Here is a 69,744-nt window from a genome sequence, read left to right on the forward strand (position 1 = left end):
CCTGAGACACCTGGCTCAGGCTAGGTGATGACCTAAGCCTATCGTTCATCATCCCTAGAAGAGCAGGCAAGCGATCTGCAGGCAATAATTGGCCTCCTTTGAACCTTCAAGCTGAGGCTAAACAGGGACTTTTCTCAATTCCCACAACAGCAGGCAGCAGCCAGCACTGATACATCCACGCCCCATGGGAGGAGCAGCGGTGGGCTCTTGTCCCTCCACCTCCCCTGGGCTGTTGGGTTTGAGGTTATGGGCTCTGCTCCTGCTCAAGAACCCATTGCAGGCTGTGTTCCTCCTCCCTGTTCTGCAGTGAACCATCACTCCCTGAGTCTCCACATGCAGCAAACCCAACCACGTGCCTGGTTGCTTCTAGGCAGAGCTGTGCACAGACCCCTCCACCAGCAAAGGGGCTCTCTGGGGCTTCACCCTCAGCCACCCCAAAGGCACCAGTTTCCTCTGCAAATGCACCCATGATCCTCCCTCTCCTTTGATGATTGAAAGCAAAGGCTAACAGCGATGCCACCCAGGAGGCATGGCTGCTTGTTATTCTGCTTAAAAATGTCAGATGTGCTGTCAAGGAGAAGGGAGCCCATCACGTGGCACCCAGGAGCCCAATCCGAGAGGCAGAGCGAGGAAGAGCAAATCACAGCTGGTGGGGAGGACGCGCTCGCAGGCAGACCATTGGCTAAAATGGCTCTTTCAGGCAGATGGTGAATGAATCCATTCACAAAAAGCAGGTCCAGTTTGCAAACAGCAAACCAGTCTACATATTTATTTTCATGCTCTGGATGAGCCTGCCAGGGAGACATCGAAGTCCTGAAGCAGCTGTGTGGGACGTGGCTGGTGCAGCCGTGCCCAAGCTGTGCATAGGTACAGGGATTTGGGCAAGGAGGATTCTGGATCCCTCCACCTGCAGGCCCTGCATTCCTCCCAAGGCAGTGCCGTGCCCTGCTCCAAGCTACCTGCAGTGAGGTGCAGATCTTTGAGAGCCGAGGAGCACCGGACTGCACCGCTGTCGCAGGGACAGCCAGGCAGGTGAGGCAAAAGGTCTGTTCCCCAGTGTCATCTGGGTGTCCTGAGCAGGTTGGGTGACGCACACTGAGAGAAACATTGGGACAAATGACGGGTAAGGCTCCTCCTGGGACCTGGAGGCTGGGGGTGAGCCATGCCACGTCTCCCATCTCACCACACGTCGCCTTGTCCAGCCGTCCCATGCTGCACACTGGAGGGCAGGTGACCAACTCACTGCTCAACCCCGTTCATTAGGGTACAGATCTTTCTCCCCTGGGTATCCTTTCAAACTGCTACAAAGTTCGCTGAATTCAACAACAACAACAAAAAAAGCCATTATGGGCTTTGGAACCGAAGCTGAGGCCCTGAAGCTTCTAGGACAGGCAATATCAAAACCAAGCAGCACATGTAGCCAGTGCTTCCCAGTTCACAGCACTGGCTGTGCTGGAGAGTCTGCACGAGGTAAAGCTGCATCTCCAAGCACCAGAGCAGGACAGGGAATGAGCACTGGGTCTGGTGGGGGCTAGGGGCAGCAGCAGCCCTGGAGGAGAACTCTTTGTTGCAGATGCTGGGGGATCGTTGGTATCCACGTGTTTCTGGGAGCTTTGTGCAAGAGCCACCAGATCCTTCTGAGGCTGTTGGTGTCCTCAGGCATCGCCTGGTCTGCTTCCACACCATTAACTGCCAAAAGACACTGTCTCCCCAGGAGGTGGTGCTCACAAAGGACCGGGCGGGCAGCCCTGGCTCAGCTATGTGTTCTTGAGGCCGTGACCATATTTCATTCTAGAGCTGAGAAGAAGCACTAGGCTGGACTCAGCGTTCTGCTCTTTTTGACTGTATTTTAGGAAAGAGCCTCCTTTGCCTCCTCCCTTCCCAACAGGAACTGCAGCCAACAGTCCTCTTGGACACCTCTTCTACCCAGAGAAGGTGGTGTGCAAGTTGGCACACAGCTGTGATGCTGGGCATTGATGGCTGTAAGCAAATGCCTTTGTGAAGGAAGGGGGAATGGGGAGGGTGTGCAGTTTTGCAGCACCCAGTGGGTACCAGGAGGTGCTTCCTCAGCCCAAACTGCCACTGCTGAGCTGGGTTGCACTGCAGCTCAGGATTAGAGTTGGGGTTGGAATTAGGGTTGGGCTTGAGTTTGGGGCTGGGATTAGAGTTAAGAGTTGCAGTTGGGGTTGGGGTTAGGGTTGGGGTTAATGTTGAGATTAGGCTTGGGCTTGAGTTTGGGTTGGGGTTGGAATTCGGGTTAGGGTTGGGGTTAGTGTTGAGGTTACACTTGGGGCTGGGATTAGAGTTTGGGTTGGGGTCAGAATTAGAATTAGAGGATGCTCTGGATCACAGGAGCTGGATTTGGAGCACGGGCTCCCAGGTGCAGGGCTCCTGCTGGGCTAAAGGGTCGGCTTGGGCATGCTGGCAAGGGTCTGCTTCAGTCCTGGGAACCCCGACAGGGCTTCCAGAGCGTGTCCTCCTGTCCCGTTCCTCTGCTGGGAGCTGGCCGGGCGGACAGGCCGGGGCAGCCGGCTGGGCATGCCGACGTCCCGAGGGCCGGGCAGCCCGGCACGGGGCGGCGGTCGGACGGCCGGCAGGCAGGCAGGGCAGGGCTCAGTGCGGACCGGCGCCGGGCGCCGCCGCGGGGGCCGTAACCGGGGGGCGAGCGCCACCTGGCGGCCGAGAGGGGGGATGGGGGCGGGAGAGGAGCCGGGAGAGATTTCGGTTGGCGTTAGGAAGGATTTCTGCACGAAGAGGTGATCCGGCGGTGGGGCTGCCCAGGGCTGGTGGGGGCTGCCGTCCCTGGAGGTATTTAAGAGCTGTGGAAGTGGCGCTCAGGGATGTGGTTTCGCGATGGAGCCGGTTGTGTTGGGTGATGCTTGGATTTGATCTTTTCCAACCTTTATGATCCTATGGTTCTGTAAAGCTTTGAGGCCGGGTTGGGCAATGGATGTTGGATACATGTTGAATTAGGGTTTGGGTGGACGCTTTGGCTTCTGATCCGCTGCCACCATTCCTGGGGAGCCCATCTGGCCTGCCCAGCCTTGCTGGAGCCAATGCATCCCCTCCCTCTGGCCTCTGCGGCAGTCACTGGCCAACAAAGAGACCCAGGAAGTCCAAAGTGCTGTATGGCTTTCCTCTGAGCTGAAGTGAATTTGGTCATCATGGGGAACTGTAGCGTGCCTCGAATATAAAGGCTTCCTGAGGGGACTGAGTGAGCAACCCTTCATCCTCCCAATGGGAGTGGTAGAAGAAACACAAGCAAAGAAACCCTGCATAGAAGAAAGGAGATATCCTCCATGAGTGCCCCAAGTGAACTGGGATACATCAGGGCCTCTCCATCTTTGTTGCCTATGCTCCAAGTGTCTGTACACAGTTGTTGTCCTGGTCCAGGTCCAGCCCTGTTGTCCAGCTCAGTTACTTCAATAAGCCTTCAAATTGCTTAACAAATACCACACGATGTTTCAACCCTGAGAATTTGTACTTTGGGCTCAAAATGTGATTTATCTTCATCTACGCCTGAAAGATTTATCAGCCCCAATTAAGGGAATGGTTGTGCTCTTTAAAGTGTGGTTCTAGTCAGAAAAACCAACTGGAGTCTCCTTTCAGTGAGTAGGACACATGGCCAAACCAGAAGGAAAAATTGAGAAACCTTTTTCTAAAAAAATCCTCGTGTTTTTTGGTCAAAAATCTGGAAGTGTTGCTGAATTTAGAAACTTTTGACCAAGTCTGAAGCAAGCCAGGAAAGAAAGCGTGAAAATCCAGTCAGGTTTTTTTCCTCTGTTCTTCATCAAAATTGCATATTTTGATGCAATTTTTCATTAACAAATGCTGGCTGACAGGATGCAGCACATCTGCTGCCCGAGAAAGGCCATCTGCAGATTTCCATCCCTTTGCAACAAGGTTTGGGGATGCTTCTGTAGATGCATGCATGAGAATGAGAGCACTTGGTGCGCTCTGGGCAAGCGTGCATGAGGACATACACCTGGGCATAGAGGAGTGCTGGTAAGAATGGCAGAGTTTCTACCAGAAAACCCAATGGGCCCACAGATCCAACCACCCCTACCACACATCTTCTTTTCCTCTTGCCTTGGCACCGAGCTTTGAGGGGAACATTGGCCCTACTGTGCCCTGAGCGCCATTGGTGTTCAGCTAGGAAATCCCAATGCCGTGGATAGCTTTGGATAACGTGGTGTCCATTCTCCTCTCTAAATTGCTCTTCAACTCAGTCCCCAAGGTGCAGAACCTCCAAGGTGCTCAGAAGCTCTTGGAGGGTCCAAAATAACAAGAAAACAGGGCAAAACCACGCAGCCTGGAAGGGCTGATCAGGAAATACAAGAGGCACCTGAACAGTTGTCAAGGTTGGCTTTCAAGCAAGATGCCTTCAACCAAGAGCCGTGCTGCTGAATGCACCTCATCTGCAGGACAAGCACTGAAGAACTCACAATGAGGTGTTACAGAGGTTTCCTTCAGATTGCACCAAAGCCTTTTGGTGCAGTTTGAACTTAAAGGAACACCAACATTCTGAATGCTCAGTTTATGAAGCTGATGTGGCAGTGACCAAAGGAAAAAAAGGAACCACAGGGTCATTTCAGGACAGATGCGGATGCAATCCTTGCCCAGTAAGTGCATGAATTCTTCATCAGCTTGCATGTGTCAATATGTGTTGCTTTGTTTTATTTATTTGTTTTTGTTTTCCCAAGAGTATTCTTTGTAATTAAGCACTTTCTGTGCAGAATTTCAGGTTGAGTAATGAAAATTACGTCTCTGCTGAGGAGTGCTGTGCTGTCTGTCATTTCTAGCTATAGGTCTCACATCACAGGTATGGAACAAAACTCCAACCTTCCATGAAGCTGAGAGGGTCCCAACCTCAAATTCAGTTGCCTCTGAGAGACCAGGCTGAACAAAAGCAGCATCGTGGCATCTGCTGCCTCAAGCTTTCTCCTGGACAAATGGGAAGGATTATAATCACACCAACAAGCGAACTTTTCTCTGTACAGGATGCCTCCATTTGGCTGTTCAGTGCACTCTGGGAACTGCACTTCAGCATCACAACCCAGAGCCCTCAGCCATGGATCTGAGAAGCACAGCTTACACTGCACAGACACAGATGGCTTGTCACAGCGCTGCTCCTAGGGTGGATCTTCACCTTCAGCTTTGTTTAACGTCCCCGAGCCCTTCCTGCTGGAAGTGTGAATTTCCACGTCTCGGGGCTGTTTGCTGGGGCACAGGAGATCCAAACGCCAGCGGAGCAAAGCAGAAATGTCCCAGCCTTTGCTCTGGCTCTGACCTCCTCATTGCAAAGTGCTGTACTGTTGGAATCTGCAGCTCTCCGGTGCCTCCTGGTTAGAAGCAGAGGCGGGGGCCAGGAGGACGCCTTCATTCTCACCTGCACACGTGAAGACAGGTTTCACTCCTCTCCATGCTTGTTCTGCTTTTACAGAACACGGGACCATCAGACGAGCTGCTTGGGTGAGAGTCCAAAACCTGGTCCCGAGCTCCAGCTCCTCAGGTTGGGGCTGCTGGGAGACATCTGCCACCCAGGGCTGAGAAGAGGTTCCCTGGCCTGTTCAGAAGAAAACTGTCGCTGCCTGCTTGGCTCCAGAGCTTGGACGGGAATTCCCTTGTTTTTCATGAGCAGGCTGAGCGGTCAGCACATACCACGAGCAACAGTCAGAGGAGTAATAAATAGCCTACCCAGACCAGAAGGAGACAACCTGTTCAGACTGGGCCGCTCATCCCTGCGCCGGGCAGAATGACTCCTGCTCTGCGTCAAGGCCTTGTGCGTGCCGAGGGAAGGACGCCCAGTCTGCGCCAAACGGGTCCTGCAGGAGCTGCCATGCTCTGCACGTCCGTCTGCACGTCCCAAAGACGTGGTAAGCGGCTGCGAGGGCTGCCTTTGTTCCGGCAGGACGTCTCCCTCCTGCAGCCCAAGCCAAGAGGTGGAAGCCATCGCTGCGGGCTGCGCTTCCGGCGCTGCATCCCATTTGGGAACATGCTGCAGAGTTCTCCGATGTCCTAACCAAGGTTCCAGCTTTGCTAGCTTTGCTCGTTCTCCAGGAAGAAGAGCACTTTGAAAATGTTTGGGTTCCATAAATCATCCCAGGAAGATCTTGTTTCCCCAGGTGACGTTTCTTAGGCCACCCGTAAGATCGTGGGGAACAGGAGAGGACCCAAATGGCCAGCAAGCACGTTGCTTCGTGTTTCCCCATTCTCCTCTTCGAGGTCTAAACCAGAAGCAGGCATGAAGGACGTTCCTACTGTTCCAGGCCAGCGTTTCCTCCTAGTCACCTCGTGCCAAGCATCGAAAATAGCACAGCCAGGGGGTTGTGAAGTGCTCTGAACCTGAAAAGTGCTAACTAAGAAAATAAAGCACGAGAGAGTGTTATTAATAAATGCCAGCTGCCATTATATAACTCCTAATCATGAGCTGTGTCTTTCGGCCCCCATTGTTCCATTGTCAGGCCCCATTATCTGGGAACTCGTACCCACCGACCACAAGAAATAGCCTGGGCTCTGCTGGTTTGCAAACTTTGTTGTTGGAAAGCTTTTCATGCAATTGTTTTTGCTATGCGCCATTGCCTTCCTTATTGTACAGATGTGGGTGTGTATCGCAGCCCACACCCTCTGTCTCTTGCCCCAGGAAAACTCCGAAATTGAGCTGATCAGACTCAGCGAGTGTTTTCCCTAAGAATTCTCTTTAAAAACAACAACACTCAAACTAAAAAAACTCTCCTTTTCCTGAAGTGAAGCTTGTGCTGGGGAAAGATGCCGGCCTGCAATCCCAGTAGAATAAATTCTGCACTTTATCCTCAGAAGAGACTCCCTGCAGGACTGGCAGTGCCCTGGTCCCGCTGCAGGGCAAAAGGGAGCATGGGGTGGCTCTGGCTCTGGGACTCATTCAAAGCATCATCTCCGCCACTGTAGGGCTGGGCTGATCATCTTTGGCCGGAGCTTGCTTTCTCCTCTGCTTCTTCAGAGACCAAAAGCACACACTGGAGCCCAAGCCATGGGGTCAGATCCAGCAATACCCAAAGAAGAGCAGGAGGGCTGCTCACACTCTCCAAGTCCAACCCATCTGCCCCACTTGATGCTTTTCCTTGCCAGACACCACTTGGCCTTCTGGATGGAGGGATAGTCCACCCTTATCAAGTTTGCTGATGATATGAAGCCAGGAAGAGTGGCTGACACACCAGAAGGCTGTGCTGCCATCCAGCAAGACCCGGACAGGCTGAGAGTTGGGCAGAGAGGAACCATAGGAAGTTCAGCAAGGGAAGTGTAGGGTCCTACATGGTGAGGAATAACCACATGCAGCAGTACAGGTTGTGGGCTGACCTGCTGGAAATGAGCTCTGTGGAGAAGGACTTGGGTGCCCCGGTGACCAACAGGCTGACTATGAGCCATCAGTGTGCCCTCATGGCCAAGAAGGCAATGGTGTTTTGTTTGACCAGTGATTGATCAGCAGTTGACCAAAGGCTGACCATGAGACAGCAGTGTGCCCTTGGAGCAAAGAAGGCAAACGGGAGACTGGGATGCATTGCAGAGTGTGGCCAGCAGGGCCAGTGATGTTCTCCACCCTCTGCCCTCCCCTGGGGAGGCCACATCTGGAGCACAGTCCAGTTCTGGGCTCCCCAGTTCAAGAAAAATAGGGAACTGCTGGAGAGAGCTCAGCAGAGGATCCCAAAGATGATCAGGGGCTGCAGCATCTCTGTAATGGGAAGGAAAGGGAAGGGAAGGGAAGGGAAGGGAAGGGAAGGGAAGGGAAGGGAAGGGAAGGGAAGGGAAGGGAAGGGAAGGGAAGGGAAGGGAAAGGGAAGGGAAGGGAAGGGAAGGGAAGGGAAGGGAAGGGAAGGGAAGGGAAGGGAAGGGAAGGGAAGGGAAGGGAAGGGAAGCAGGATGAGCTCATCATTGTGGATGGGGCCAGGCTCTTTTCAGCAGTGCCCAGCAACAAGACAAGGGACAAAAGGTACAAACTGGATTATAGGAAGTTCCATGCAAACATGAAAAAAAAACTTCTTTGCTTTGAGGGTGACAGAACCCCATAACAAAATGCACAGGGGTGCAGTTTCCTCCTCCGGAAATATTCAGAACCCATTTGGATGCTTTCCTCTGCAACCTGCTGTAGGGAACTGCTTTTGTGGGGGGTTGGATTGACAACCCCCAGAGGTTCCTTCCAACCCCTATGATCCCGAGATTCTGTGACTCTTCAGGCTCCACCAGCACTTTCCAAAGACCTGAAGCGGACCAACAATGTTTCTATGCCCTGGTGAGGATCCTAGGGTTCTCTGCATCACCTTTGTGCTGGTCAGTACAGAGGGCTCTGCAGCTCTGGTGCTGGCTGTTGGTGTTGGGTTATGGCAATTGGGGTTGGTAGCACTGTTGCTTCCCCAGGCTCAGGCTAGAGCTGACCATACAGAAAAATGGCTTTCTGGTCAACACAGATTTTTTTTCTGAACTTTGCCTGGGTTTGGGAGAGAAATTATAAATCAAAACCAGAAAATGCTGGGCAAACAGCTTTTGGTGCTCAGTTTCCGAGGCCTTTATTTTCTCTACCAACAACATGTTTTAAAAATCAGTGCATTTTTTCCCTCTTTTTGCTGGAAAACCTGAAATGACACAGGGAGCTAAAAATAGTAACAATGCCCAACCAAGTCATTGGTGTTTTTCAATCAGCTCCAATGCAAACTTCAGTGTTGGCCGGGGAAGGATTTGTTATTTTTCTGACCAGGGCCTGTATTAGGCTCGTGAATACATCCAGCCCAAAAAGACCAAGGAAAGCCACCAACCCATTCCTGAATGGTTTTCCCTGGAGTTCATCCAGCACCTCACACCTCCAGCAGCAATGACTACCGAGCTCTGAAGTGAGGAGCACCACCCAGCACAGCAAAGGGACCACAGCGCTGCATTGCAACCGCAGCAAGGTCCTGAGCAGACGTGCTGGGTGCGTGACCTCTGGCCCGTCCAGTGCCTTGCAGCAATGCAATGCTGCAGAACATGCATGGCCACCATCAGGCAACTTCTCGCCTGCTCCCGTCCGGTCAATCCCGGTGTTTTCTCTTTAAGGAGCAGGACTGGAGGTTGGATGTGCTGTGTGGATAGCTCAGCAGTCCAGGAGACCGCTCCCCTGGGACCTCTGCGTGGCACAGAGACGTCTACCTAACAATTGAGGGAATATTTTCCACCCAAAGAATCCATCTCGTGGTCCCCTCTTCATTTGTGACACAAGGGAAAATGTGAAGCAGCCAAGACGCTTGAATCACTGTCCCAAACAACATATAATGAACTCATAAAATCAAAGGCAGGGTTTGTTTCAACCCGTGCTGCCAGGGCTCCTTGGACATTGTCTGGAATGAATTTAAGTTGTTACAAAACTCTCTGTCTCTATGTGTGTGTCTCTCTTCCCCCCCAGCCCGTCTTGCTTCTCTTCCCCCTCACATTCTGCTTTCCTCTGATCTTTCCCTTCCTTCCCCTCCCACCTTTCCTCTCCCTCTCCTGCCTCCTCTCCCCACACCCCCCTCCCTCTCCATCACCCCAGCCCCACTACACCCAGCTCCCTGGGGTTGCTGGCAGGACACCCTCAGCACTGCCCAGCCTCCTTCCCAGGACAGACCTGAATGAAGCTCCAGAGCTGATGAGCAAGGATGGCTGCTCAGTGCTGTGCTGCCGTGCCGTGAGACTCCTCGGGCACACAGTGGCTACTCAGCTCCGTGCTCAGGGGTGGAACTGGGGGTCAGTGACCTCCCCAGGCAGCAAAGCAGAGCCAGCCCTTCTGTGAGCACAGTCTGGTACTGTGCTAGGACAGGGACGTGCTGGGGTGGGAACATGAAGGGACAGGACATACTGAGACAGGAACGATCTAGGAGAGGAAATGCTGGGATGGACATACACTGGGATGGATGTACTGGAACAGGGACATGCTGAGATGAGGACACGGGACACAGGGGAAAGGAGTCAAACTGGGACAGACATGCTAAACAAGGACATGGTGCGATGGGACATGCTGGCCTGTGTGGGTGTCGACGTGAGGGGCCACACAGCTGTGCTTGGAAGGGAAGTGTGCAACCCTTCTGCACAGCCCAGCTCTGGGAACACCATGCTGCCCAGCCTCTGCCGGGCACGAGGCTTCTGCTCCCTCCTGCATGCCTATTTGAGCAAGTTCTCACCCTCCTCCTGCGTCCTCCTAGGGATTACTCTCAGCCCTGCAGCCTACCTGTGTGCCAGCAGTTCCAGAAAGGCCAAGGAAGCAGACACTTGGATCCCACCAGCACTTCAACACTCAGGGATTTGTTGACATCACACTGCTGCTCACAATCATGCAGACTCTGCAGCCACAGGCTGCTAGCAGAGAGCACAGAGTTCTGGGTTCTGCTGGAGGCAACAGTGGAGAAGCCACTTTGGATGCCTTGGAACATGAGCTGCCCTCTCCGCAAGTGCCACATTGCGCCCACTGAGCAGCAGAGCCATGCCCCGAGTGCTTGAGGGTTTCTGGAATCCCAACCTCAGCCTGCCCAGCACTGAAGGTTGGATCAGTTTGGAGCAAACTGAACCAAACCTCAGCCCTGGCCATGGCAGAGCCCCGCATGAGCTGCTCCTGGCTCACGGGACGGCTCCATCCACCAGGCTCAGGGTGCAGTGCAGGCACCAGCAATGCCGGGCAGCACAGCTTCTGTGGAGAGGACTGCAATGGGAGCTCTGGGAATGTCCCTGCAGCATGAGGAGCATGCTGTGCTCCAACGTCAGTGCCTGCAGCCACTCTGTGTGTTGGACACCCGCTCTCCAGCACTACGAGGAGCTGTCAGCACAACTCATGTGCCAGCATTTTGCAAGGCAGGGGGACATCGCCCTGCTCCTGCAGACCTGGGGCTGGTGGGCACTGCTTGGAGGTGACAGAGAGTGTCCCCAGCCCCCAGGGATGCTGAAACTCATTCAAAGAGCTCTTGTTCTTCATGCTAATGCTGAGTTTTGCTGACTACTCGAGGCCTGTGGACGGTTTTTGGGCCCCTGAAGAGCAGCGCTCATCCCTTGCAGCTCATTGAGGTGCCCCCCAGGAGCAGCCCGTGCTCTGCACCCCGCAGCCCCACTCAGCGAGCACCCAGCTCTGCCCCTCGCTTAGAGCCGAGGTCCCGGAGACTCAAACAGCGGGAGAACAGCGGCAGCGGGCGGAGGAACCGGGGTGGCAGCACGGAGCCGACGGCGGTGAGACGGCTCCATCTCCTGGCAGCGCCCGGGCCGGATTCGGCCTCGTACCGTCCGCACCACTCGCCCAGGTGAGCTGGGAATGAGCCTGGGCTCGGTTGGAAAGGGGCAGGCTCGCGGCTTGCAGCTCAGAAGGCTGCAGAGAGAAGGAATGAGGTATAAAAACAATTATTTGTGCTCGCTGCTGATCCATACTGTTTCTTGCCAGGAGCTGGGCAGGGCAGGACACACTCGTTGCATTCAGCATGGCCCTGAAAACATCTTCCCATGGCCCAGCAATGTGAGCAAGGACACACGGGTCCCTTTGTCACAGAGTGAGGGCAGGCACAAATCACACGGCTCTGCAAGGGCTGCAGAGCTGTGGGTGCTGGGACGTGGGGGGGTCACTGGGCACTGCTCAGCCACCTGTCTGCATGTCTGTCCTGGCCCCAGCACCCTCCTCCTGCAGCACTCTGCAGGACGCCTGCCCTGTGCTTGTTTTTACACACCTCTGAGCTGGGTGGAAAGGGAAAAAAATGCACACAGCATCGCTCTGCAGCAATGATGTCGCACCTTGATTCTTTTCTCCCCAAGCCACGGTCATTGCACATTTTTCAACCAACAGTCCCTGTCCCCAGCAGAATCTGGTTCTCACTTCTACTCATGCTTGAAAATGGGTATTTATGTCAGCGACAAACAGCTTGTGGGTAAATGAGAGCTGGGCCCCAGCGGCTCAGCACTCCCCTGGGAGGGCAGAGGCAAAGGCACGTTCCTCTCTGCACAGCTCACAGCTCTCTGCAGTGCCACGCTTCATTTCCCAGGGACTGCAGGGGTGACCTGCACAGCAAAGAGACCAGGTGTGGGGACAGGCTCTGAGCACAGCATGGCAGGGAGATGTGTGTGCCAGGAGAACTGCAGCTTGGCAAGGGGAAGGCGGGTGAAGGGCAGAGCATCCTTCAAAGAGTAAACGGCACAGAGAGAAGGGAAACATGGCAATTGTGGAATCACCCTGAGGACGAGCTGGTGGCTAAGGTAGGATGCTCTTCTCCCACTCACTGGGGCAGCAGGCCGCTGGGCGCAGCAGCAGGACGAGTCTTCCTTTCGGGCAGCAAACCTTCTCTTCGGGAAGATTTGAAGGGAGCACTCTGGAAAGGGGAAGAAAGGGGCGGCAGGACCCAACCGGGGACCTGAGCCCGCCCTGCACGGAGCGTTTTTCCCGCGCCTTCTCCCTCCTCCGCCCCGCAGCGCTGCTCGGGGGATGCGGGACCAGCAGAGGGCGAGCGAGCGCCGCGCAGCGCCGGGAACCCCCGGAACGGCTCTCGGTGCGGGACCGCGGCCCCAGCGCTGCCGGCGGGGCCCGGGCAGGGAGCTGGCAGCTGGCGGGGCGCCGAGGTGCCCGGCCCTGGGCTATCTGCGGAGCGTGCGGGACGCCCGTCCCGAGCAGGGGTTCCTCCGACGGCCGTGTCCGTGTCCCCACCGCTAAGTGAGGAGCCTGCCTGGCACCAACCATCTCCATCTCCTTCATGTTCCACCAGGCTGGCACAAGGAGAGGAGCGGATGGGCACACAGAGAGCAGTGGGTGTGATGGGCAGAGCTCCTCCTGGGCAGCAGGGCGGCAGGAAAAGTGCACCACATGCACCCACTTATCCTCCCAATCCTCCTTCCCACAGCCCGGGGGTCTGTGTGATGGCTGAGCATCATTGGGCTGTTGGGTGCCAAAGGACAAACGCTGGCACCCAGCAGGGTGTCAGCAGCCCAGCTCCCACTGCGGCAAGTGTTCAGTCCCTGCTGCCTTCCTCAGCACCCAGTTTGCCAAGCCCAGATTCACTTTTTTCTCTTGAGCCCTTGTCTACTCCTGGAAAGAGGGAATGTGCAGGGAGCAGTGAAAATGGGAAACCAGATTCTGAGTCTTCTGTCTGGGCTTTTGCTGAAGTGAGGTCTGTGCACACCAGCTCCAGGATTCCCCACACAGAGGCCAACCTCTCTCGCGTCACCTGTGGGTCCCAGGACAAGGGAGTCAGTGCTTTCCACTGATTGTGAAAACAGATTTTGGGAGGTGACCCAGCCTTGCACCACACTGCATCAACCAGGCCAAGCTGGCTCAGCATCATGACTCACGTTTGTGATAGTTCTTGTGTTTTCTGGTGGGGAAAACACCTTCAGATCAATTGCTGGGATAACTCCAGCTTTGTGTCTTGGAGCTGTACTCCCTTCTGCCCCTTCTCCTCAGTCATCCCACTCTGCTTCCAGGCCCTTGCACAAAGTCCTGCACTTCCTTGACATCCTCCTTCTGCACCACGCTCACATCTGGCTCACACACACTGGCCCTGTGTTTGCCTGCCCCGTCGGTATCTGCACTGCACTGCTGGGGTCTTGCAGCTTGCAGCCTCCTGGCTGCCCAAATTCCAAAGAGAGACAACACAACACACCTTCTGCACCCGACTTCAGGAGTCCCGAGCTTCCCCCGTCCATCTCCTACTTCCCTTCGCTGTCACTTGGTGGCTTTGCCCTTATTTATCCCTGTTCCCTCTGCTGGGGAAATACATTTTGTGCTACAAGGCTGCGAGCTGCAAACAGCCTTTCCCCAGGGCCTTGCGGCCAGCTGGGGTCTCCTCCTCCAGCATCTGCCAGCCCGGCGGGGGAGACCCCTCCCCTGCAACCTGCTTCCCCGAAGCAACAGGATGTGGCTAACCGACTCCTCCGGGAGCGGGTGATGCGGGCTGGGGCCTGGCGCAGGTGGTGCAGCGGGTGGGCAGCTCCAGCGCCGTGCAACGCCGTGCCCTTCCACAGTGCCCTCCTCGGTCCTCGTGTTCGTTGTAGCGGCAACCGCGGGTGGGACGGGGGGGTGAGCCTGAGGACCACGCTGCCGTGAGCTCAGCCTCGGTGGGCTCAGGGAGCAGGGGGATCCAGATCCAGGTTTTCTGCTCCCCTCCACCGCCTCACACAAATGCTGATTAAATTAGTTTCACCCCCCCACACACAGCCGGCACTCCTGGAGTCAGCTGGAACGCAGGTGGCCCGGGATGGCTGGGGGCAGGCAGCTGCTGGGGGGCCCGGGGCCGCCGCGCTGGGCAGCCTGTGCCAGCGGAGATGCCCACGTCCCTCCTCCCTCCTGCCCAACCACGACGGGCCGAGCGCCGGTGCGGCAACACGTGAAGAGCCCCCGCATCACGGGACGGAGCCGATCCTGTAAGGAACGGGAGGCTGCTCCTCGCCTGGTAAATCCCTCGTTGCTTCTGCTCTGGGAAGCAGGGGAGGATTACGGGCCGCTTTCCTCGCAGAGCGCACCCCGCTGATGGGCGCACGTCGGGCAAAGCGCGCTGCCGGCGGGGGGAGAGCGGAGAGCGACCCAGGGCTCCGGGGTGGGGGGCGGAATGGGGGGCAGCGCGGCCGGGCGGCAGGTGGGAGCCCCGACAGGGACGGCTCTCCCGGCGGGGCGGCCCTTTGCTTCTCTTCCCCTCCTTCCCTTCTCCTCCCGGCCCGCTGCGTTCCGCTCCCAGCCCCCGGCCGGCCCCTTCCCGGCCCGCTGCGCTCCCGGCGGGGCGGCCGCGGCGGCGGGAGGGCGGAGGCAGGGCTGGCAGCGGCGCGGCGGGCGGCGCACACACGCACACACACCTCCCTGCATGTGATTAAATGGCTCGAAATCTGCTTCTGATTTCCTCGGGGAGGTGACTTTTCCCTTCTTTTCAACCCGGGATTTATTGGAGCCTTTTTACTCCGCTTCCAGGCAGCGGCCGGGACTCGGGTTCTCCGCTTCTTGGCTTTTGTATTTTTTTTTTCTGGTGGATTTTTTTTTCCCCTAAATTATTTTTTTTTTCTTTTCCTCTCCTTTTCTCCTTCGTTCCTTCCCCGCCGCCCCCCGAGCAGCCACGGGCAGTGCGGTGGAGCGGGCGGGAGCTCTGCCGGCTGCGGGCACAGCGCTGTGGACCCGCCCGCAGCGCCGGAGCAGCGCTCCCGCTTCGCTCTATTTCGCCTTATTTTGCTTTCGCTCTATTTTTTTTTTAATTATTTCCTGGAAAATTATTATTATTGCTTTTTTTTCTTTCTTTCTTTCTTTCTTTCTCTTTTTCTCCTTTTTTTTTTTTCCTCCTTTTTTTTTTTTTTTTTTTCTTTTTTCCTGTTGCCATCAGCCAAGGGAAGGGGAGCGGCCCCGCACTGCCGCCCGCGCTGCTGTGGCGGCCCCGGTTCCTCTCGCCGCCGCGGCCCCGGACCCTCCGGCGGACCGAGCCCGCTACCTGCCCGGCCGCGGTAAGCTGCTCCTCCAACTTCCCGGCGCGGGAAGCAGCTCCCCGCGTCCCTTCCCACCGCTCCCTCCCTCGCTGCCTTTTATTCCTCCCCTTTCTCCCCCACCCGCCCTTCCCCCCCCCCCTCCCGTTTCATCCTTTCTCTCCGGGTTCGCCGAAAAACGGGGCTTTCCCCGCGGTGCCCCCACGGGCACGGCCGAACCCCCGGCACGGAGCTCCGTCGCTCCGCGCTTTGTCCCGGCTCGGCCTGGCCCTGGAGGGGGAAGGGAGTGCCCGGCGCTGCGCGAAGCTCCGCGGCCTCGCTGCCCCCGCGCTGCCGGGAGGGACCGCAGCCCCGACCCCCAATGCGGGAGCAGTGCCCGGTTTCTGCGGGCACCGAGCGCTGGCACCTCGGCTGTGCGGCTCTGCCAGGGTCGGGGATCATCATCCTGCACGGTAGAGGGGGGGTTCCCTTCGGGAAAGGCTCCCGCAGGCTGCTCTCAGCTGCGGCGCGTTCGGACTGCTGGAGAACCCCCGGATCCCCTCCCCCCCACCCCACCATGCCTTGGCTCTACACTGCAGCTGGGGGAAGAGCTGCCCCTGCACAGCGCAGTGTGTGAGCGGGTGGTGAGGGGGGGAGAAGGGAAGCCCGGCTGCGTTCGGTGGTTTTCCTTTTGCCTTTCTGTCCCAGAGCTGCTGCTGAACCCTCATTTTTTTGAAACGCCGTCCCTCCCACAGCTTTCCCGTGCCGCAGGAGAGTGGGTGGGTGGATGGAAATACCTTTGCTGGGATAAGGACTGGCTGCTGCGCTGGGGATGTGGTGCTCGGCAGCCTCTCACGCGGCCCGGCTCTCACCATGCTGTGAGCTGGACGGTGAGGGAGGGCGAGGATGGAGCAGTGCGGGTCCTGCCGGGCAGAACTCGTGTGTGCGTTCAGCTCTGGTGTGAGCTCAGATGCATGCGGGCAGGGGGTGAGATGTGAGCCATGCTGAGCATCCCCACCTCTGGCAGTGCTGTCTGTGAGGGACCCACGGTGGTGCTGAGGGTACCCTGGGGTTTGCAGCCCCTCAGTAGCCAGGAGTGACACAAGTCCTTCTTCCTTCACTGAATCCACTGCTGCCCACTCCCAAGGCAAGGAGGGACCGCAGCTCCTTGTCACCGGTTCAGCAGAGACAGGGCCTGAGCCATGCTGCAGACACCCGCTTCGAGGCGTTGTGATGGATGGTGGCACCTTTCCTTTCTGCAGTATTCCCATTATAAAACAGAGGGAGCTGCTGTGCTTTTCTGACCGCCGGATGGAGGTCCTGCTGTTCCAGCACTGGATGTGCTGTGCCGTGGGATCCTCACCGCCCGGTGAGGTGAGGTGTGCAGCAGGAAGGCATCAGGTCCGTGTCGATGGCAGGTGCCATGCTGGCTTTGGCAGGAACCAGAGTGAGCCTGGAGAGAAGGATCTGTGTGTGGGGATGCAGCTTCCACTAAGGAGCCTTGCAAAATGCAAACTGCCAAGGAGCCCCGGTGGAGGGGTGCTGGCAGCCAAGGGCTTTCGGCACGGTGTGCTGAGGGGCTTCCTGGGCAGCAACTGGGGGAGGTGCAGAGCTGGGCAAGGGCCCTGGGAGGAGGCGAGTGGCGGTGCAGGCCCTGGAGATGTGCTCCCAATGGGGCTGCCTCCATCTGCCCTCTCCAGGGAAGCAGCACCTCTGCCTCCTGTTCCCCCACCTCCCACCTGGGCCCTGCTCCATAAGGAAGCAATTATTCTGTGTGCCCCCACCAGTCCCTCCCTGAGCCTGCGCAGGACACTTAGGCTCAGTATGGAAATGCGACAGATTTTCCATATTCCACTTTGCCCCGTGATGTTAAAAACGTACGTGACAGCCTCTTCCAAATGCTGCAGACTTGGCTGGCAGTCAGTAACAGGCAGTGTGACACCAGGGGCATGAAACGTGGTACCCATAGCCAGAGAGAGAGAGAGATGTCAGAGTGCAGCGCGCTTCCGGCCCCGTTGTCGTGAGCCATCCCGTACCCGATGTGAGAGATCTTTCAAAGCTGGCCAAATGTTCTCATCTCTGAATACCATTTTAAATATTCATCCAGACTATTTTCAACATCTGTGCCCGGCATGTTGTGAAAAGGCAACAAGGGCCGTTATGGAAACCAGATCGCTTTATTCCCAGATGGAGTGGAAAGGGCAGGAGCCGTGAGGGCTCTGCAATGGGGCCGAGCGCCGTGGGGAGTGATGGGAGGGTCCCCAGTATGTGACAGAGCGAGTCGAGCGGTAGCAGAGATGAACCAACATGGCAGCATGGAGGCAGCTGTGCTCTCTGCTCCCACAAGGCTGGAGCTCGGTGGGCTGGTGTTGTCGGGTGAGGAGATCTGCAGCTGGCGCTGGTGGGAAGTGCTCGCCCCGCTCTGCGGTGAGTCGAGTGTCACAGTGAAGTGGGCTCAGCCCCACTGTGCCATGAGCCTCACCCCAGCGAGGGGACAGGCTCTGCCCAGAGCTAAACGGGGCACTGCACAGCCTCAGCAGGTCCTCCCTGGGGGCGGCTCACCGAAAGCTCCCAAAGTGGGTGATGCATCCGAACGTCCGTGCACATGTCTGAGTGGCCTTGGGTGGTTTGGGTGGACTCCTTTTTTTTGTTTTCGATAACCTAGGAAATCTGGGCACTGTTCCTCCCTTTTGTAACGTCAGACTGAAGCTAATTCAAGCCAGGCCAGATGCTGACCACAGGTATGCCAGTGTAAATTTGAATGGAGTCGCTTACGTCTTGCTTGGCCTGGTCTGAATGGAGCTGCTTCTGTCTGATGCCAGAGGGGCTGAGGTCAGAATCTGGACCATCCTTTCCTGCGTGCGGGGTAATATGTATGCGTCTCTTGGCACTGCTGGGGTACCGTATGGCTTGTGTAATGCTGCCTCCAGCCTGCCAGAGAGCATTGCAATAGCTGTCGCCGAGCGCCTGCTGCGGGAGCGCGCTGCCTCGCGTCGCCCACATGAGCCATGTGCACAGCGTGGGGCACGGGCTGCAAGCCTGAGGGGCTGCAAGGAGCGAGCAGCTCCACAATAGGGGAGTGGTTGTGGGTCTGTATGCATTGACAGCCCTCTGAAATCAGAAATGAAGGGGGAAGAGGGAGCTCGGTCAGGACTGTGCTGCGCGGGAGCCGCAGCCTCGTCCTGGTGGGCGGCTGCTCCAGTGCCCACAGCCTTAGCCTGTCCCTGATGCCCGCAGCCCCACTGTGGCACGCTCTGCCTCGCCCCTTCCTGCCCAAAAGCCAAGCCTGCTCCCAGTGCATGGGGTTTTTCCTTTCCTTTTAAATATTTCTCCATTGTGTTTTTGTCCTAATGACACATGGAATTATTTATCTGTGTCCAGAGTCCGATTTTGGTCCTGATGCATGCCTCTTGCTGGAGGCCCGAAGCCCCCAGCTGGCACTAGCAGACACATAAAGAGGGGCTCCATGGCCTCCCAGCTCATGGAATTGAGCAGATGCCCCGTGGGTCTCTCCTGCAGCACATGTGGGGCGGAGCCCCTCATCTGCTCAGGTCCCCTGTGCCCTGCTGGATGCTTCCACCCCTCACTGTGCTGTGCTGCACAGAGCCCTGTGGCTCCAGCACCCTGCATCTCTGCCCACACCCAGCGGGGACCAGACACCCTCTGCCCAAGCAGAGCGTTGAGGAGATAGGGCTGGGTGAGCCCAATGCGCTTCCCCTGCCCTTTGTGGGCTCATTACCCAGCTGTGGCCGTTGTCGGCCATGTGCTAAATGGCATCTACCAGTGCATGACTCGGGCCTCCATTGCACCCTGGAGTGCTGCTGCGGTGGCCGGGCTGCGGCGCGTGGTGTGGCCATTGCTCAGGCTGCTCACGGCTTCCCCGCTGCTTTAATTGGAGAAGGCTGCTCCTGCGCCGCAAAGGTCCTGGGATCAAATCTGGCTAATAACCGCCTTCCCTCCCCTCCCCATGTTGTTCCACTTAATCCTATAATTACCTCTGCAAAGCTGCCGCGGCCTCGCTCTGCTCCCCAGTGACCCTGGACCTGCTGCAGGCACGGGGGTCAGCGCTGGGAAGTGTGTTCTTCCCGTGCCGCTCACCTGCTGCACCTGCCTTCGTGCATCCAGACTTTGCACTGAGGCCGATGAGCGCCCAGCCAGCACTAGGACCTGTGTTCAGCATCCAAACCCAGCACACCTGCAGCACGGTGCCTACGGGGGGAGGACAGGATGTCTGCATCATCCCAGTGAGACTCCGGCGTGTCTGCAGGCGGTGCAGAACCATGGGTGCCCCTGGCAGTGCTGCTCTGGGGCTCAGGGTTGTGGAGATGCCGTGCATAGCAGCTAATTTTTAAAGTGCAAAGCACTTCCGAGTGTGAAGGCATGGGGACTTTCTTCCAAACCGCATGGCTGTTAGCATTCCCCAACCAGAGGAGTGAGGAAATCACCCACCTCAAAAATGCAACTGCCACTGGGGAGGAGCGTGGCCACGGCAGCAGCTGGGATAGAGGCTGTGGCCTCGGAGAGGGCAAACCATGTGCCACGCTCCTGCTGTGGCTGGCATCGTGTCCTCACCCGGCTGGAAGGCATGAGGGAACCTCACCCTCGCCCAGGGTCATGGAGGGCCAAATCCATCCTGATGCAGAATCAGCATTGCTCCTGGGATGCCTTCTCCAGCACTCAGCTGGCAGTGTCTCCATTAGGTTTGAAGCAAGGGCACCAAAGAGGGAAGTGGAAGGGGGGCAGGTGGAGCTAGGAGAGAAAAACCCACTGTCGGGCCTCCCTGGCAGCTTGCCGACAGCCCAGGGGTCACGCTGAATATGCATAAAAGGGAGCAGATTGCAGCTGCCCTCCTCTCCGATGCAGAGGTGAGACCCGTGGAGACCACCGGCCCCGGCTCCCTTTCAGTGGGATAATGGGGTGAGCTGCACACGGAGCGTGTGTGCATGTGTGTGGTCTGGCAGATGATAATGATTTCCATTCACACGGTGCCTCTGCAGTGCCGACACGCTGCTCGGCAAGCGCCGGGGCCCAGCTCCTCCACGGCTGCTCCCCAGCGTAGCCCCAAAAGTTTGGGCACCAGAGCACAGCGTAGGGCAGCAAGGCCTCTGCCATGGGTGTCATCCCACGGGTCATCCATCCTTTCGGAGATGCCCCCTTGTGACACATAGGGCTGGGGTGGTGGCTGCGCCCCATCCGTTCCCTCCCTGGGGCAGGAAGGGGAGTTCCCTGCTCACATGGGACGTGAGCGATGGGAGAGCTGGAAGCTCGTGGGAAGGATGGGGCTGTTCTACGCTCTGTGCGGGGCATCTCACTAGCATGCACCAGGCAGACGTGGGCAGCAGAGCCCAGCATCTAGGGCAGGTGATGGCCAGAGCAACCTGGGCAGCTCCCCCTGTGCACAGCATGAGCCTCATCCCCTTGGCAGGCATGGGGTGAATGTGCAGGGAGCAAGCAAACAGACTGAACTGCACCAGGGGGCTTAGAATGTGGCTTAGCTGCAATGCAGCTCTTGGGGAACCCCCAGCAGCTTGCTGCCAGCACAAAGCTGCTAAGTTTGCAGGGGAAGATCAGGAAAAAAATGATTTGGAAAGACCAGAAAAGATCCTGATGGAGAAGGTTTTGTTGTAGCCCAGGAACACACAGGTGCTCTCCTGCTATGTGTGGTGCAGCACATGGTGCAAACCTGGCTGGAGGTGGTGGGGCATAGGCAGGGCTCCGCTGAGTGCAAGTCCTCGTGCTCCTGCATTGCCGCTCTCTGGGTGATGTTCCCCTGCTCACTGCAGGTGTCCTGCAAGCAGCAGTGATGCCACATGCACAGAAGCAGGTGGATGGCTTAGGGTCAGGGTGATTGCATCCCAGTGTGTTTCCATCACAGTCTGCCCAGGAAGAATAGGGTTTGGGGTGAGGCACATCTCCTGTAGCTCCAGCCTCTGCCAGCTTTAATGCAGCAGTGCATGAAGAGTGGCACAGCGTTTCCTGCTCTGCAGTGACAGCTCTGTGCCTGCTGCCCACAGGCCCTGCTGCTGGGCATGGCTCTGGGCAACACTCTCCTCTCTAGGGTTGTCCCCGTGCCCACCTTTGCTCTAGCAGTGCCACCCACTCACTGTGCTCGTGGCACAAGAGATTCTTGGTGCTGCTTGCTGAGTGCCTGGCCACTGAGCCACACACAAGGCTGTCCCCGAGAGGCTCTGCAAATAGCAGAGGATGTGCTGCTGGGCAATGCAAGCCACCAAGTTGGCTGCAGACGCTCCTCTCCCATCCGTGGTGGTGGAGCAGAGGGAAGGGCCCCTCCGCAGTGGGGAACTCCCTGGGCACCAGCTGCTGTTGCCCTCCCTGCTGCCTGCTGCTGGCTCAGGGGCTGCAGAGCTGGGCCTGGCCGGGGAGGGAGGAGCTTCCCCCATTAGTGGTTTGGCAGCGTGGCCAGGGTGAGCTCCCTTCCACAGCAGAAGGAAAATAACACAGAGCAATAGAAACAGGGCTGTCCCCAGCAGCAGGAGCGTGCTGCTGGGAGCAACACAGGGGCTGGGAACCAACACTTCATTCCTGGGAGTGCAGCACAGAGCCCCAGCCATCCTGCAGGACTGTGCTGAGGGCACAGGGGTGGTGGGGGCTCTTAACCCATTGGGGGAGCAAGGCCAGAAGGAGCTCCTGGCAGTGGGAATGCTGTGGCTGTGTGGCAGTGGGGTTTGTAGGGAGGTCGGCTACTGGCTTGTAACCACCTCAGGGTCAGCAGCGAGGGAGATGTGTGATGGTCCACCTCACAGAGAGGCAGAGGGGAATGGGGTGCTGACCCCAGCAAGCTGTGACAGTGCTGTGGGGCTAAGTCCCATCCCCATGCTCTTGCTGTAGGGAGTGTCAGCTCAGGGGCATCACCTCATGCATGAAAGGCCTGTGATATCCATGGGTGTGAATGTCGCCATCCTGCCTGAAACCTGCAGGGCGTTTGTGCAGGAAGGGGCTGTTTCTGACTTCTTCCTTCCAATGCTGTCAGTAGGGCATCCTGAGATGATGCTGTGGCAGGGCACGGTGTGGGAGGACATTTGCAGCCCAATGCCCGGGTGTTGAGCTCATCCCTGCACCCTGTGCCCCCTGCAGGGGCAGTGCTGAGCTATGGGTGCGCCATGCCCTGCCATCCCTCACTCTGTGCTCTCGTCCCAGGGAGGATGGAGGCCCCACAGCTCCTGCGCCTGCTGCTCACCGCCAGCGTGCTGCGCCTGGCACAGACTGCAAACCCCTTCGTGGCTCAGCAGACACCCCCGGACCCCTGCTATGATGAGAGTGGGGCTCCCCGCCGCTGCATCCCCGAGTTTGTCAACGCTGCCTTCGGGAAGGAGGTGCAGGCTTCCAGCACCTGTGGGAAGCCCCCGACTCGGCACTGCGATGCCTCGGACCCCCGCCGAGCCCACCCACCCGCCTACCTGACCGACCTCAACACCGCCGCCAACATGACGTGCTGGCGCTCCGAGACCCTGCACCACCTGCCCCACAACGTCACCCTCACCCTCTCCCTCGGCAAGAAGTTCGAGGTGGTCTACGTCAGCCTCCAGTTCTGCTCGCCCCGGCCGGAGTCCACCGCCATCTTCAAGTCCATGGACTATGGCAAGACGTGGGTGCCCTACCAGTACTACTCCTCGCAGTGCCGCAAGATCTACGGCAAGCCCAGCAAGGCCACCGTCACCAAGCAGAACGAGCAGGAGGCACTGTGCACCGACGGCCTCACCGACCTCTACCCGCTCACCGGCGGCCTCATCGCCTTCAGCACGCTCGACGGGCGGCCCTCGGCCCAGGACTTTGACAGCAGCCCTGTGCTGCAGGACTGGGTGACGGCCACCGACATCCGGGTGGTGTTCAGCCGTCCCCACCTCTTCCGTGAGCTGGGGGGCCGCGAGGCTGGCGAGGAGGACGGCGGGGCCGGGGCCACCCCCTATTACTACTCGGTGGGCGAGCTGCAGGTCGGCGGGCGCTGCAAGTGCAATGGGCACGCCTCGCGCTGCGTCAAGGACAAGGAGCAGAAGCTGGTGTGCGACTGCAAGCACAACACCGAGGGGCCCGAGTGCGACCGCTGCAAGCCCTTCCACTACGACCGGCCGTGGCAGCGGGCCAGCGCCCGCGAGGCCAACGAGTGCCTGGGTAAGTGCTGTCCCATGGGGCAAGAGCGGGGGGAGGGGACATGGGCCGAGCCTTGGGTGCAATGGGGACAAGCGTGAGCCTCTGCTGCCTGTGACCCATAGGATGTGTTAGCTTGGCCGTGAGCGCTCAGCCCCCCCCTAAAAGGCATGAGGGTGTGTTTTGGGACATCAGCATGTGAGTGGAGCGGTGCCCACTGGAGCTGCTTGTCCTTGCGATAAGGCAGAGATGGGCACTGGGTTTGGTACAGGCAGTGAAAACCTAGCAGGGTTTAAGGGAATGTCCGAGCTTTGCCGTTTCAGCATGTCATCATTCGGTCAGTCTGACATGGTGCTGTGTACTGTGGGTTTGGCTCAGCTCTCCTTATAAAGCTTTATGCAGATTAAAGGTGTTGTAATCCAAAGGAAACTTTTCACAAATATGGATCTCGCGTTGCTCGCCTGCCCCGCTCTCATGTCTGTTTCTTTGGGGTTTCTGTGAGGCTTTTGCCTTTTGTCCATGCAGCATGGGGGATGCCAGAGCCCCACAAAGCCCTGGGAGAGGGAGGAACCGGCTCCTCCCCTTCCTGGACCCCCACCCAGTCCCAGGGGGCAGCAGGATAGGGACAAGGGAACCGCACCATCAATCAACCCCCGAATGGCCCGCTGGATGCGCCAGAGGTCAGGGGACCTATTAGTGCTCGTGATCGATGACTTGTTGAGGTCCCAGCTGCTGGCTTCAATATGTTTGTTAGGGAGGATTTCTTCTGGGGAAAAAAAAAAAAGGCTAAAAAAGCTAAAAAAGTTTGCTGGTCCAAAGGGACAGCCTGAGCCATTCTGCAAAACACCTCACACCCCATGGGAGTGGGTTAGCCCTGATGTTTCCCTGCTTGCCTCAAAACACCACATTTGGGAGCAAAATTTGAGGTGGACCAAAAGGAGGACCCCGACCCAGCAGCCCCTCTGCCCCGTGCTGCACTGTGCCCTTCGCTCTGCCCTGCAGGATGGGTGACCGAAGAGGAGACCGAAGGGCCTCCCCCAGCTGGGTATCCCTTTTGGCAGATGAGGCTGAAAAGATAAACGAGGGAGAGAAAAGAAGAGTGGGGAGGAGGCAGGGGCACGGAGCGGTCCCTTCAAGACACCCTGACAAACCCCGCACACAAAGGCCCTTAGCCAAGCTGCGTGTGAAAGTGGTTTTTCCTGTTGATTCGATCCCCTTCTTTCTCCCTTTTCCCTCTCGGGCTTTGTGCCTTCTCTGAAGGGACCTGAAAGAGCTCCTCCATCACACGCCTCCGAAGGGCTTAGCGGCTGAAAGCTGGATTAGCTCCCCGAGCCTTCCCCTCTGTGCCTTTCAACAATGACATCTCCCCAGCCAGCACGAACAGACGCAGCAATTAGCACCAATTAAAAGGAGAGGCCGCCCGGGAAGTTCCCTTTGCTCAGCCCAGGCTGTGGGGTTTCCGACTCCGTCCCACGCCCCAGCCCTATGCTGCCCCGTGGTGGAAGAGGAGGAGGAGGAGGAGGAGGAAGGCGGTCGGAGTGCCCCGGAGTGCTCTGCATCCCCATGTGTGCAGCGGGGATGGAGTCGAGGGGCTGGTGCAGTTTCTGCCCTGTGCTCCCTGGTGCTGCCCGTATGGCTGTGGACTCACCCAGCTGTGTGAGCAGCTCTGGATAGGGAATGAGGGGAAGTCCTGCCCCACGGTGGAGTACAGGCATGGCCACGTGTGCATCTGGGTCAAAAAACAAAGCTGGTACATCCATCCCCATTTTCCTGGGAGTTTGTGCAGCAGCTGAGCTGGCCCATGGCGTGTGCAGGAGGACGGAGGTCTGGGCAGGTGGGCGCTGTTTTTAGGGCTTCCCATGGGTTCTGCTTTTCTCTTGTCACGAGAATTTCTGCTTCTCACCGGTGCTAAGGAGTGCAGAGGTGAGAACAGCAGAGATGCGTGCCTTTCAGCAGGAAGGCAAAGATGTGTGCATCGAGGAGGTGCTGCAGTGTCTGTAGGGAGCAGAGACGCTGCCACTCCGCATAGCTGAGTGTTGTTCACAGGTCAGATTTGGGGAGGTCACAGCTGGGCTGACAACAGTGGCTTTGCCACACTGCCAGCTTGGCACGAGAGCGAGGCCAGCTCCATGCTGCAGGGTGCATGGCCCCGTGCCCACCGGGCTGCCTGCAGAGCAGTGCCGGTGTCCCCCGGGCACAGCCGGGCCCTCCCAACCTCTGGGATGGGCTCAGGGAGGGGAAATCCCCACAGCACAGAGGTGTGGGCAGGGTCACGAGTCTCCCCAGCCCCCTGGGGGACGCATTAGTGCTGTTCTGGCAGTCCTGCCCTGCCCTGTCCTCCATCCCTGCTGCTGTTCCCGCGGAGCTGCCACCCAGAGCCCGGTGCCCCAGTCGGGAGGCTGTCCCCAAGGCAGGGGGGAGCGGATTAGCGCAAAGCAGCCACTGGAAGTAATTGATCCACTCGCTGGTAATGCTGGAGCTCTTGTTCCCATTGTCGCCGCCGCGGCTGGAGTGCCTTTCTGCTCGCGGCACAAAGGGGAGACCCTGCTCCCGGAGCAGAACCTGCGGAGCCCACGGATAGAACTCGGGGCTCGCTTTGATCCGGGCTCTGCGTGCTCCCGGTGGGACTGCTCTTCCCCCGCACCGGGCAGAGGAGCGGCCAGGAACTGAGGGCATCGATGTGGGATGCCGGTGCGCGGAGGAGTGCTGATGGGTTTTGCAGGCCCGCCTCTCCTTCATTCGTCCCCTCTGTCCCCTCCTTGTGCACGTTTTCTTGTTTTTATATCTCAGAGCTCCCGATGCAGAATTCCTTCAGAAATCCCCTTTTTAAGCCCAGTGAGCTGACCTGGCCTCCTTTACACTGGTGCCAGGCAGGAGGTGGCTCCGGGAGGCGGTGAGCAGGGCAGCAGACGCCCTCCCCCCCCAGCATCCTCCCTCCCCAGCGGCTGCGGGGCACTGGGCGAGCCGGAGCCGGGGGTCTGCCTGCAACGGAGGGCATTAGAGCTCAGCTGCGAGCCCCGAGCCCTGCTCCTGGGGTGGGCTGCGGTGGCTCAGCCTCACGCCATCCTCACTGGGGGCTCACAGGCCCCGGGCTGCTTCCTGGCGGCCAGGTGGCGAGCTGGGCTGCTGTGCGGCAGTGCCATCCCGGCTGTGCCTGCGTCCCTGTCCCCGTCGCCGTCCCGCAGAGGCAGGGAACGGCCCGCGTGCTGGCACTGGGCGCACGGGCTCTCCTGCCCCGCTCCTCTCCGGGGCTGAGGGGCAGCCGTCCCGCCTCGCCTCCCGGCTGGGCTCCCCTCCAGCCAAAGCAGGGGCGTAGCTCGAATCCGCTGCGGGTTGGCAGCGGCAGCCGGTCTAGGGTTTCGCTGAGCCAGCTCCGTTAACTAATCACTCCCAGGGAGCTCGTGGGGGCGGCGAACCCCCTCATGTCCTGCTGGCACCGGCATCTGCTGCACGTGTGCTCCCCATGCACGATGCTGCCCGTCCCTTGTCCCCACAGGGGGTCCCCAGCCATGCACCCCTCCCACCATCACCTCGCTGCTGACCCGTGGGGAGCTGGGGGGAGGAGGTATTGGGGTAGTCAGAGTCCAGGCGGGGGTTCAAAGCCTTCAAAAGGGGGACAGAAGGCGGCCCCATTTCAAGGTGTTGACGTTTAATTAGTCTATTATTGCAAATTATTAGATCTTGTGATTGTTTAATTGATCATATGATTGTTTAATTGGGCATACTGTACAAGGGCAGAAGCAAACCACCACGTAATTAGCCCCAAACTGTGCAATTAAATTCTTATTAATACCCCAAACAGCAGGGAGCATTCAAGCCTTTAATTAGTGATTAACAGGAGACAGACAGAGCTTGCAACCAAGTCGGCTCTGAGAACAGCACAAGCATTTAGCACAGTGTGAGGGGGACCGTCCGCTCCGATTAGCACTGCATGCCCAGGAGTGCAGAGCCTCTCATGTGCCACACTGTGACCCTGTCCCCATCCCAGCATGGCCAAGACTGGCCACATCCTCACAGCGAGAATGTATGGCCAGTATCACTCTGGTACCCTCGGAGCAGTTCTCAGTTCTGGGACAGTTCTGTAGCCATGCAGGGGTGGCCCTGGGGCTGGTGGGGACGTGCCACACAGCAGCAGGGCAGTGAGCCAGCCCCTGGCCCTGCTTCAATGCCACAGAAAGGCCGGGCCAGTTACTCCATCACCAATTAAACTGGGGCAGAGAGAGACCTGTGATGGCCGTGGTGAATCATTTACCTGACCTTCCTCCTCCACTGCCCCCATGTCCCTTCTGCTTCCCAGAAGATGCAGGAGCTTGCAGGGGCCCAGGATTTCTCCTGCTGGGTGAGCAAGGCAAAAATAGGGTCCCTTTGCCCCCAGAATTATTTCCCTGCAGGTGCCTCCACTCAGCAACACAAGCCACCCTGGCCTGTCCCCCCAGCCTGGGGACGGAGCAGCAGCCTGTGCGCTGGTGCTGGCCCTACGCAGAGCCTGGCAGAGCAGCTGCATCCCTGCTGCACCACATCCCCACTGTGCCCACTGCGTCACTGTTATCCCAGTTGGGATTTGGGAGTTGGTCCATGCCTGGTGCACCAAGTCAACAAGCGCACTCAGTTGGGACCCACATGAAGGTCTTTGTTTAATTCTGTGCAGAATCAGGTGCTTGCTTTATGAATCTCCTAACTCCTGAATGGGTGACAACTGGGGCAACATCCCCATCACATCATCACCACCCCCATCATCCCAACACCATTCCCACCATGCCAGCACCATCCCCACTCTTCCAACACCATCCCTGCCACGCAGCTGCATCCTCACCACCCAGCAAAACGTGCTGCTCTTCCTTCAGGCACCGTTTCCCACTGTCCAGCCAAGCATGAGAGTTTGCCCCACCAGCACCAGTAAAAGGTGAGCTCAGAAGGAACAGACCCCAGGATTCACCCACTGCCCAATGGTGTTGTGCCTGCCCTGGGATTTTTACAACACCGATCTCATAATATGAGGGAGCCGAGGTGGGGTGTGTGGGAGTTGGAGGCAGGCTGGGCTCAGGGGTTGTGCAGGCTGGGTTCAGGGTGTGCTGCTGCTCTCCCCACATGATGCCAGGACCGTTTGATCTGCACAGGCTGAGGCTCCCAATGTGCTCCTGGGCGACCCGGGGGGGTGAGCGGGGGAAACTTCACACAAACGACAAGCAGGCCCAGCAGTTAAATCTGGGCTGACATGTTAATGAATTTCACAGTACGCCTGGAAAAACTCTCACCCAGCCTCAATTTACCAGCGCAGGGAGGGGGCTGGGGGCGGGCGCTGTGTTTTGCCAAAGGAAATCTTGTTCCCATTATCTTTTTGCGAGAGTGTTAAACAGGAACTGGCACTGCTTTTCCTTTTTATCTCACACACGTGGAATCGGGCAGGGGGTCTTCTCAGTTCCTGTGGCTAAGGAAAGAAATAGTGTGTTTGCATCAGTGTGCACGTGTGTGGGGGCACGTGCATGCATCTGTGTGTGTGTGTGCATATATGAGAGCATGCGTACCAGTGTGCAAATATGAACATGCATGCTTGTGCACACGCTTGTGACGTGACTGTACATGCACACATGTAAGTGCATGTGAGAGTGCACACATACTTCTGCACGTTTGTGCATGCGCGTGTCACTGTGGGCTTCTGTGTGTGTGTGTGCAGAGCAGAGCCTCAACTAAGAGCAGTTTGGGGGCTGTGCTGCTGGCGCTGAGGCTGATGCCCTGTGGGGCAGCAGGTTGCAGGTGCCTGGCTGGCACTGCCCGGCCAGCACTAATGGACAACCCCTGCTCAGCTGCACCCCAATGCTCTGCCTTTGGCTGAGCAGCCCCATGCTCCATGCCCGCACGTGCCCGTTCTCCTTACTGACTTCCAGCCCTGACCCCTTTACGAGGCAGATGCTGCACATCTGGATGACACACTGGGGCTGGCTGCACCACCACTTCCAGCCACGTTCTCCTCCTTCCTGACCCCGCATCCGGAGTCCTTCTGTGGGGTCCGTGCTGTGCACCTGGCGTGGGTTTACCCCTCCTGTTTCCCTGTTTCCCTGCTCAGGCAGTGCTGGTGCAGCAGAATCCCAGCAGACCACCAGCCTCAGCTTTTAGGACTCCATGCAGTAAAAGCCATGCCTGCACGTTTGTGCGGATGGAGAGGGCATGACCACCGTGCTGGGGACCGTGGAGCACAGAGAGCGCTGTCTGACCCCAGCAATTGGTGCTCACGGTGACGTTGAGCTGCCCCTGCTGACACTCTGTTCCTTTGCAGCCTGCAACTGCAACCTGCACGCTCGGCGCTGCCGCTTCAACATGGAGCTGTACAAGCTGTCGGGCAGGAAGAGTGGCGGCGTTTGCCTCAACTGCCGACACAACACGGCTGGGAGGCACTGCCACTACTGCAAGGAGGGCTTCTACCGGGACCTCAGCAAGTCCATCACGGACCGCAAGGCCTGCAAAGGTGAGCCGGGAGCCATCTGCTGCCCTGAGGGAATGGTGGGAATGGCCTCGAGCCCAGCATGTCTGTGGGCGCCCAGACCCAAGGGATGGGGAGGGAGACCGGTGGGAGCAGGTGGCTGGGGGAGACCCCTCTGCCCCACGAGGAATGGCCCTTGGCCCTGGCACAACTGTAGGCACAGCCGTTAGTGTTGGGATTTGGGGAGGTGTGGAGCTGTGCAGGTGCTGCAGAATGCCTGTGGCAGCTTGCTGAGGATTAGGCTCTGACACCAACGTAGTCTTGGCAGTAGATACACTTGGAAGTCTTCACACTGCATCACAAAAGGATTGTAGTGCTTCCTCACATTGGGAGGGCTTGGGCAATGCTGGCGGGGATTCCCTTCTCCCTGCTGTGCTGCCATGGGTGCTGCTGATGGGCAGCTCTGTCTGTGGGGTGCTGAGCAGAGCTGCCCCTGGGCAGTGTGCATTGCCCTGAGGCATCTGGGAACCGTTCTGGCTCCAAGCAGGGAGCACAGCCTGGCCCCACAGGTCCTGGCCTGTGCCAAGCTAGGGAGGCTTTCCTCTCCCGGGGCTGCCCTGCCTTATCTCTCCCGACCAGCCCTCTCCATGCAGCCTCCGTCCTTTGCAGAGCTTCCAAACAATGGTCCCACCAGTGGTCAGATAACAAAAAGCCACCTTGACCATCCCCCTGGACTGCCGCTGCTGTGCTGACCCCACTGGTGGGGACGGGAGCTTTGCCATGGTTTCTCCAAGGCCAGGAACTCACCCCTGATCCCATTTTTCCAGCTGAGATTGCAAGTATCTCCCGGAAGGGAGTGCAGCTTCCCCTCTGGCAGTGGTACTGAACAGATAGCAGGGAAAGCTGCTTCCATGTGTGCTGGAGATGTGTTGGGGTGGCGGTGGAATGCTGCCCGCCCCCAGCCCATTGGTGCCCTCATAGCAGACGAGCACTTGGCCAGGTTTCGGTGTGTTTATGTGGGACCTTCAGCAGCTGCTGTTGCCGGTGTTGTGCAGCAACTTCGTGGCCATAGAACTGAAGCATTTGCAAGGCTCCATGGTGTGAAAGCTTCATGGGTAGGTTGGGCTCATTTGGGTCCAGAATGCATCCAGTGTTGTCATAACTAAAAACCTTTTGTTGTCCATGCTGTATGACCCACCTTGGCTTCTCTCCGTCCTTGTTCTCTCTGGGGCTTTGGCAGAACAAAGCAAAGGGAAACCAGCTTTGGGCACAGCATCCCCAAAGCTGAGCCCCAGGACGTGAGTGTTTCCCATTGGCAGTGCTCATGTGTCCTTGGGGTGACAGTGGGAGAGGAAGAGAAGAATGCAGGATGAGGAGCACATCCTGAGGGTCTGTACACCGCACCATGGGTAGTGCTTTGATCCTGAGGAGCGCCAGGCAGGCTCCCAGGATCCCTGCTGGGGATGGCCCCTAATTTGCCCACTGTTCCGGAGATTCCTCCTTTGCACATAAGGAGGCTGAAGCAGAGGAATGGTAGGCTGCTCTCTTCCCTGCAGCATGTAGCATCTCCCCACCGCCTCTGCAGCCTCCTGGGACTGGAGACAGCCAGAAGGGGGGTCGTGGCACAGACTGGGGGCATAACTGAGCAGCTGTGAGATGAGATGGGATGGGATAGAGCAGGACAGCAGCAGCCCCAGCTCCTGCTGCAACACAGCCAGGCTAGAGCAGTGCAGCACTGTGGCCTTTTCCACCTTTTCCATGAGGATTTCCCCGCACCGGGGCTGTGCTTGATCCCCCCTCATCCCCAGAGGTGCCCCCAGCCCCAGGCAAGAGCCCTCCATGTGCAGGAGCAGCCGGGCAGGCGGCAGCCTCATCAGCCTGCGGTTTCAGGGAAAGCCCTGAGTCATTTCCTCTGGAGGGCAGGCAGGGGGCTGCCTAAAATGGAGCTGCAATGAAGACCCCAGTCTGGCTGCTATCCCCACATCTGGCACACGTGCACGGTTCCCCCACCTTTCATTCCCTCTCACCCTGCCATCACCCAGTGCTGGTCCATCCAGGGAAGAGTGCTAACAGAATGAAAAATAAAGAAGCCAAGAAACAGGATTTTGCTAGATGCTGCAGATGGGAAGGCTCAGCACAGCCCAGCCTCGAGGTGTGAGCATGAGCTGAGTGCAGGTTTGTGTGAGCACTTCCCATTGTGCTGCCCTGTGCCAGGAGCTCTGGGGCAATGTCCCACTCATCCCATAGTGCCTGGGGATGCGGGGGCATCCTCCAGCCATGGGGACACGTTGTGCAGGTGTGCATGAGGCTGCTGAGGGCCCATCCAGTTTCTGGACGCAGGCGCTAAGCTGCAGGAGAGGTTCAGTGTGTTTCCTACAGTGGCAGAGGCTCAGATATCACCGTTGCTCTGGGGCTGCAGCACTCAGCCCAGCGAGTGAAGCCACTGACCCCAGTGCAGCATAGGAGCGGGGTGCTGCAGCAGGCTCTCCCTGCACAGAAGAGCTCTCCTGCAGGTCCCCATGGTGCCACTTCCTGAAGGCTGGCAGTGCTTGCGAGCGGTTTTGAAATGCTGCAAAGGCTCAGCTCAGCCAGATGAACATGTGCACAAAGCCTGTCCCCTGCTACGGGGCATATGTTGGAGAGAATCTTGCAGCAGAGCAGTGCCTGGATCTGCAGAGCCACCTCCTGGCTCTGTCCCAGGCATCCGAGTCAATAATAAAATCCTTCACGCTTCTGTTCCTTTGACCGTCCCTCCCTCGCAAAGCAGAGAGCATTTCCCCTTTCCTCGTGTATATGCAGGAGCAGATCGCTGAGGATCCATGCCCTCCAGAGTGTGCCTGCCCCAGGTGATGGAGATGCAATTGGATGGTTTGGACTCGTTTTTTCCAAAGCTGTGCCATGCACCTGCTGCATTGAATAGCTACATTTCTGCTAGGAAGAAGGAGGAGAATAAAAAGCGAGGCCCATGAGAGCAGGTCTGGAGAGCGTACAGCAGAGCAAGGAGAGCTGCAGGCACTGAGCAAAGATCTTCCTCCAGAGCTGGTCCAGGGCAGCAGTGAAGCAGCCTAACAAAGGGAAACATTGGAAGAAAGCTCAGCTCATATTCAAGACTCGAAATGCTAGCCCAGAGGCCAGCTAAATCACAATGTGATTTATTTAAAGAAACCCAAACTGTTTTATGAAATAACAATCCAAGCGTGGTTCATCTCTGCTGGGATTCAGAGATGGGTACAAAGATGCTCCCCATGGATTGCACCAGCCTGCATCTCCCACAACACCTGATGGAGTAGAGGTGAGCCCAGCAATGGCCACCAGCAGCCAGCAGCCAACCTCACCACAGGGCTCTGAGGCGTGGAGGAGAGTGGAACACACAGGACAGTGTGCAGGATTAATCCAACAGTGGTAATTGGAAAGTAAAATAAAGAGTGGCTGTGCATTAGTCCCTGTAATTTAAACAAAACTGTAAAACGTGAGCTTTCTCCAATGAAAACTGAGGAAGCAGCAGCAGCTAAGCCTCAGAAAGCACAGCTACTCTCAATATTAGGTGCAAGACATTCTTCCTGGCAAGCACAGCTCCATGGGTTATGCCCTGATTTGGGGACTCCTTCCCAGCACCCAGTGGGAGCTCAGGCATTGCAGGCAATGGGCACAGAGGTGGGGACACACAGGGGTCAGCCCTGGGAGGGGAGGGGGCACAGTGAGACACAGCAACCTGCTGGGACAGAGCTGTCTCTCCAGGACGTGGCATGAGCAAAGCCAGCTCACCTGCTGCTCAGGTAAGGTGTCGAGTCTTTGGAAGCTTTCTTCACAGCACAAGGAGGATCCGGATGAACTGGATCCTGACTGAGCTGAGATTTATGGACCTACTTAAACTTTACACCAGGAATACACTGCTGAGACCAGGGAGATCATGCACAATGTGTGAAGCTGAGCGCTTGCATAAATCTTGGCTGGACGTGTGCCTTCTGCCATAAATTTCCCAGGGCACAGACTGTCCCTCGCTGTGCGCACAACCTGTGTGCAGTGCCCGCAGCCGAGCCCACCTGGCACCACAGCCCTGCTGGGGCTCTGTGTGCAGCCTCACGCAGCAATTCAAACCTTCCTGGTGGCAGAGACAAAGCGTTGGCCGCTCTCAAGGAGCAGCCATACCTGCCAGCTCCTCAAGGGTACCTGTGCCCACCGGCCCCGCGCAGAAGGGACGCTGCGGCATGCCTTTACCCCCAGCTCCAAAGAAATGGCTGCAGGTGGTGCTCATGGCCCCAGCCGCCCTGGAAAGCTATGGCTGGAGAAAGGCCCCTTGCTCCCCGCGTCATGCCAAGGCTCCCTCGCTCACTGCCATTTGTTATCACAGCTGAGCCCCCAAAATATCCTTGTCAGAAACACGTCCGTTTCCAGCCCCAGCCAGGATCTGATAAGGAGTGCAGCATCTGGTCCACATTAGAGGCTGCTTGCTCTTGTTTCTCGCCGTGCAGGAGAAGCCTGGGGAGCCGTGCCGTGGTGCTGCAAGCAGTCCCATCTGGTGAAAATTAGGGAAGTGATAACATCGGGGGGCTGTGGGGATGGGTGGGGGGAAATGTTTTTGTTTTGCTTTGGAATCACGTTCAACTCTTACACCGATGGAGGCCAAGATAACCTCCTCCAGCTTGTAGCCAGGCCCAGCCTTGGGCCAGCAGAGGGAGGATCCTCTCCTGACAAAGCATTGTCTTCCTCCCACATCCCTGCTTCCATCATCCAGATCATTAGCTCCATCATCCAGTATGGGTATATCCAGTGTGATGATGATCTGCTTCAGATCCGTCCCAGGGTTGGAAATCAAATTTCCACTCAGGTCAGGTTTGGCTTGTCTCCTGGGGAGACTGTGATGGAAGGCCATTAGAACAGTAAGGGCTTGCAGGAGATTGGATGGATGGTAGGGTTTATGAGCCAGGGCAGCATTGAGAATCATAGAATCCCAGAATCCCAGCATGGTTGGGTTAGAAGGGCCCTCACAGCCCCCAGCCCTACCCCTGCCATGGGCTGGCTGCCCCCACCAGCTCAGCTGCCCATGGCACCTCTGGGGATGGGCACCCACAGCTCCAGGCATCAGTGCCACAGCCTCACTTTCCTCCCCAGCGACTGACCTAACTCTCCTCTGTTAGTTTAAGACCATTCCCCCGTGACCTATCACTACTAGAAGACACACATCAGACCATCCCAGAATAAAACAAGGCTCAGGTTGGTGTGCCAACTCCACGTTGGCTCAGTTCTATGGAGAGGAGGCTCAGAGCACCTTGCCCCATGGGTTCTCCCTTCTGTCCCCTGGAGCTGGCAGTGGGTGGCTGGCCATAAGTACCACAGACAAGCCGTGGGCTTGTGCCATGCGTTTCCTCCCAAATAACCAAAGACTTTTCTCTCTTTCCTGTCCAGCCTGTGACTGCCACCCAGTCGGAGCCGCCGGCAAGACCTGCAACCAAACAACAGGGCAGTGCCCGTGCAAGGACGGCGTGACCGGCCTCACCTGCAACCGCTGCGCCAAGGGCTTCCAGCAGAGCCGATCGCCCGTGGCCCCCTGCATCAGTGAGTCCTGCACCAGATGAAGTGTCCCCAGGAATATTTAATGGCCTGTGTTATTCAGGGCAGGCTCACCCAGACTTTCTTAGTGAGCTTCCTAGAGGTGACGCACGAAATCCCCTCTGCACCCCATTTGCAGAGGGCTCTTGTCTGTGTGCCACCCTCAGAACCCTCCCCAGCTTCAGTCAGACCCCGAAGTTCTTGGTAAAGCAGCCAGGGCTGGGAGACCCCTCTGTCTGGAAAGGAAGGGCTGCGCACAGTGGGCTGGGAATGTGGGCTGCCGAGGGCTGGCGACCTCTCTCCTTAAGACATTTCCCCCTTTCTCTTCCAGAGATCCCTGCCATCAATCCGACCTCTCTCATCACCAGCACGGAGGCACCTGCAGGTAAGTGCTCTGTGCACCCGGCCCCAGCCCTGCCCAGAGACATTGCCTCCACCCTCTGCCCCACAGCACACCTATTCAGGAGTGCCGAACCTCTCCAAATCCACATCACCAGCCACAAGGTTGCCTTTAGTAAAAGAATTAGCAAGAGTAGAAATCTTTTGTGTTTCTGTAAAGGGATCAACAAACCTGCAGAGCTGCTGACACAGGGAGCGCCAGGGCTGGCAGTGGTTCTCATGGGGACCAGGGAGTGCACTAAGGGCCTTTGGGTTCTGCAGCAGGCCAGGGGTTGGGGGCAAGTACTTGTCTTTCCTTGCTCTGGTTTGGGCATGTGAATGGTGATGGGTGATGGGAGTAGAGGTGAAGGCTGTTCTCCAGCTTGCTTTGCTTTCTGGCCATGAGGCATCCAAGCAGGAGCTGGGAATGCCAGAGAAGGGGCTTTGGTGAAAGGAAAATGGAGTGGATTTGAGTGATGTTGCTGTAAACAGAGAGGGATGTGTGGGACAGAGTTAATCAGGGTGACTCCTTCCAGTGCTTTATAAATAGGAGCACTCTTAGTATCCTGTCTGATAATTTCAGGCGCATGAAAATAAATGGCACTCAGTGGAGACCCCAGCACTCACTTTGTTTTGATGGAGCAGGTCTGTGTTCAGCAGCCTGTCGCTGAACCTGTGCCTTTCTTGTTGGAAGGTTTCTGGCTTCTAGTTCCAGTACATTCAGTGCAACACAGCCCACCTCTGCCCATAGCCTGCGCCAGGGACCGGGCTCCCTCAGGACCCTCTTGGGATTACTGGGCATGGCCAGGGGCTGTCCAGGGCTGTGCACTTGCCCCTACCCCCATCCCGCTACCTGCACCCCTTCTACCTCCCTGGAGCCCCAGAGCCCCCTCCCCTCCGCCCCACAGCAGGTGTGCCTGGAAGAACAGGGGGACATTGTTCAGGGCTGCGGCTGCTCAGGTACTTCCCCACCACCACATCACAGCCCCGTCTGCATCCGGGCTGTGGGTTGACATCGCCATCCCATTCCCACGTTTTGCTCCCCAGCCCCTCGCAGCCACTGGGGTCCAGCTTTGATCCCTGCCCAAACGCTGGCCAGCTTTACAGCAAAGCGTCCTGCCTCCATTTCTGGTAATTTTTATTATTATTAGTTCCAAATATTTTCCACTTTGCAAAAAAATAATAATAGTTAAAAAAAAAAAACAAAAAAAAAAATTGTTCCCCGTTAGTGGAATTAACAAAACTAGCAGAGTGCAAAAGAGGGCTTTAAAGGAATTCAAAGTCAGCAGTAAAAGATTTGCAGCCGTAACACCTAATTAAGTTACATCTCTCTTAAAACAAAATATTCCTTCTTTTTTTTTTTCGAGGCGCAGAGAAGTCAACCAGATGTGCAAACTCACCACCCCCCTGTGCTCCTCCCATCCCCCAGCACCGGGCATCCCATAGCCCCAGTGGGGATGTGGGGCTGGGACTCTGCCTGGCATCCCACGCTCAGTTCTGCAGCACACTGAAGCCCATGGGCAGACACAAGTCTTCTTCATTTATTTTTTTTCCCTGAGTTTCTTACATAAATGGAGCGGGAATTGTTTTTATTTTTGAGGAACGCTCCTCAGCGCAAAACTGAGGTTAAAAGTCCCCCAACGAATCCCAAACTGTTAATTCCAAATACCATCTCTGGCTTTTCAGAATCGCAGTTTTATGATGTTAATCACGAGCGGGAGCCCAGGGCAGTTATTGTTTTTCTTTCTTCTTTTCTTCCTTTTCTTTGTTCCCAAGAACAGAGCCGGCAGAGGGCTGGGGCTGGCAGGTTGACCAGGGCTGCCCCACAGCTCAGCGCCCCACAGCGCATCGCCGCCCCATGGCCCGGCTGTGGCAGGGCTGAACGCGGGAGGCTTTCCGTGCAGCTTTCTCCGCCTGGCCCTGCATTGTGCGGCGCTGGCTGCTACTGCGGTGGCTTTGCTCCCAACCCCCGTCTCCAGCAGCGGAGGGGACCGCGAGCCCATATGGTCCTGTGTGTCCTTGTGAAACTGCAGCTTGGATCTGGCCAGATTTGCAAGGAGCTGAAAGCGGCCCCAGCGGGGTTTTCGCTTCATAGAAGCCTAAAGCGTGGCCCTCTCTGAAGATGCTGCGCACTACCAGCCGCGGCGTGCCGTGTCCCTGGGCTCTGTCCCCACTGCCACCAATGGTTCCATCCCTGTGCACAGCTCCCAGGAGGGGACATGGATGCTGGGCACCCTGTCAAGCCACAAGAAGAGTGCAATTAATCATTCCTGCTGCTCCTCCTTCTCTTTATGATGCCTCCCCTCTTTTCCCCTGAAAGCATTCTGGTTTCTCTGAGAAAAATCACTCCAATCCACAAAACGTGTTTTCTGCCCCCGCAGATGACTCTACAGCTTGTGGTACTTAAAAACCACTCTGGTCCAGAAAGGCTCAGCCCCATGGGGGGGCCAGTCCCTGGCAGCGCTCCTCAGTCCCTTCTGCCTCTCCAAGGTCCCTCCTGTCCCCGCGTGGTGTCCCTGTGTGGCTCGGTGGCTCTGGGGACGGAGGAACCTCATGGGAACAAGGATGGGAATGCGGAGGTTATGGCAGCCCAGCCCAGGGGCAGCGCAGTGAGGTTGTGCCGAAAAGCAGAGCTAACCCCACTCTGCCAGGAATTAGGTTTGTGCTGAGCCACTTCTGTCAATGACAAATTTGGAACAGGCGGCACAAAGTCCTCACTGAAAGGGAGCTGGGCAGAAAGGGGAGCAGCAGAGCTCAGGATGAGTTTGTGCTTCTGGGCTTCTTTCTTTCCTCTTTCTCCTTCCTCCACTTGGCACAGAGTGCTGTTATTTCCCCACCATCCCCCTCCATCACCAGCGATCGCTGTGGCAACCCGCAGACAAAGGCAGCTCAGTGGCTGCCCTCTGTCCTGGGACTGGTGAGGGCTCTGCCAACTGGACAGAGAACCTGGGAGAGGGAGAGAAAGGAAGAAAGATGGGCTTAGAAGAACATGCCATTTGGAAAGAGACAAATTGAGATGTTCAAAAGAAGGTGGCAGGGGCAAAGAAAGAAGGAGAACTGGGCTGCTTCGGGCAATTGTTGGGATCAAAGCCTTTGGGGAGAAGGAGAGAGGCATTCCTGGCCTGCCCTCCCTCTGCTTGAGATGCAAATCTGAAGCCTTTAGAAATGCACAGAGAAAAGCTTCCTTGAGGACATGAGCCTCTGCCCCAGCATGGGGAGGAATGGCAGGGAGGGATACTGCAGGGAAGGAGGGATGCTGCAGGGAAGGAGGGATGCTATAGGGAAGGATGCTGTAAAGAGAGATGCTGCCTGTGTGAGTGTGTCCAGGAAGCTCAGCATGGTGACCTCCCTAGCCGTGCTTGGTCAGTCCCAGCAGGAGATGCTTGGGCAGCAGGGCACCTCACCTGCTGGCTTCCCGTGTTCTTAAGACCCCCTGGGACTCCACAGAAGTAGGAGTCACAATCCAGACTCCGTCCCTTGCTCTAGAGTCAGATGCTCTTTTGGGGTTCTTCCACCCACTTCTGCCTCCCAGAGGAGGGTCCCCAGGCTCCCTCCGCCAGCCATGTCCTGAATAATCCTTCATGGCATTGTCACCGTCATCACAGGAGGGGATGTGGCCAGCCTGAGAGGCCCAAGGGCACTTGGCTTCTCCTCCACACTGCTGTGGCTTTAGTGCTGTACTTCAGGGGCTGCAGTGGAGCCAGTCTCAGCCTGCAAGAGAGGCTGGGATAATAGGAGGGCACAGCAGGGTTCAGCGACCCCACTATTAGCAGCATCCCAGGCCTGGCTTTGAGCCTTCTGGAGGACACGGGGACAGGAAAGCCCACTCTGGACAAGCCCCCACCGCGACACCTTCCCCCACAGTGGGGCAGGGCCCCATGCACAGTGCTGTGCCACATGCTAAACCCTCTGTTCCTCCTCTGCAGACTGTGACTCTTACTGCAAGCCAGCCAAAGGCAACTACAAGATTAACATGAAGAAATACTGCAAGAAGGATTATGGTAAGGCTGCCTTGCATCCCCAGGGACGGCGGTTCCATCAGGAGCTGGCAGAGCATCCCCGTCACCCTCCTCTCCCTCTTTTCCCTCAGTGGTCCAAGTGAACATTTTGGAAATGGAGACGGTGGCCAACTGGGCCAAGTTCACCATCAACATCCTCTCCGTCTACAAGTGCCGCGACGAGCGGGTCAAGCGTGGAGACAACTTCTTGTGGATCCACCTCAAGGACCTGTCCTGCAAATGCCCCAAAATCCAGATCAGCAAGAAGTACCTGGTGATGGGGATCAGCGAGAACTCCACCGACCGGCCGGGACTGATGGCCGACAAGAACAGCCTGGTCATCCAATGGAGGGATGCCTGGACTCGCCGTCTTCGGAAACTGCAGCGGCGGGAGAAGAAAGGGAAGTGTGTGAAGCCCTGAGGGCCTCGTGCCCCGCGCAGGTCCCGGCCCGGCTGCGCACCCAGCCCGTGCCCAGAGACTCTGTACATATATATCGTGTGAACGGACTCTTCTGTCTATAGTGTATATTTTGGCAATGGTTCCCCTTTGTGTGTGCGTGTGCACGCGTGGGTGTGTGTGTGTGTGGGTCTCCTTCTCTCAGTGTGTATTGAAAGACAAACCTTTAATGAGGAGCAAAGCAGAGAGGGTCCTGCGGGTGCCTGTTGCCTAAAGGAGCTTGAGGGGCTGGTTTCTTGCTCCGGGCATGCTGTTCCTCATCCTTCTGTCCTAGTCTCTCTTTCCCCTTGTACAAAACCTTCCGCCCAGTGCTGCTGTCTGAGCTCGCAGCTCTCTCTGCTGTGTGCTGAGGGCCTGCTTCCCCCTCACGTGCTGCACATGCACTGCTCTCAGCTCTCATGCCCCTTTTCTTGTGCAGCAGAGACAGGAGGTCAGTTTCCTCCATCCCGGGGCACACATGGACTGGCTGGGTGGAGACCATCCAGCGCTGCAGGACCAGCCCCAGGAGCTCCGCTGGGAGAACCAAGTGACCTTTCTCCAGACCTGAATCCTGCAGGACCTCAGCTTTACACGGACTGGTGCTGCTGCCCAGGGGCAGGACCCATGGAAATTGTGGGGATAGCCAGGGTTGTTGGCCACCACCTCACAAAGCTGTGCTCAGCAGGGAGCAGGGAACTTCCTGTCCTGCTGCACGGCCCAGGTGACCCAACAGGAAAGACCTGCAGATACCCATATTCTCCTCTTGTGCCAGCTCTGCGTGCTGCTGTGACCATGGCCGTGCCAGAGGTGCGGAGGCAGAGGTGTCAGGAAGAGAGAAGAGCTTTTGCTGACCAACCTCCAGTCTTTTATTTCTTCTTCATACTGTATTAATCTCCAGTTCAAACAGACATCAGTTTCTTTCCATGTTGAGGTTATAATGGTCTCAGCATAATAAACATGAGTGGAAATAATAGTTGATCTGACAATAGATATTCCTTTCCATATAAACCTTGCCTGTTTAGGAAGGCTGTGAGGCTCAGCAAGGTGTTGCAGCCTGTGCTGCTGTCTCCTGGTGTGTTAGGAGGATGCTTTGGCCTTCTGTGCCCATCACATGGTGAGCAGCCACCCCATCCCAGGGGTGTCTGCAGCAGAGGAGATGGCACAGCCCTGGGGCATCAGGTCAGGGCAGTTTGGGGAGTGAGGATCTACGCACTTGGAGAAGCTGTTGAAGATAGCAATGATTGCTTTTCAGAGGCAGTTGGGGCCAGCAGTGCTGTCCTGGTTCTGCGGATGCCACTTTGCTCTTGCAGAGCACAGGCAGAACTGGAGTAGCAGAAGGGCAAAGCATGAGTTGGGCCCGTGTGGTTTTGGATGAGTTGTTCCTGTGCTGTGCTTCCAGCTCAGAGCTTCCTTCCCTGCTTTGGACGAGCTGAAGGGACTCTCCCGTCCCTAGTGCTGCTGTTCTGGCTGTCACAGGCCATCAGCCTCTGCCACAAGATGTCCCTTGAACTACACAGACACCCAGCCCTGTTGCTCCTGCTGCTGCTTGCACCCAGCAACCCTGGCCGGCCACACCGCTGTTGTCATGCTGGAACTGGGCAGAGGCATCCTCAGCTGTGCATGGAGGGACTCCTGTTGGGATGAGCTCAGCATTGCACTGGGATCTGCCGGGCCCTCTCCTCCTCAGCCACAGCTGTGGAAGAGCAGCAGAGAATGAATGCTGCCCGGGACAGGACTGCAGTAGGAGCATGCAACCTCCAAGCACGCACAGCCTTGGGCAGAGGCGTGAAGATCCCGCGCTCCCCAAAATCCACTCCACACATACTGCAGAACAGGAAGCTCCAGGTTTTCCTTTGGCACCTGTCTCCTCTTCATCTGAAGTCATCTCTAAAGCTCTGGGAGGACTTCGGTGTTGGCAGCTGCTGTTTGGGATTTACCCTGCCCTCGTTCAGCCCCCAGGACGAGTGATCCCAGCAGTGCCTCACGTGCATCCTGCTAGGGCCCTGCACCATGCAGCCCAGCAGCACCACACAGCTGCCGTCACATTAACCAGAGCTGGGCACCAGCTGCAGGCAGGGACCCACATCTGGGGGCGCAGCAGCGCTGCTGGAGGTGCTCTGAGATGTGTGTGTAACTCCCACGTGCCTGCATGCCTTTTTGTCACCTCTTCCCATTTGCTTTAGAACTGAAGCGTATCACCAGGTGGAGCAGACCCAGGAGATTGGCAGGATCATTTTGGGGACCCCTATGTGGGTTTGGGGGGCTTTGCTGGGCTTTCTGGTCTGAGATGTGCAATATATGTACCACCTGGGGCACCCATGAAAGCCGTGTCAAACATGTACAAAGAAAAGCCAGCAGATGCTATGGACCACAGTGTAACATATATATGTACGTTTGTTTTTTATTATTATTTTATTATTATTATTTTTAATAACACAAGTCTAATAAGTATTGACCGCCTAATTCTGTGTCTTCTCTGTGGGTGGTAGGAAGCCAAAGGGCTTCATGCTGTTCCTGTGCCCAGCTCTGAGTGTCCCAGGGGTTTCAATGGGTGTCCCACAAGCGTCCCATGCGTGTCCCATGGGCGTCCCACGGGTGCCACAGAAGCCATGTCCCTGTTATGTGATCTCCTGGAGCAGGCTTAGACCCCACACAGTCTTCCAACTCCAACTCCGAGAGCTGTAGCTGAGCAGAACAGGAACACTAACAATATAACTTGCTGTTTATTTTATTTAGGTACTATTTTTATATGATCATTAATGGTTTATGTCATTATTTCATTGTTGTTCATAACGCTAATATTTAAACAAAGCCACAGTTAACACAAGGCACAATCAAACCGAATTTCCAGTAGGTTTAGCTGCTTTGAGAGCCAGAGTGCTGGGGGAAGAAATGGGGTAATAAGCAGCCAACTGAGCAGCTCCCACCCAGGTGTGAGGCAGTGCTGCACCGGGACCAGCGAGGCGGCCAGGCGTGTTTCTTGGGATCGCTTCCCTGCACAGACCTCCGGGGCTTCTCCTGGCGTTGTGCAGTCAGCTGGGGCAAACTGTCTCTGGAAGAGGCCAAGTCTGTGAGCTTCCCCCTGCTTTGGGACTGAATTTTGCAGCTGGTTGAAATTTTTCTCATTTTAAAACACTGATGGACATTTTTTGTCATGGAAAGCCGGAATTTGGCCAAGGAAAGAAGCAAAATATGAGAATACTAAAGAAAATTTGATTCTCTTTTTTCCATATTCTCCAGCCAGCTCCAGTCATGAGAGATCACACGAGTGCTGACAGCTGAGCCCCGATCTGAGCAGACAGGCGGGCGAATGGCCGGACAGACGGATGCACGCACAGCATATTCCCATCCCTGCTCCCATGGTTCGGAGTGCTGTGCTCGGAGCATCACCATCTCTGAGCAGCGCTGCTCAGCCCCTTGTTGAGAGGCAGGTGGGCACTCACGGGGATGCCCAGGCTCCCCCAGCACTGGGGCACGCAGCTCACAGCCATGCCGAGGGCACTGAGCACTTCACCTGCCTCCTGTTTCCCAACCGCTGCTTTCCAAAGCACATAGCAGGACAAGAGGAAATGGTTTGAAGTTGAGGGAGGGCAGATTGAGGTTGGATGTCAGGGGGAAGTTCTTTACAGAGAGTGGTGAAGTGCTGGAACAGCTGCCCAGAGAGGCTGTGGATGCCCCGTCCATCCCTGGAGGTGTTCAAGGCCAGGTTGGATGGGGCCCTGGGCAGCCTGGGCTGGTATTAAATGTGGAGGTTGGTGGCCCTGCATGTGGCACGGGGTTGGAGATTCATGGTCCTTGAGGTCCCTTCCAACCCTGACCATTCTGTGGATCTGTGGTTCTCACATGCTTTCAGGGCATTTTTTACATCAGAGTTAATCACCGTGTCACGGACATGTTTGTGCACTCACTCATTCATCCCAGCTATCTGTTCATCTTTGCCAGGGCCTATTTTGGGCAGAGCACTCAGCATCCCATGCGCTGTCCCCAGCAGCTGCGTACCCATCCCGGGCACAGGGAGCAAACCCCAAAAGGGGACTCCCCTTCTGGGAGCGGGGAGCAGGTCTGGCCTGGGGAGGCAGCTTCCCACAGCAGCCGCACAGGGGGAACATGCGGAAACCATTAATCGATGGGCTGGCTCACACCGTGTTTTCCTAAGGAAGACTCGAAGATGGAGAATGGCTGAGGTCAACGGGGCACCATCTGGAGAAGCCCGCCGGGGCCCTCCTGCTGGGGCTTCCCACCTCAGCAGCGACAGTGAGTGGCTGCAAAGCAGAAGAGGGGTCCCTATGGTCCCTATGGTCCCTGTGGTCTCAATGAACAGGCGATCCCAGGCTGGGCTGTGGCTCTGAGGTGATGGCACCAGGTGGGCAGCCCCCAGCTCTGCAGTTCCCTCAGTGAGGTGCTGAAAATGGGGTGCCCATTTCCTTGCTGCACAGCGCTGACCCTATGGCACAGTTGCAATGTGTGGTGTGCCGCAGCCCATGGGAGCTGTGGTGGCACAAAGGGACATGTGTCCTCCAGAGAGTGGGACCAGGCCAGCACAGCTCCCACCTGAGCAGCAAGACTGGTGCTTGGTGACATGGGCTCAGTAACACACAGCTTGGTGACATGGGCTTCGTGGCATGGGCTTAGTGATACGGACTCAGTGACACACTGGTGACGCGGGCTCAGTGGCATGGCTCAGTGATGGGCATGGTGACACAGTGCTCAGTGACACAGGCTTGCATCTCTCCCAGGTTTCCTCTGTAGAATCCTGCAGCAGCCTCAGCTCTGGTCCATCCTCAGGCACATGTTGCTCACACAGTGCAGGGCTGGGTGGTGCTTACCCGGGGTGTGCCATGTCCCAGCCATGTGCAGTCACAGCACAGGATCGGCCCCGCTCCGCTGATCTGCCAGCCAGCATCTGTTGTAGTGAGTCCTCTATTTACACAGCCAATGTGAGACTCAAATAAACGGCTCATTTTTTCATCTTGGACAACACTCAGTACCCAGAACGCTCAGAGAACAGACCTCTCTGCTGTCAAAATAAACACCAGCCAACGTTTCCCCCATGGAGGATCCACGCGAGGGGAAATGATCCGCTTTTGTTCATGGCGAGAGCTGGGGAGGTGCAGCACTCCCAGAGCACGGCTGGTTCTGGGGAGACTGAAAGAGGAGTGCCTGGCTGAGAGCCGGGGTCCCATGGCAGCACGCAGCCACACGGAGCCCAGGGGTTCTGGGGTTGGTCCTTGTCCACAGAGCCCGACTGGGTGCTGTCCCCTGCCCACCCCACTGCCTTCACCCGAATCTTGCAGGCACGGCCACATCCCTTCCTCCAGACCCAGTCTTTGCTCAGTGCCTGCAGAGAAACCCCTCGCCAACAACCTGCCGGCTCACATGGGGAAATTCCCACACTCGTCCCTTCTGCCAAATCAGCTCTCGGGGAGCGCCTGGCGAAACCGCGGGCCTTTGTCTGCTGCGGGCGCTCCCAGACTTTTCCCTGGCATCCACTGGGACGGCCATAAATCTTTGCTACTGCCTCCGAGTCGAACATTTCCTCCGAGCCCCATTATTAATTTTCTGAAAGATCTCATAAACCCCCAGATGGAAAAATACGGAGATATTTGCACATGTGTCGTAAAACACATTGCCCATCTATTTCAAATGGATGTGGCAATATATAAAACATACTTCGGGCATGAGCCAGGTTTCACGGTATTTAAACAAGGCAGCATGATGTAATTGGAATTTACAGTGTAGAAGCAGATTGAAGCTGGGACTCGATTGCATACCATATATCTTCGACCTCCTGAAAATTTGGCCTGCTTTATGACGCCAAATGCCTTTTGTACTTGTCGCCTACATTCTAAGCAGACGAACAGCTCCTTCTGTGAAATATAATGGCTGAAAATATACATTTTTTTCCATCCGAATCTCACAGCCTCTGAGATCTGCCCCATCCCTGCTGCTAAAAGGTGACCTGGAAGGTGTCAGCTCTCCGCATCCCACCCCAGCCCACAATGGGGCCATGGTGTGGCCATCCCTGGGCTGTCCCCACCACAGGCACCCCAAGCACAGGCAGGTAGGCCAGTACAGAGCTGGGGCTGAGGTTCAGCAGCCTGGCTCCTCCAGCAAGGCACACTCCTTCAGATGCTTTGGGGCTGGGGATATGCAGTTGTTCTCCTCCTGGGGGAGATCGTCCCGGATCAGCACACATGGTGATGTAGGTGCTGCTTATGGCTGAGCGAAGCTTTCCATGGAGTTGTCCAAAGTCAGAAGTTCCCTTCCTCGGGAATTTCTGAGAAATAAATAAATCAAGTCGTTCCCTTCCGGCAGAAAGAAAAGCCCTCCAAAAAACGTCAGTTAGAAATAATCCAAGTGATTTGTTTGGAAAATGTTGAAGCATAGGTCCTCCTGAGAGCCAGGATGGCCTCTCAGCCTCTCTCTCCGGAGCCAGGAAGCCAAGTCTTGGAAGCCAAGACCCCCGTGCAGGGCAGGAAGCCGGGACACACTCCCAGCCCCATCCCCAGGACAGTGGCCACCTGCAGCCAGCACCGAGCCCACCTGGGGCCATCACTGGGCTGGGCCCTGAGCAGTGGGAATGGCAAGGGACTCAGCTCTGGTGACACCAAGCCTGGGGACACGAGGTTTGATGTCATGGGGCTGCTCCTGCCATGCTAACTGCCTCCATGGGATATTTCTCTGGGAAGGTCTCCCCTGGGTTTGTCAGTGCAGCCTCACACTGGATGGAGGTATGCCATCAGACTGCTCCTCTTGGCTGACTGCAGCGCTCATCCAGTATTTTAGGTCATTAATTCTAAGGGAAGGCAGCAAAGCGAAATTTTCTTGTGCTATCCCCCCTCCCCCCAGCTGCACCTTTTGTCAGGGTAACTTTGCAGATGTAGGGAAGAGAAGAAAGCAGATGGTTTAAGCCTCTTGGCTTTATCTAAGGAGTGTGCAGAACCCCGCTGGGAAGGGGTGAGCTTGCCAGGGACCACTCAAACCCCGACAGAGCAGCTCTGACAAATGGCTGCAGCCAAATCTGATGGCTCAGGAGGGGACAGTGCAGCTAATGGGAGACAGGCACCACACTTGTGATTCTCTGCCTGAAGAGATTTCAGACTGCAGCTCTAGGACTTCAGAGGTACCTGAGGCCCCATCCTGCATGGCACATGACTGGTACTGATGCTGCAGGGCCAACCAGAACAGAGCCCCAGCAGGAGTCAAGAAACGTGAGAGCGATCCGTGCCTCCACATTTCTGGCTCTTCCTTTCACATTCTCACCACCCTCCTCCATCTTTCTGCTACTCATCTCTCTCACCTTTGACCTCTCCCCTCCTCCCATCACACTTTCCCTTTTCCCAGGTCTCTTGCTGTTTGGCTGCTCGTTCTCCCATTCCCGTCAGTGATGATAAATCACCTCTCTGGATGAGCGTCACCGACATACCAGCCCCATCCTTCTCTTGACCTCCTTGGCTCTGAGCCACTTTCAGGAGGTAAGAACTGGACCCAATTATGCTGGAGAGGAGATCACCAGTTCACCCAGTGAATCAGGACCTGGTCCATCCCCTATACCCCCAGTCTCAGGACCTGCCTCTGCCGCCCTGCACACTCCTCAGGCCACTCATCCCTCTGGCCATCATCATGCTATGGATCCAAGTGGGGCACCTCATGCTAAAGAGATGGCCACTGTGCCCCCTCTGTCTCCTGCTCTGCCTTACCTTGCTCCCCCTCTCCCTCCCCCAGCACACATCTGCTCACACAGTTCCAGAGAATTCGTTTCATCTCACCATTGAGTCGTTCCAGAGAGTTAAAAGCCTGTCTCCCTTGATTTAGTGAGTCAAGAGCTGCTGGGAGGGAGGGGGGAGAAGAAAAGAATGAAAGAAAGAAATAAAATAATGAAAAAAAGGTCTTGGGAACATCTGGAGTTGCTCTTAAGCAAGACGCAATATTCTCGGCCAGATGTTGAGTGACTGGCTTCTACTTGGGAAACATCAACACGTCAAACGTGGAAATCCCACCCTACCCCACCTTCCTTCCCTCCCTGCCCTCTGCTCTGCCTCCTGCTGCTGCCACAGAGGAGGAAGGGGTGGTTTGGGGACTGGGTGTCACCAGGAGGCACTGCCTATCAGCAGGCTGACCTGGGTGGGGGTGGATGGGGCAGAGCTGGGCAGCAGAGGAGATGCACACTGTGGTTTCAGAAAGTTGAGAACACGGCTGCAGTAGGACAGTCACTGTCCCAGCAAGGAAAGCAAGGACCTTTCTCAGTCTCTGGATGAACCCAGCTAAACAGGTGGGCACTAGTGAGTCACAGGATGCACATAGCCTTCTCCAGAGAAAGGAGCTCTTGGGCACAAACTGAGTTATGGTGTCACCCAGGGAGCCACTCAAAGGAGCATAAATGGGCTTTGAGGATTTCTCCTGGCTCCAGAGCCAGCTGGGCAGGCAAAGAACGGACATGGGGAGGTAAACTGGCATCGCCAAAGAGTGACATCCCCTGCACAGAGCATGCCTCGGGCACAGCCGATGCAGGTCACTCCCTGGGGGTGACACACAGGTTGGGGCTGGAGGCTCCATGCAGCAGTGCTGGTCTCTCCTGCTCGGTGAGCAGCCCACTCCCCGGCTCTCCCTGTGTGCTCCCAGGACTCTGCCACTCACTGCCTCCTGCCTGCAGAGGCTGAGAAGTCAAAGCCAGAAAAAGCATCCTCTGCCTCTTAGGGCAGGGATGAGCTTAGCCAACACGTGGATGAAAGACACAGGACCAAGAAGCACGTCTGGGTCTTTTTAGAGCCTTCACTGGACATTTTCCCATTTCCCGAACAAAAGAATGACAGCTGAAGGGGCTCCCCATCCTCCCATGGTCCTGCAGCCACATCTGCAGAGAGACAGGGGGCAGACAGACCCCAACGAAGGCACCTGGCACCGTGCGGTCCCCAGCTCTGCCAACCTCCCAGGGGCTGCTCCTCATGGCCATGGACTCACAGCTGTCCCAGCTGCCCAGCAGATCCTGGTCCTCACAGTGCCGTGTTCCATCGCCGCCACTCTGAGATCTGCGCTCCCTCCTGCAGTGCACCACTCATTCCCAAACCTGAAGGAAGATGGGATCACCAGGATGCGATCTGCATCTCAGAGCAGCAATCAGGCTTTGCCCCCCCACCCTTCCCTGCCAGCTCTCCTCCTGCACCACCCCAGGAAGCCTCTCCGCTACCCTTGGTGGCACAGGGCCAGCAGGGTACTGGGGACAGGTGAGCAGTGCCTGCCTCGGGCACATGAGTGCGGGGTCCCCGTGAGCCCCGGGGATGCCAGGATGGGGCTGGGGGGGCTGTGTCGGGGCGCAGCCGGCCCTGCAGTAATGACAACCAGGTGAGCGGGTGGCGATAAGCCCCCAGGAATGCGGCGGCGGCAGCTGTGGGCCCGCGGCTTGCTCAGACCTTGGATGGGCCAATTAAGTAAATAGAAAATTTGGAGTGCGGGATCAAAGCCGGAGCGCGAGGGCTTTATTTATTTGGAAAAGGTCAGATTATATTGGCAGATGTGTTAAAAGAGAGAGGATAAAAAAACTTTCAAAAACATTGGCCCTGATTTGAGGTTTCCTGACAGGCGGGCTGGGGCTTTTCTTTCTTTTCGGGCCATGGGTGGGTATTGGGCTGGCAGCTTGCACAGGGAAGGGCGCATCCGGCCACTGCACCACACTGCTGGGCTGCCTGCCCCGTGCCCCCGGCCCCTGCCCCGCGCATCCGTCGCAGCCCCAGCCCCATCCACCGGGGTCCTTCTGGTGAAGCAGGTCCCACTGGCCCACTGAGGACATGGTGGTGACCACCCAGGGGAGCCAATGTGCTCTCCCCACGCAACGCCAGTCTCATGTGGGTGCTGGGCTCAGTGCCCCAAGGTGACAGCCTCCCTGGCTGTCCTGGGTGACCTTCGCATGACTGCTCTGGGCTTTCCCAGCTCGCACAGCAGGAAGACAACCTGAGCAATGCCACAGGCTGGGCAGCAACATGCTTTCAGGATCACCCCACAGCTGCCAGCAGCTCCATCGTGTTCGCCACATCACCCTCCTGTGCCATGTGTGGGGGGAAAAGGGGATGTTCTCCCATTGGAGAGCCAGGGGACATCTCGGTGCCATCAGCACTGCCTGTGGCACTTCTGAACAGCAGTGTGATCTGAGCCGATGCCCAGGCTGGAGCTGGACTGGCACACTGGATCTGCTGCAGACCACTGTCCTGACCACCCCTTCCCCTCCAGCAATGCCAGGAGGGGCAGATGGCACCTCCCACTACACCCCAATCCCAGCGCACAGGACCCTGCATCCCCAAGCTTTGATTTGCTTCCCAAAAACAGCGTGGGGTATCAGCTGGGGAAATTGAGCAGGGCACTAGGAGGGAAGGGGGGGCACAAGGTTGGGCTGTGCTTCCAAGGTGGGGAGGCAGTGGGAGAGACATGCAACAGGGATGAGGAATGCACTCGCCTGGGCAGGAAATTGTTGGGCTCGGTGAGCACAGGAGCCGCCTTCTAAGAAAACAAGCGGAGGCTGAAAGGCAGTGGGGGCAAAACGCAGGCGGGGGGGGAGGAAGCAGGCTCAGGGGGCAGGAATGCCAGTGATGGGCAGGTGTGCTGATCCCATACTGGGCATAGCAGCTCCTTGCCCCAGCACAGTCAGGAGAGGAGCGGGGTGGTAGCCCAGGGGGACAGCAGCCCCTCTCCAGGCTTGGCCTGGCTGTACCTCAGTTTCCCTAACCTTAAAACCCAGCAGCAGCCACACTGTGCCCAGTCCCCTGTGCTGAGGCTGTCACTGCCCATCCAGTACACTGCCTGCCTGCTGCAGGTCCCCAGAGATGCCTGGTGGGACTCCAGTCAGGTGCATAGCCACAGGGACACTCTTGGGTCCTTCCTGTTTCATTGATGGGACAATGCAGCACAAAAGGCCGATTGGATCTTAGTGCTGCTTGGAAACTCCACTGGCATGTAATACAATATCTGGCAGGGGTGTCTATGGCTTTATCTGCAACAGATCAGGTTGGAGCAAAATCTTCTGAGACAGCATCTGGAAGTGGTTTAACCTTCGCCAAGTTTTGCATGAAATACCAATTTTCCACCCCTTTCATTTAGTTTATTGAAATTAGGAGGGGAAGCTCTCCCTCCCTCTTCCCACCACTCCTCCACCCCCAGTTTCTCCTTGGAGGCAGCTTAGCTTCTCACGTTGTTGCTGGAAAATCCAACGACATCATGGCATGAGGTCCCCAGCCATGGATGGGTGTGGGGCACGGGACTGTCAGGTTGTGCCATCCCCGTGCCAACATGGAGGTTGCTGAAGATTGGTTGCAGGCAGACCTGGCACTTTCTCCCTGCACTGTGTCCCTGGCTCCGGTGTACAGGTGGGCCAAGTTGTGAGCACTCACAACTGGGAGCCGGGAGATATGAGCAGCTCTGCACCACACAGAACTGGATTCTGTGCTCGGCTTCAATCTCTTCTTGGGGAAACAAATGAGCTCCCCGTGTGCTCGTCCTGAAATCTTCCTTTAGGCTTTGTCACCTGATAGAGGGAGGGAATGGATCAGGCACACAGGCTGAAGCTCTGCTGTCTCCAGCCGCCTGCCAGCCCAGTCCCGGTGCCCTGAGGCTGAGGCACATGTGTTGCATTTGCAGGGGACCAGCAGGTGTTTGTAGGATGGAACTGGCACACTGGCCATGGGAACACATTTCCATGTGTTTGCACACACAGGGTAGGGGTTGGTGGCGGGAGCTTCTCATCGCTGGCACAAACAGAAGCAGTATGTTGTCTTTTGGGAGCACGGATGGGGACAGGCAACTGGCCATGCCACCAGCAGGAACAAGGCTCAAAGTGGAAATGAGTCAACATCTCGTGGCAAGGTGGGATGTGCTGGAAAGCTGGGAGCCACAGTGGACCAGCAAGGAACGCACCAGCCCTTTGGGTGTCACATGCATCCCATGGTGTGCCCAGGGCTGGCTCAGCAAGAGGCAACCAGGCCATTTGCCAGCCTGCAGCTGCCCCCAGTGCAGGTGACCACAGCACCAGGACAGCTTTTGTGTCCTCTGCGCGTTCGAACGCCATCTGTCCCCTCCTGGCCACTGTGGGGCTGCTGCCAAGGCTCAGCTACACATCGTGCAGCTTCACTCCTGCAGCAGGGGCTGGGGGAGCAGGGGCTCAGCACAGGGCTCAGCGGTGTCCCCATAGCTGGGCCATGTTGTCACCTGGCCACAGAGGCAAGAGCCTGTCCCACTGGGGTGCGTGGTCCCAGTGTGACTTCAAGAGCCTCCTCTCCCTCTGCCATCACCTGGGTCCCAGCTTTGCCAGCAGTCCCCTGCATCCCTGAGGAGGGAAAGGGGGACATTAGGTTTCAGCTGGCATGGGGCCACACGGAGCCCGGCTGCCAGGCTGAGAGAGGAGGGGAGGCTGAGCCAAGAGTGAGAGAAAAGGTGCAGAGCAGGAAGCACGTGCGTGCTCAGGGTGTATCCATCCATCCCCTGTCCACAAGGGATGCAGGATGGTGCTGTCCCTATGTGCCAGCAGGGCTGGGCTGGCCAGGAGCAAAGAATAGTGGATGCACTGCACTGCATGTGGGTGGAAGGGGATTCAGGAGGCATCCCAAACTCTACCACATCCAGCTGTGCCCCTGCCAAGCGTGACTGTGATCTGAGCCATGGTGCGGGATGTGATCCATGGGATAAGCCCTTGCACACCCAACCCAGACACTGTGTCAGGTGTTTCAGGTGGTGGGACTTGTCCATCACCGCTGCCAATGTCAGGACAGTCCTCAGCCCTGCTGCCAACATACACCTGGCTGTGGGGGAGGAAGTCCTTAGGACCCCCAAGAAACCCTCACTGCCTCAGAGTGGGGATTTATAGCAAGAACCAGCCTCACTTTATCTGGATTTCAGCTGCTGCCCAATCCCCAGCCCAGGCTCCAGGTCCTGGCCTCCAGCATCCCCATGGTCCCTCCTACATCTCTGCAAGGGTAGCATGTCCTACTTTGAGCTTGATCAGATGGCACCAGTATCCCACGAGGCCCTGGGGACCTTGTGTAGGGTCCATCTGTGCTGGCGTGGAGGTGTGCAGGCAGGATATCCCCTACATCCACCCACTCCACCATGCTTTCTCCTGTGCTTTCAGCGACAGATCTGTCCCTTGTCCCAGCATCATCATAGCAGCCAGCCCCAGTCCTCCACTGGGATCCTCTGTCCTCAGCTCCTCCAGTCCTAGTCACACTTATTTAATTAAAGATGAGAAACGATCTCATTAAATCAGTGCTGAGCTGTGTGTGCAAACTGCTCTGACAGCTTACGATTGGCTCATGTCCACCACGGTTCACCCTTTTTTTTCTTTCTTTTTTGGCTCGGTTTCCAAAGAAAATGAGGTTGGTGCAACCATGGTGTCTGTGAGTATGTCTCACTTCCCAGCTCTGAGACTTGAAGACACCAACTGATTGCATCCAAATTCAGAGAGGGAAGGAGAAATTGAAGATACTCTTTCCCCATATGTGCCATGCGAAGAAAGGAGCAGGATGCAGCGAGATCCATAAATGGTCAGTTTGCAGCTCGCTGCTCTCCAGCTCTGAGAACAATTATTTCCTCTCTTCTATTCAAAATTTTGCCCAGATCAATGCTGCTGAGATTGATTCCCTGGGGGAGCAATTCAGGACAAAACCCAAATTTTGAACATTCTTCCCACTCAGTAACAACAACCAAGAAAGAGGAAACAGCAACCGCAGAGTGGCAGCACAAAACCTGACCAGTGCCAGGGAGATGTGCCACACCACTGTTCAGAGAAGGCATCTCTATGGACAAATCCTGCCAATAAATCAATAGTGCAGGTGTTTTCTAGCTTGAGTCTTTCCTATGGGACAGTTTCAACCAAACCCAGGTGGCAGATGACAGCTACATGGGGATGCAGAAGACTTGGTCACAGCCCCCAAGCCCCCTGCGCTCAGCACTGACCCAACGGGGCTCAGTGTCCCTGCAGTCCCGGGGTGCAGTGAGCAGGAGCATCCACAGCAATGCACCACGGTGTCACCGCACCCAGCAGCGCTGCCAGGTGCCAGCACTGCCCTGCTCACCACTTGGCCGCCCTCCCCAGCCCCCCCCTCACCCCCTTCTTGGCCGTGTGCTTTCTGGAACAGGTGCGCACCGCTCCCCCCCGCCCCCCACCGCTGCCCTTTTTTTAATTAGCCGATAAAGAATGCGTCCTTTTGAAGCAGATAGGGGATTCCTCACATCCCTGGCATTGCTGGGCTGCCTGGCGGTAACCCTATTCCAGTTGAAAGCTTTCTGTGCCGGCCCACGGCCGCGGGGCCCCCGACTCTCACCACACCTGCAGGCCAGCCCTGCTCTGCCCGCTCGGCCACTCACGCAATTACGCGACGTGATGATTAACGGGGGTACCTCCCTGCCAGCAGCACACTGCCCTCGTCCCGAGGTGCAGGTGGTGTGGGACCCCCCGGTCCCTCCCTGGCTGTGCCACGGTGCTGCATCTGTCTCGTCCCTGCCCTTCCCAGAAATGGGGCACTGGGCCTTCCTGGGGCAAAGCCCAAATGCCCAGCTGCTTTTGCTGCTCCTTCCAGCCCTCGGGGTATGTTCTGGAAAGAGAGAACCTAGGCAAGGAGGCTTGCATCCTGCAGAAGACTTTCTGCTCCCAGATCGCAGCAGCCTGAAAGTTCTTGGTCCAGTTCGGGACAAGGCTGCAAAGCCTGCACATCCTTACTGCATTCCTATGCATGTCCTATATCTCAGTGCACGCCCTCACTGCATCCCAGTGCATGTGTTACATCCCAGTACGTGTCCTCACTGCATCCCAGTGCATGTCCTACATCCCAGTGCATGTCCTCACTGCATCCCAGTGCATGTCCTACATCCCAGTGCATGTCCTCACTGCATCGCAGTGCATGTGTTACACCCCAGTGCATGTCCTCACTGCATCCCAGCGCACGTCCTCACTTCATCCCAACGCATATTCTCTTGTATCCAAAAGTACATCCTCCTGCACCCCAATAAACATCCTCCTACATCCCAGTGCATGCGCTCACTGCATCCCACTGCACATCCTTACTGCATCCCATCCTCAGTGTGCGTCCTCCTGCATCCCAATGCACATCCTTACTGCATCCCAATGCGCATCCTCCTGCATCCCAATGAACATCACCCCTGCATCCCAATGCCTGACCCGTTGCAGACCCGTGTGCTGGCAGCCCCGCAGCATGCCAGCGTGCTGAGGCAGCGTGTCAGCGCAGCACGGCTCCTATCCCATGTGCTGCACGTTATATTGCGGAACCAGTAAAAATTATTTTGGCATGTTCCTGTGTGGTCTGAAGCAATGCCCCAGCCTGAGATAACCTAAGCACAGGAAGCCCTGGGCTGGGCTTTAAATCTTCCTCCCTTCACCATGTCCCGGCCAGAGACCCCCAAGTGCCTCACCCCTCATGTGCCCTCCGTGCTGGGGAGGGGCTCAGGGACACCAGGAGGGACCCCCGGCTGGGCCGAGCCCTCGCACCACCACGGTGACGGCATTCAGATCCCACTTTAAATCAATTGCTGCGCCCTGGCAGCTCTGTTTCCACGGTCCCGTGTTATTCTTTCATTCAGTCATGGGGAGAATGACTCTGTTTTCCTTCGGCAGTTTTGGTTCTTTTTCCCTTTTCTTTCTTTCTTCCTTTTTTTCTCAAGGCGAAGGATGGCGTCAGAGCGAATATTCATTTCCACGGTTCCAGCTCATTGAGAACAATACGAGCAGTAAACAGAGGGCAGCATTCCTCAGGAATGTGAAGCACTCGCCTGTGGTTTAAAATTACTAATTTTTTTACAGGCAAGAATATATATTTTTAGAGACTTTTAAGGACAAGCCAAGTTCTGCTCCCCCACATTGCTCTCCAGCACCCCTAACCACAGACGCACGTTGGGAGTTTCCCAAGGCAGTGGATGGCTCAGCAAGCCAGGGCTGATGACCACCGAGCTGGATGGGGAGACTCCGGTCACCGCCTGAATCTGGAGCTTGGAGGTGTCAGAAATAGGAAAAAAAAAAAAAAAAAAAGTAGTTTCTTGTGTATCAGTCACTCTCTGTTGCTGGCTAAAGCAAAATGTGCCTGAGGGCCACAGCACCTGGTGGGACAGGGATGGTGCAGGCAGCCCTCGCAGGGATGGCAGATATCCTGGCACTGTGTAGCAGCACCCAGAGCAGTCAGGTGCTGCTCTCCTGCTCCAGCCGAGACCTCCACGGCTGTTCCAGCTGTTCCACTCCCTGAGCATCCCACAGAGCCTCCCCTAAGGAGGCCGTGTACCACCAAAGTCAGCTGAGGACGTTTGGGCTCACAGCTCCGCTTCTGAAAGAAGCAGAGGAGGGAAGCATTGTTTTACTGAGAGAAATTGCTTTCACATCCCTGCCCCAACAGGCATGCACGCATCCTGCCCCTGGGCTGATGAGCTCCAGATCTGAGTGCTCTGGCTCAATGAAGACCCCGGTCTCTTGGCCCCACACCCCTCGCATGGCCCTGTGCTGACCCCAACCTTCCCACAGGGCCATGCATCCCCAAAGCAAACACAGAGCTGCTCACGGGGAGCAGCTGAAGTTTCCCCATCTGGATCCTCTTTGCAATTCTCTCCCCAGTCCATTGCTGATCATGAGGAGGCTGAGCAGAAACATCCCGGCTCCATGCTTCCTCTACTGCTGGCGGTGTCCTCTGCTGAGAGAGGGAATCTGGGACATCACAGCCCTGCGCAATGAGACCAGCCTGGACCTGGAGACCACGCAGCCTCTGAAGGGTACAGTTTGCTTCTATGGTCCTTTTACGACAGTCAAACTGCTTGAAGAGTCACAAACCATGAAGGAATATGGCAAAATCTCCATAAATCAAGTAAAAAGCATAGACATAAAACTGGGAAGACATTTGCCTTTTATTGTCTCCTCAGACAGGCTTAACATTTAAAGGCTTTTATCTCCTTTTTATGGCTTTTAGAGTGGGCTCTAAGCCAACAGGTACTTCGTGTCCTTGCTGTGTGTTAAATTGCATCATGTAAAAACGAGGCTTGGGAACAAATCATGAGCTGAGAGAACGGTTCCTTCGGAGAAAGCAGAAAGCTGCAGTAGAGCCCAGAGCCACACTGCGCAGTGCAGCAGGAACAGTGGGCAGGGATGTGGCAGGGGACACACAGCCACCAGATCTGAGGATGCAGGGCCAGGGTCTCCCCAGATTCCCCCAGTGTTGGAGCAGCAGTGAGGGGTGTCCATAGCAATGAAGGATAACCACAGCAGCAAGGGGTGTCCATAGCAGCAAGGGATGCCTGCAGCAGATTTGCCCAGCAGGCCAGAGTGCAGCCCCTTCCAGGGGTGAGCATTGCACTGGGATGACCCACAGCTTCAGGACAGGCTGTTCGTGACACAGGGCTGTTAGCTCCATAGCAGGGATTGAATTGAATGTGCTTTTTGTGATGCTTCCTGCTGATACCAAGCACAGCCTGTCGGGATGACACGGCTCTGCTCTCCCACCCAGCGCCCAGTTGCTCACCCCATATCTGCCCTATGATGTGCCCTGCCCTCACCTGCCCCTGGGACATCTCCCCACTACGGATTACGATGCTGCAGACAGGCCTGGAGCTGGACACGCAGCAGTGGCACATGGCAGTGATGTGGTCAGCCAGTTAGGAAGAGAACGCTGTCTGAAGTCAGGAGAAACAACATGAAATGTGTCCTCTGAAAGACTGAGAGCCCACTTCGGCATTATCCAGCCAACCTGGCCTCTCCTGTGAGACCTGCAGAAACCCAGGGTTGCAAGCACAGCCAGGCACTCACAGAGGTTAAAACTGCAGCCGCTGCCTTCCCAGAGCCCACCCCATGCTGGCAGCATCAGCACTGCATCTCCCAGGGCAGATATCATCTGGGGGGGGGGGGGATAGGGGGAATGTAGAGCCTCTGCCCCTCCGTGGATACCCTGCATGCAGCTGGGGGAACAGGGATGGCCTGCGGAGGGCAGCGGCAAGCAGAGGGTTAACAGCATCCTTCCCACCCAGCATACGCTGTGTGCCAGTCCTCCAGCCATGTGTTTGAAATCCTTTCTGCTATCTCCTGAAAATATTTACAGTACATGCAGATAAATTAGCTGCAGCGCTTATTACGTCTCCCTGGAAATATATACAGCAGTTAAAGATGTTTAAAAAAATAGCCGAAAGCCGTCTCTTTACTATATCTGGAAGATATTTCACAGTGAGGGGAATTTACAGGGCCGGGTGGCAGGGAAATCGCATTTATTTTCACTCGAGTAGAGAAAGTTAAAGGACCCTTCAGCTGAGTTTATTTTCATCTCTGCTCGCGAGACGAGGGCCAAGATGTGCTCAGGGAGGAGCTCAGCCCCACGGCTCAGAGCAGAGGCTGAGCCTGCTTGCTCCCCAGCAACACAGCCCTTACGCTTCCCCACAGCCCACAAGGTTGTTGGGGAATGCACCTCCGCCCCAAGCAGCACCCATGGCCCAGTGCCTGGAGGTCACTGAAGCCCTGGGGATGGAATCCATGCTCTCAGCCCTCCTCTTTGCACTGCTTCCCCAGCTGAGGCACCTGCCAGCGGGGCACTGAAGGCCCAGCATCTCCAACGCATCCTCTGGCTCAAGGGTGCTGACCCAACCTCGAGTGACAACGTCTTCTGTGCCACTGGCACCGAGCTGCTGGCCTTGACGTAAAAGGTTTTGGGAAGCCATTTGCTAATTCCCCTGAGTCACCCGCTCCCTCCGGCTGTTTTGAAATTCATATCTAATGAGTGGTTTGGGTGAAGGAATTCTGCAAAGATGCAAACAATCCCTTTGCCAAAATAAAGAGAGCCAGAGCTGGGCTTATAAACATATAAATCATTTCTAGTTTTTAGTTTGCAAACAAGATACTTGTTTCTTCATGTGGATTTTGGGGAGAGCAGGGAGAAAGTGCTGGGCCAGGGGGGGAGCGGGCAGTGACCATAACCAGGGAGCAGCAGCCCCAGGGCCATCCCTGCCTCCCCCCAGGTTGGGCACTGGCTCCTCTGCACTCCTGAGGTCTCCACGGGAAGCAGTCCTCAAGCAATGACCTGCAGGAAAGTAACTTGTCCAACAGCTGGTGTTAGAGCAAGGGATCACAGAATCATAGAATCATAGAATCATAGAATCATAGAATCATAGAATCATAGAATCATAGAATCATAGAATGGCCTGGGTTGCAAAGGAGCACAACGCTCATCCAGTTCCAATCCCCTGCTGTGTGCAGGTCGCCAACCAGCAGCCCAGGCTGCCCAGAGCCACATCCAGCCTGGCCTTGAATGCCTGCAGGGATGGGGCATCCACAGCCTCCTTGGGCAACCTGTTCCAGTGCCTCACCACACTCTGGGGGAAAAACTTCCTCCTAATATCCAACCTAAACCCCCCCTGTCTCAGTTTAAAACCATTTCCCCTTGTCCTATCACTACCCACCCTCATAAACAGCCGTTCCTCTTCCTGTTTTGTGCTTCCTAATGTGGAAGTGGTGGGGTGGGGATGTGGTGCTCCAGGCCAGGCAGAGCAGCAATATCCTTGCCCTGCAGGCAGGAAGGTGCCAGCCAGGCCAGCAGGCACCAGGAGGTGGTGGCAGGGCGGGGAGGGAGGTGAGTGATGCCAACCGGCATCATACGGCCCCACAGTTGGGCTCCGAACCATCATGAGCACTCTGACAGCCTTCTTCCAACATCTGTTGGCAATTTCTTCGCTGGGTGCCCAGCACCCATCACTGCCAAGGAGATGCCCAGCAGCCCCGGCTTCTGCTCCTGCCAGCACCTTTGTGCCCGTGGCAATGATGGGGACAGGGGTAGAGAGCATGGGGGCAGCAGCAGAGGGGCCACACTCACAGTCTCCCCCCCTGCAGCACCCTGGGTTTGGGCAGTTTGCATGTCGGTGTCCATCAGTGCAGAGGTGATGATTAAACTCTCTGCTTCATTATATGTATGTGATTCAGGCTGGTTTGTTGAGGGACAAGAAAAAAAAGCTGTGGGGCACTCGAAATGACATTGAACACAGCACAGCAGAAGGGAGCTCACCTGTCTGCATGCTGCCTCAGGGCGAGCACTTAGGAAACCACGGCTTCCATCAGATCCCTTGGGCTCAGAAAGCACAGCCACTGCCACATCACACAGCCATGAAGACTAATCTGGGAAGCCAGCACTGCCATGCTGCTCTGGGAGTCAAGCAAAGAGCAGCATCAGGGAAGAAGCGCCAACATCCCAAGATGTCCCCTGGTGCCACTGGGGTGGGAAATGCAGGGGGGAACCTGCACCTCCGAGCAGGGCCCACTTCCATGGTCAGCGTGTGCTAAGTGCATTTTTTCCCAAATAAAGTGTTCTGACTTGGTCAAATTTGAGTATATTCCAGGGACATGAGACAAATCTCAGACTCTCTCCCTTCCCTACTTGCCAAATTTCAAGCTCTTGCTTCAAAAGGCAGAATTTTAAAACAAAATAAGGACAAATGCTTTATCTCCTAATACCCTCACTCTTGGAAACAGCCTGGCACTATGGATAAGATTTTTCCCCAAAAATTTAATAAGAAGCCACAACCCACCCTGAAATATTACCACCCAGCCTGGAATGGTTTGGCAAAGCTGCCAGCAGCCGAAGGCAGCGTTTGACACCAGGAAGCACCAAGCATCCTTAAAACTCAGGGGCATCTCCAGCTCCCACTGCAAGCACATGGAGCCTGTCTGCAGCACACTCACTGCACTCACTTTATTTATAGGACGCTGTGTATGTGCCTTGTCCTTCCAGGGGCTCTTTCTCCTTTTTTTTTGGCTTGCGGAAGCCGGGCAGATAACTAAAGCTGTTCCTCACTTTCACAGCAGATAAGCTAATTGTCGGATGTGCCCTTTGAGATAAGCAGATCCCGGGTTTACGAGGGAACATGTGTTCTTGGGAAGTGCCGTCACCGAGCCCTGATGCAGGCGATAACCCACGGGCGTGCAGACTCCCTCCCTGGGAAGCACAGGGCCCTGCTTCCAGCCTACCCTTGGCCATGGCACTTGGGCTGGCGGCCGTGGGCCACAGGAGCAGCACTGCGGCACATTTCTGGGAGGTTCCCGTACCTCCCAGCTCTGCCACTCCTGAGCAGGGAGATGTCTTGGTACAGACCCTGCAGTTTGTCTGGTCAGTCCAGGAGGCACTTGAAGTGCCAAGCCATCCTCCTGTGCACCATGCCTCATCTCTGCCAGGTGGTAGGTGGGGAAATAAAGCCCCGAAAAGTTTGTAGTCAGGCAAAGGCAGAGCACTGCAGCCCAACGACTATTGAAACCCGTGACAAAAACTCAGTGACTTTATGAGGGTCAGGCCAGGCTGGCGGTGCCAATGACTCCCTGGAGGCACTGCTGGGAGGTTAGTTCATGCCGTGAAGCAGAGCCACATGGGCCCATCAGCAGTATGGCAACGTTGCCCAGTTCCCAGTGCCAGGGATGCTCTGCCCAGCCCCAGCACCACCACCCACAGCCATACCCACAGGAGCTGAACACTGCAGGCACCCCACACCTTGCATCCTATCATCCCTGTCCACATCAGCTCTCCAGGCCACAGCGAGGCCACGCTCCCTCGCACCCCAGCGGGAGAGCCACCCTCCGCTGTCCCTTCCTTCCCTCCCCCCAAACAGCCATCACTCACCAGGCTTTGATTATGGCCACAAAGGAGCCTTGGAGGAACCACGGGGAAGCTGGAGGGAGGCAGGCAGATGATGAAAGAGCTGTCAAATGGGATTAAACAGTAACCGTCTCCCCTACCGCTGGGCAGCGGGAAGGGGGACAGATTGTACTGGATTGTAATGCATGAGCCCTCCTGCTGCTGGAGCCTGCCAGGCCCGTCCCCTGCAGGCTGCCGGCTGGGCCCTGCTGTGGGCAACGGGACAGCAGGATCCGTCCCTGAGGCTGAGGATGGAGAGCTGGGGCTGAGGGAGCGGGGTGGAGGAAGGGTCAGCAAGGAGCAGCTGGTGGAGCTGCCCTGGCCTTGGGTGGGCAAGAAGCAGGATGCACATCAGGGATGCTCTTTCTCCTCGTGTCCTTCTGCAGGCACTGAGCGCCCCAGCAATGGGCCCCGCAGCACCAAGAGCAGGGGGGGATGTCACAATGAGCAGAGCCATCCCACGTGCAGCCCTCGCTCTGATTGTCCCAGGTGCATCTTGGCCTTCCCAGGGGTGAGCAGCACGGCAATTCCAGCACGTGGCACACAGCTCCCTGTGCGTCATGGTTCCACCAGCCCTGGACTCTGTGCTGGTTCCTCAGTCCCTCTGCAGGAGCGGAAGCATTCATGCATCAGGGGCTGCAGCAGCCATGGGGGACATTGGCACAGACCTCACCATCCCAGCACAGGAGCTCATCAGCACTCCTACGAGCCTTGGACGAGGAATCCTCCACCAAAACCACCGCAACCTCATTCTTGCGCCTTCCCAAGCAGCTCCACCATCCCCTCCTGGGGCCACGTCTCAATGCATTAAGTGACACAGAAGGGCAGCCCTTCCTTGGTGGCCACACAGAGCCAGCGGTGGAGGTGCAGGGTGAGCAGGGAGAGCCGGGTCCCCACGGGCAGGGGGCACAGGGCACCCCTACCCCAGCACCACCACCCTCGGCTTCCCCAAGGCACAGAGAGAGGCCCTGCACAGCCCCTGCCCCCCACGGCCCCCAGCCCCGCTCCGCGTGGAGCCCCCAGACCCCCCTCACCCCTCGCACCAAGTCCTCACCACCCACTCCGCCAGCGCAGCTCCAGTTTCTCACAGCACCCTCTTTTCTGAGCCATTCGTCACGGCCCCCTGCACAAAAGCCAGAGAGAGAAAGAAACAAGGAGTAGGAAAAGGAAGGAAGATAAAAAAGGGAGAGAGAGAGAGCGCGAGCAAGAACGAAAGAAAGAGGGAGGACAAAGCGTGAAAGGACCCAGGTCTGTCGCTGAGCGAGCGCAAAAGGGGAGGAGGGGAAATTATTAAATAAATGAAGCACCTCGGCAGTTTGGGGGGCAATGGAAGAGAGGCCGACCACAGCTGAATGTTAAATGCCTGCCACACAATCAGTCCCATTTTGTGAAGAGAGGAAGCTCTGTCCAAAGACCCTCATGTTTATTCATGCGGAGCCCCGCTGGCCCCTCCCACCCCATTGTCTTTGGGTATCAATCACGGCGGCCTTTATTTGGGGGCATCTGTCTGGCCCGATGAATGGCGGGGTGACGAGCGGGGCTGCGGGGCTGGGAGCAGCCGTGGGGCTGTCCCCTCTCCCTGCTGGCCCTCCCTGCAATGGCAGTGCATGAGGACACATCCATCCCTCCGGGTGGGCAGCCTGCCATGGAAACACCGCGTCCCATGTCCCCGCTGCACCAGGCACAGTTGGGGAGGTGGCAATCCTCCTCCTCTTGGTGTGCGGGAGCAGCAGGGGTCCCATGGCAGCCTGCACTGGTCTCAGACCACCGGTCAGCCCAGCTGTGTGCAGAGCCACTCGTGTCACAGAAACCTGGATGCCCATCTGCCGCTGGGGCCGGTGCAGGATGGGGACACAGGGCGGCTGGGCCGGCACACAGCGGTTGGCTTTCCTTCACCTGGTTCTTGGGGCAGTCTGTGCACAGTGCAACACTTGCACTGGGAATGGCTGTGAGAGCCAGGAGTAGGGCTGGTCTGCAGACAAAGTCATCACAAGATCACCTGATGGGAAGTTGAAGCTCATCAAATTCAACCTTGAAATAGTAGCCATCAGGAAACAGAAAGGAAGTACAGCAGAACAGTCAGGCCAGGCAGGGGCCCCATCCCAGGCACCCAGCTGTCACCCAGCTGCACGGTCCAGGGTCCCGCACTCAGTGGTTGGGAAGCATAGGGTCCCTGGCTGGGCAGCACTGGGAGCCCCGGCTGGCCACGGTGCAGAAACAGACGGGTGCTTGGAAGGGAGCAGCAGGTGCCTCAGCATGAGGGCCAGCATTCAGGGCAGTGGCACAGGTTCCCCACAGCACCCAGCATGCCCAGTCCCCTCCTGCTTGGCAGCAACAGCCCGTGTGGGAGATGCTGAGCCCCACAGTTGAGGAGTGTTGAATCCGTGCCTCCTCACCACAGCTCATGCCCAGCAGCTGGATGAAGCTGGCTCAGCAGACTGCAAGTGAGCTCTGTCCAAGAAAACATTTTTGGAAGGGCATTTTGTCATTGGTATGAAAGCTGCCTCACAGCCATGTCGCAGCTCACAGCACAGCTGCCAGCTGCACTCCCTTGCCTCTTTGCAATCCCCAAACCTGGGCAGAAGATACCACTGCTATCCACCCCAGCCCCAGTATTCAGCCCCTGCCCCACACCCTGCCCTTGGCCGTTCACCTCACTGCAGAGACAGGGAGATGACGTCCCCAGCCCTGGGGCCCTGTTGGCCCCTCACAGGCACTTCCAGGGGAGGGCAGAAGGAGGAGGAGGATGTCCAGACCTTGGCTTAGCAGAAGCAAAGGGATGAGGACATTGCATGACAAGCTGGTGGCCTTCAGAAATCTCTCCACTCAGGTTCCATGACAGAGGGCTCTGGGGAAGACAACCATGGACAAGACGATAGCATGCAGATGAATGCTCACCCACATGTAGTTCAGGCAGCCCGCAACCCTGCACCACTGGGGAACATCTCCTGTGAGGTCTGTGTTTTGGAGACCTTGCTTGCCTCTAATGAGACGCTTCCTAGGTCATAATTCAGACAAGTTGGCTTTGGTTGAGAGAAAACCAGAAGGAAAATCCTTCCAATACTTCCAGCTTCTGTAACCAAATGCAAATTGTTCAGTCTGCAGCCAAACACCCCCCCGGCCACGGCCATGGAGCAGAGAAAGGATTGCCTTGCTCCAGCAGGGATGGTTCCACCACTGACTGTTTCCCAGTATGCACGCTTGGCACCTCAGCACCGAGGGTGCGAGCTGGAGGTCACACCCCCAGCCAACTCTGGGCAATGGCAGGGTGGGCAGCAAATGGGCAGGGGGCTGGGGTTCCCCAACTTCCTGCAGGCAGGGGACCTGGGCTGCTCCCAGCTGCCCCATCTTGTCCCCATGGTGGAAGGAGTGTCGTCGGCAGCGCAGAGTGACCCATGTGTATGCAAACGCCGTCAGCTGTGAGCACCTCCACGTGCAGACACAGACACACGCGATAAGATCCGCAGATACACAAACATGCTGCCGGGCAGACATTTAATCAAGAGAGGGGAAGAGCCCCAGATGCCCAAACTCGCTAACAGACAGATGCAAACACTGTGCGAGACACCCGCAGCTGGGGACATGTGCATATACACAGTCAGACACATCTGTATACAATACCTCATTAAACATGGGCAGCGTACAGCCCCAGATTAGATCTGGCTGGACTGCGGGCAGCGAGCCAACCTGAGATCAGGGTTCAAACCCAGCTCTGACAGCCCCGAAGCCTCACGGGCGGCTCTCGTGGCGTTCTCATCGCCCCACACCCTCACCGGGACACAGCCTGGGGCCGAGCAGGGAACGGGATGCTGAAGCACGGACGGCTCTAAAAGCAGATTTCGGCCTTCTGATCCTATGATTCTAATTCCCCGTCGCTGCCCTGTGAAGGTTCCTGCAGCCGGGCCCGGCTCCGGACCCAGGCGGGCAGCGCACGGAGTTGGGTTGCGGGCTGCCCCGGCCGTACCCCGCCGTCGGGCCGCGGCACCGCTCCGTTCGCCCTGGGCGCGTCCCCGCCGCCCCGCGCCGCCGTCGTAGGGCCTCTGCTGCCACCTCCCCGCGCGTCCGAGAAACGCAGCCCCGCGGGGAATCCCTCCGGCTCCGTGTCACCCACCGTCCCCCGAGAGCCCCGACCGACAGCTGCGTGCTGCGGTGGGAGAGAGGGCAGGCTGGGAACGTCGAGGGGACAGAAGGGGCTGCATAGCCAGCTGGGCAGCGCTGGGCACAGGGAGTTATGGGGCTGTCGGGCTGTCTGGAGGCCTGCAGGAGGATCACGTCCAGGTGGATGCAGAGCACGCCTTCTGCTGGGACAGGCTGCACCAGGCACAGTGCCCCGAGCAAAGGTTCCAGCTCCTCATCAATCCCGAGTGCCACCGGTGGCATCCCATGCGCGATGGGCAGCAAACCCCACTGCACGCTGGAGAGAAGGGAGAAAGGACGGCCCTGCACAGCGCCAGGCCTGGGAACGAGGAGTGCTTCCTATCTTCATTGTGTCACTGAGCCCTCGGTGGAACAGAGCAGCAGCGAAATGCAATTACTGTGACAAACTCAGCTGCCTCCCACATGAAGGAAACAGAACTGGTCAAAGCTGGGGAGCTCGGGTGGGGACAAAGAGAAAATCCTCATTAAATACTCCTTTTTCTCCCAATGACAGCGGGGCTAACGCACACTGCGCACACACACACACTCACAAAACAAACAAACAAAAGCCCAAATGCACACTGAGGTCCTCCAGCCATGCCTTGAACTGCTCTGGGGAAGCTCTCCCGCTGTGCCACCCCACCAGCGCCGCTCACACGCCCGCAGGAGCCGATCCCAGCGCCAGGATCCGGGCCGGCCGCTGCCATCTCCATTGTTCCAAAGTAATGAGTTGCTAGCGAGGGGTGACCTTTCCTCCCAAACAAAGAAATAAATGCATTTTTAAAAATCAGGGGTGGTGCTGCTGGACGTGCTGTGGGCGAAGCAGCGGGATGGGGGAGCGGCGGCAGCGCAGTGGCAGCAGGAGGGTGCTGCTGTGCCCGCAGGTGCCAAGTGCTGCAGGACATACGTACGGTGTGTCCCATGGTCCCACCTGGGTAGGACTCCTCCTCCAACACGAAGGACACTCGTGCCTGTGCCAAAAAGGGACACTGGGAGAGAGCCTGCCTGCACCCACAGAAAGAGCCACAGCTTGGGTTCCAGAGACCTCTTCCCCATGTCCTCCCCACCCCAGTGCCTCACTCGGGGACAGAAGCAAAGGGTCCTGACCAGCCTGGCCAGACCTCCCTGTGCCCCACACTTCTGATGGGAGAAGCCTGAGGTCCATACAGCCCAAAGTGGGCGTTTCAGCCTGGGCTTACCCTGCTCAGCCCCCACCTCTCTGCAGATTGGAGAAGAAGGGCGACTCTAGTGACCTGGGACCAGAGGCAGTGACCTCAGATCGCTCAGAGCTGAGCTGCAGTGAGATTCTGCTCCTCAGTTTGGCACCGCAGCTTCAGTTCTGGGACAGGAGCTCTGCAGCACAGAGCCTTCTGCTGTCCCAGCAAGTCCACCTTATACAAAGGTTGGTGACCCCTCTGCACGGCTGGCAGGCTACACTGCACCCAGCATGTGTAACCACCAAGACAGTGGGCTTCAACCTGAGGACACTCCTTCCCTGTGCAGCCCTGGGGGCTAAAACACTCCCAGAAAGTGGAAGGGACCAACACTTACGTTGGTGGAGGAGTTCGTCCACTCACCAGGCAGCCCACGTCCTGAGCCGTCCCACAGCTCGCCCAGCCTGCAGCCACTCAGGGTTCACCATGTCCCCAAAGGGCAGTGATGGCCACAGAGCTCTGCCCTGCAGCTCTGAGCACCACCCAGGCAGCACATGCATGCCAGGAACCAGAACTGATGCATTGTAAAGCACAGACCTTCGCTGGCCAGCACACGACTGACTTGACGTTGAGTCTTAGGCACGAGTCCAAGCCATGTGATGATACTAAGCAGTGTCTGATAATAAAATCAGCACTAGACAGCAGAGCCCATTTGTTTCAGATCAAGGGGATTACCAAGATTTTTACAGGTTTGCTAACAAACAGTGGATATCTGTGTGGAGTCGTCTGGACCAAACCCATCTTTCATCCAGAAGTCTCCCCGCAGCTCTGACACCAGGAACCAGGGAGCTGAGTATCTCCTTCTCTTAGGAAAGCCTTTTGGTCATCTAAACAGGATCCGGGTGCTTAAAAGTACATGTAAATCTCTCTTCAAATGGTATCTAAAATGTATGGCTTTGTAGCACTTCTGAATGTTTGGTTTTAACTCAGAGGACTGAAATTACTCCTTTCCATAAAGAAGAGGTGTACGCAGGCGAACGGACACAGGAGTGCATCCTGCTGCAGCATGGGGACTGCCCCTGGGACACTGCTGAGCAAACAGCCCAGGCAGAGCTCTGTGCTGCTCCTTCCACTGTCCCCAGCCCTGCAGCACAACCCCAAGGCAGGCTTCCCATCTGCAACACCCACACCTAGCAGATGGACAATTCATATGTGCAGGGGAAGAAGCTGCTCGTGCAACCAGTCCGGGGCACTTCGGTTTGCGCTGGTTTTTCTTTTCTTTTCTTTTTTTTTAGGATTTGTTTTTATTGCCTTAGAGTTTATGAGCTTTCAGGCCATGCTAGTATCACATTTTTAGGTTTCCTCCACAGCCTTAGTAGCTAAAACCTTCCTTTTCCTTGCCAAAACCCCTCAGCCAAGCACAGTGGGAACCCCCTCACACACAACCCCAAATCCCAAATCTCACTAAATCCCTCACAGCACTTTTGTCCTCCTGCTGCCCCAAAAGACACGGGGCCGCGCTGTCCATTTTACATGCAGCAACCAAAGGCACAGCGAGACCCAAAGCCCTGGGGCACTTGGAGGAACAATTCCTATGGGGATGGCGCTTCCCCTCCCATTCACCCCCCCGGACCCATGGGCTGTGTGCTGTCCCCTTGTGCCCAAACTGACAGAGGCTGCTCCCAGCATGGCCCCAGGGGACGCCCGCAGCAGCAGGGAGCAGGGCAGAGCCGAGGCTGCCAACCGCACGGCATCCGAGGGGTTAAGAAAACCAAACCTGCCACAAGAGATTTGAGCAGAAACTCCACCAGAGACCTTGAAATCCTGTTAATTGATGCCACACATGTGCTGCGTTTAACCTCTGCCCTTTGCTGTAATAGTTTACACAAGTGGCACGAAGGCCGATGCCTCCCGATGCTCACAGTGCTGGGGCGGGTGGGGAGGGCTCCTGTCCCCCCCCCGGGATGGCACCGTGCTGTGAGAGCCTGCACTGAGCTCCTCCTGCTCCTCTTCCTCTTCCTCCTCCAGGACAGCTCTGTGGCGTTGAGGTCCTCTACCCCAAAGGTGCTCATGAAACCTCCATTGGGGATTCCAGCCCTCTGACACTTGAGCAGGAATCTGACACAGTGTGCAGGCGAGTCCCAGGCAAAGGAGGAGTTCAAGTGTAATTACTGAATTATTTGCAACAAAATTCATTCCACGGTCTCTGGGGGAATGGCTGCCTCTGGACAGTGCCCGGGTGAGCAGCATCCCAGTTGTGCTGGGTTCTGCATGTGGTGGGAGCGCGGAGAGCTGCTGCTGTCTGTGGTTAGCAGCAGTGCTGTGGGACCAACCAGAGCGAGGTTTGCTCTTTATCACTTGGGGAAGAGACTCTGGAGTCAAGGCTGAAAAAAAAAAAAAAAAGATCAAAAGAGTTATGAATGTTCTTAACCCCTATTATATCCAGGGAAAGGACGGAGAAAACTGGTCCTTCCAGGTTTATCCATCTTAACACCTTCCAAGTGAAATCAGCTCAGCAAAGAGGCAAAAATCCATGGGCTCACAGTGAGTGCAGGCT

General features: G+C 56.8%; 1 protein-coding gene across 2 annotated transcripts; it reads left to right on the forward strand.

The window, feature by feature from the left end:
- Positions 1–14,706: 14,706 nt before the first annotated feature.
- NTN3 (netrin 3) lies at positions 14,707–42,718 on the forward strand. 2 transcript variants are annotated; one of them, XM_085237560.1, is made up of 7 exons: positions 14,714–15,423; positions 22,540–23,511; positions 29,762–29,950; positions 35,312–35,461; positions 35,787–35,840; positions 39,760–39,834; positions 39,924–42,718. In XM_085237560.1, exons 2-7 carry the CDS (start codon positions 22,545–22,547, stop codon positions 40,250–40,252), a joined length of 1,764 nt encoding a protein of 587 aa, XP_085093686.1. In that variant the 5' UTR covers positions 14,714–15,423; positions 22,540–22,544; the 3' UTR covers positions 40,253–42,718. The 2 variants fall into 2 exon arrangements, with proteins under 2 accessions (XP_085093687.1, XP_085093686.1); XM_085237561.1 differs by lacking the exons at positions 39,760–39,834; positions 39,924–42,718 and adding an exon at positions 37,610–39,746 and having other exon boundaries at positions 14,707–15,423.
- Positions 42,719–69,744: the final 27,026 nt, after the last annotated feature.

The sequence above is a fragment of the Meleagris gallopavo genome, chromosome 16 (assembly GCF_905368555.1).
Source record: "Meleagris gallopavo chromosome 16, MGAL_WU_HG_1.1, whole genome shotgun sequence".
Classification (NCBI taxonomy): domain Eukaryota; kingdom Metazoa; phylum Chordata; class Aves; order Galliformes; family Phasianidae; genus Meleagris; species Meleagris gallopavo.

Coding starts and splice junctions, on each gene's coding strand:
- NTN3 (XM_085237560.1), top strand. CDS start 22,545: ATGGAGGCCCCACAGCTCCTGCGCCTGCTGCTCACCGCCAGCGTGCTG. Junction 23,512..29,761: donor CGAGGCCAACGAGTGCCTGG/GTAAGTGCTGTC, acceptor GTTCCTTTGCAG/CCTGCAACTGCAACCTGCAC. Junction 39,835..39,923: donor ATACTGCAAGAAGGATTATG/GTAAGGCTGCCT, acceptor CTTTTCCCTCAG/TGGTCCAAGTGAACATTTTG.